This window comes from Patiria miniata, unplaced genomic scaffold (genome assembly GCF_015706575.1).
Source record: "Patiria miniata isolate m_02_andy unplaced genomic scaffold, ASM1570657v1 HiC_scaffold_1, whole genome shotgun sequence".
NCBI lineage: Eukaryota > Metazoa > Echinodermata > Asteroidea > Valvatida > Asterinidae > Patiria > Patiria miniata.
In genome coordinates this window covers 27377590-27432195 of record NW_024037047.1, presented here as the reverse complement: position 1 = coordinate 27432195, position 54606 = coordinate 27377590, and the positions used below count along the sequence as shown (strand labels likewise).

Here is a 54606-nt window from a genome sequence, read left to right as displayed (position 1 = left end):
TATGATATGCCATAGCACAGGTCGATGCCTTTTTTCCCCAAGAATTCTTTCGAAAAATTTTGGCTTGAAACTAGCGTGTGTTTTGAAGTTGAATTTCATTATTGATGTATTAGCTTATTTAGCGTTTGTCGTTGAATCTCGCTGCTGTAAAAAAGCTAGAAAGTAGATAACAGTTAAAGCAAACAAACAGAAACACAAACAAACAAACAAACAAATGGAAAACAGGAAAAAAACCACAAAAACAAAAACAAGGACACAACCAAAACACCTGAACAATAAGCCAGTGTGTACTGATGACGTCGCACTCTGTTTACACGTGTGCTTTCATATGGGAACCTGGTTTGGATGACACTTTCGTAGAACCACAGAAAAGCGCACAGGTAAACAAGGTTTGATGCCATCAGTACGGATGCAGATTCAGGTTGACTGTAAATTTAAATCAAATTATATGTTTCGGTTGACCTTAGTTGTGACCTAGACATACATTTCAATACAATTTGTATATAGAGAATCCTTGTTCACATAAATATAATGTAAATACTTGTGACGTATAAAGATAGTGTATAAAGCGAATCAAATTAAATCTTTTAATATCATTAATTATTTCAATGCACTAATAATAATAATTGTGGCACTAAATATGACAAATTTGACTATTTAACGCGTTTAAAATTTCGAAAACAAAATGCACTTGAGCATTGCATTGGTTGTGTACTTAGTATATAAGAAAAGAAAAAAAAGTAGAATTGTATTTGGTGAAAATGTTTATTCCGATGAGGTACATAACACCTTTTTAGTATGAGAGTTTGCCTCAATCTTTGGGTGTATTTTTAAAACCTTTCGGTTTAAATGTTATGGTATTACTCCTCACGTCGTTTGTTCGCGGAAAAAGTTTAAGTACAGTTATACTAACTCTTTTATGAAATTGTTTAGCTCCGTATAATTGGAATTCGTAAAGTCAAGGAATGCAATGCCATAGTACTGATAAGCAAACTAAATATTTGGAATAATATTTCATTATTTGAAGTAAAAAAATGTCACGACACTCTAGTGACAATTTAATATCTAACGCAGTCAAAATTACGACAACAATGCACCTGATTTCGTGATTGTTGTTCCGCTTTATGCCTTAGTAATTGAGAAAGAGAAAAACATGTAAACACTTTGTTTGGGGAAAAAAGTTCAATATTGAAGGCCGGTTCATTCTTCACGCGAATGCAAATGCAAAGTGAATTTAACAAGTGAATTAGCAAGTTTAAATGTGTTCACCTTCTTTTTTTCGAATTCGCAGCACGAATACATGACATGATGTCACACTTTCACGCTCTTATTCGCTTTTGTGCAAGTATATATGAACCGGCTTTTACGCAGGGTTCGTCAACAGTTCGAGTGTGTTAGTTTCAATATTTCGAATGATGGTAACTCCAATAGATTGTCGGTTCAAATATGTTTGTTTTGCTCATTTATTTCAATATTTCAAAAAAAATATATAAAACAAAGACATGTAGTTATTACCAGATAAGCCATATGATACGCCATAGCCCAGGTGTTTTTTTTAGAACTCTTTCGAAACATGTTGGCTTCAAAATAGCGTGTGTTTTGAAATTCAATTTCATTCTTGATGTATAGCTTAATTATCAGCCTTTGTCGTTGGACCTCGCTGATGTAAAAAAAAGAAGCTAGAAAGTAGCCTAAGATAACAATAAACACAAACAAACACATAAAAAAACAGGAAAAAAACAAACAAAAACAACGGCACAACCAAAACACCTGAACAATAAGCCTATATGTACTGATGACGTCGCACTCTGTTCACATGTGTGCTTTCATATGGGAACCTGGTTGGGATGACGGATTCGTAGAAAGACAGAAAAGCGCACAGGTAAACAAAGTGTGATGCCATCAGTACGGATGCAGATTCAGGTTGACTGTAAATTTAAATCAAATTATAAGTTTCGGTTGACCATAGTTGTGACCTAGACATACATTTCAATACAATTTATGTATAGAGAATCCTTGTTCACATAAATATAATGTAAATACTTGTGACGTACGTATAAAGATAGTGTAAGAGAATCAAATTTAATCTTTTAATATCATTAATTATTTCAATGAACTAATATGAATAATTGTGGCACTAAATATGACAAATTTGACTATTTAACGTGTTTAAAATTTTGAAAACAAATGCACTTGAGCATCGCATTGGTTGTGTTCTTAGTATATAAGAAAAGAAAAATTGTAAAATTGTATTTGGTGAAAATGTTCATTTCCGTAGAGGAACATAACACCTTTTTAGTATGAGAGTTTGTCTCAATCTTTTGGGTGTATTTTAAAACCTTTTGGTTCAAATGTTATCGTATTACACCTTATTTCGTTTTTGTTCTTGAAAACAGATCAAGTACAGTTATACTTAAATTTTATGAAATTGTTTAGCTCTGTATAATCCGAATTCGTAAAGTTGGGGAATGCAATGTCAGGGTACTGATAAGCAAACGAAATATCTGGAATAATATTTAATTATTTGAATGCAACAAAATGTCATGACACTGAAGTGACCAATTTAATATTTAACGCAGTCAAAATTACTACAACAATGCACCTGAATTCGTGATTGTTGTTTTGTTTTATATACCTTAGTAATTGAGAAAGAGAAGAAAATGAAAACACTTTGTTCGGGGACAAAGTTCAATATTGAAGGCTGGTTCATTCTTCAGGCGAATGCAAATGCAAAGAAAATTTATCAAGTAAATTTAAATGTGTTCACTTTTTTGAATTCGCAGCACGAATACTTGTCGTGATGTCAATTTTCACGTTCGCATTCGCTTTTGTAAGGAGTATGCACCGGCCTTTACGCAGGGTTCGTCAACAGTTCGAGTGTGTTAGTTTCAATTCTTTAGCATGATGGTAACTCTAAGACATTGCCGGTTCAAGTATGTTTGTTTTGCTCATTTCAAAAAAATAAATAAATATATATAAAGCAAAGCTCTAGTGTTTTGTCTATTACATTTTTATAAAAGTGTTTAGCTTTGTAAATTCGGAACCCGTAAATGTGTTGAATACCTGGCTTTAAAAAGCTGGACAGGCGCGGATCCAAAGAGGGGTTTTGGGTGTCGAACTCGTTCACAGTTCTGACAAAAAACATCAATTCATAAAAATTATATTAATAATAATCATGTTTATGTCTGCCTGTCCGCAACAATCGGACATAAAAGCAATCTGATGGGTTTGACCCCCTTTAATTTCATGACCAGTGCTATACTGATGATACACAATCATCTCCTTCAATGACTGGAAGAGGGGGATGCGACTCTCTCTCCCACAACACCCACTTTCCCCCATTTGGGCCCCCTAGTCCGCTCCTACCATAGTTGGTATGCAACACACTGCTCCAGCTTACTATATCATCATGTACATAATTAGGGGGCTGCGTATATATGTAAACATGTGTGTACATTTAAATATTTATTTTAAAAATAAATGTACAAAATTAATTTCATTATGATTGGAATTTGTCCACATTGATAAGACTATCACGTCCATGCTGTCCATGGACGATGGCTTACCTTGAAGCAGCAGTACCAGCAGGGTATCCAGACCTACAGTTTGTCTTCATGAAAATATGTCGAGAAAAATCATGATGGAGGAGTGGTCACACCAGTCATGCCAGTCAGCCTGAAACTGAAAACAAACATGAATTGTATTAAAAATTAGATGACCGAATTCTTTGAAATCACCATGATTTCACTAAGTTGGCCTGCATGATGGATGTTTGCCACATGTACAAATAAAATGTTTTATGCAACATATACAGGTACATTCAGATGTAAATGTATATGCACATGATGTACATGTATGTAATGACATGTACTGCACATGTGCCTGCACATCAGTATGATGTACAGTACTTGCACATAATTATGTTCGTGAACATGTACATCGATATGTACATGGACATAGTGCCAGTCTAAGCGCGCGGGGTGCCAGTGCGAGTACTTGGGCAGTTTTGGGGGCGAGATTTTGATTTAGAAACCAAGTCGTCCCGAATATGTAATGAACGAAGGCCTCGTGATATACAAGAATACATGTAGAACTATGATAAGAGCAACAACTGTTAAGCGTTCTAAACTGACAACTACTTTAATCGCTCCCGATAAACAAGGCACATAAATGGAAATATACTCAGTGGCTTTTGTAGTCGTACTGAATAAGTGCATTGACTATCCATGTTCACTGCGTATAAACGGACGTTATTCTTCGGTGACAAAACCTGCACAGAACTTTGCACGGATATATTTCACATATTTCGACGGTACAGAAAAACCTCAACGACATATAGAAACATGCAAATCAGGTACATAATCTGCATAATAATATTGGAGAGGACTAAAGAGGTCGCCCTTGCTCAGGCACGGTTCCCTCTATTTAGATTTCCAATAGTGTTTAGATTATGTGTTCAATTCCTAAACATCAATGGTCAACTGTTAACACAATCCCTCACTCTAAACATGTTTAGTATTTGGACATGCATGACAGTGGTATAGCAAGAAAGTGTTTAGAAAAGTGTTTAGTTGCTAGACACTGTTTATGCATTTTGTGTTTAAACAAACACCTATAAACACTTTGCGTTTATAACGTAAACATCCAAGTTTTTATATTTTCAATAGTGTTTAGATTATAAACGCGTCATGTGTTCACTGGTGGATTTAACAATGACTATAGTCATTGTTAGATTTCAATATCAGCCATTTTTAGACGAGATATGGTACTCACTGGACCGTCTCCAAAGAGGCATTGTACTTATTTGTCAACCCTTTCGTATCTAGGCCAGTTAATTGCAAGTGGAGTTGCTGTGAATAATACAGGAAGACTAGAGGGGTTGGGAGTGGGGGATGTTACGTGTAGTGCCGCACCGTATCATTATTGATTCATGGGTATATACGGTGAAGGATGTCGGTATATTGAAGAGTGATGCCTCAGGTAACGATCCTGTTTAACCAAGAACACGAAATAGCTACCCAGCACACGTAGCACTGAAAATAGACAACACGCAGTGACTTTATTGGCTGTCAATGGCATTAGCCACTTTGATTGTCTGCGTAGCTAGCTCTGACGAGGCAAGCAAATGAGGTTTATGTACTCGGAGATACACGATCAATTTAACAGATATTTGATCATTGCATCAGGGAAAATGGACGGAGCAGTAGCTTGGATTCTGTTGGCATCAGCAGTGGCAGGTAGGCTGTCATTAGCAACTTTCATGTTGAATTTCGAAAATAGCTAAGTTCAGTCACAATACTGTACAATATTTATAACAGCTAGACCATAAAGCGCAAAACGTGTGTATGTTGATGTGTTCATGTGTAATTGGTACGTGTGAATAAAAACTAGCAACTGCTAGGAAGTTTAAGGAAAAAGTAAAAGCATGTACTTTAGAGTAAAAGCATTACGGAAAAGCAAATGCTTGAATCCTCATGAAGTTTTCTTTTAATGTTCAGCATTCAAGAAACAACAGGTAGCAATTACTTCTTACTGTTGTGCGCAAGGACGAATGATTGTCAAGACTAGGATCTACTTTGTGTCTACGAACTGGCATGTGTGTACACGCATGTTTACGTAATGTGTACATTCCCTTGGTTTCGTGTAGTTAAGAAAATCCAGTACAAAAACTCATTTTTCTCAAACAGTGAAACTCTTTCAACCAATTTTTTCCCCAAGATTCCCTCTGGTGTTTCTCTTCATTCTGCCACAGATAAACCTAACCCCAAAATACCTCGAAACACTGTGTGGTCTTGCCCAAGTCCACACAACGTCTCCTCTGCCTAATTTATGTGGACCTCTTATTTTTCGGAAGTCCACACAGTGAATGTAATGCCCACCCTTTTTCTTTATGGTATAACGATGATAAACTGAAAAACATGCAGCACCCTAACGCCACTTTGGTGAAACAGGACAAAGTCGATTTACAGTGTTGAAAGACTTCGAAGTATTTCCCAGCAATTATTATTTGTTTCTTTTAATCCCCATAAAATAAAAAAACCTATCTGAAATAACAGATTGCTCTAGATCTAAGGACTCAACTTGTGACAAAAGCACGGGGGTAATTTTTTTTTTTTTACAAAAACATTAAATTAATTGTTTGTAAGACGAAACACAGTTTTCTTCCGAAAAAAAATGAAGTGATGAAGTGATCTTTGTGTTTCGAGGACGCATACAGTTATTAGGAAGTGGCTGGTGCATTTTTTTTGTGCGGTGTTACATCGCAACAGCAGTCAGACCAATTGCGTATATTGTTTTTGATTGATCAGGGCAGTATGTAGCGAACCGGGGGGGGGGGGGGAGGTGGTGCTGAGTAAAATACCCACCCCAATAATTAATCAGTCGACATTAAGAGCCTCTGTTTACAAAATTACAATACACAACAGCACAGGCGTTGATGGAGGGAGGTGGAGGTGGTGTGACGGGTATGCCAATTAAAATATGTTGTCGGTAAAATCCTCGTTCTGTCGACCGCATCGTGTGTCACTCAGTAAATTATGCCGCCATGAATAGCGCCACCTACTGTCCTATAGTATCAAAGATATTTGAAGTGCCCTCAACCCCCCCCCCCCCAAAAAAAGTCCGTGTCACTCCTCAACTTTTTGCAGGAATCTGCGGCAGCCTGGTGACCGGAAGAAGTCTACCTTCCAGCAACAATAGCCTAGTGGCAAATTGTTGTCATTCTCCCAACCACATTCAAATTGATTTGATTGCAAGGACAGCAAGTCATGAAATTTTACTTATAATTCATAAACATTTAAACGACGCTTTTCTTTACGCCCAACAGAGATATTTGAGTTCACCATATGGGGGGGGGGTAGCTCTTTGAACTGATCACGCAATTTCTTCTGCGAAAATGACAACACAGATGTTGATTTTGTGTTGCTTTATATTCATCACAAGTGTACGCTTTACACATCTTGTATGCGAAACAAGTTTCCCATATTTTACTTTCCAGTATTAAAGATGCTCATCTTTTAAACCTTCAGCACCTTGCTTACCACTAGAAAGGTGGTAAAAATCCGTTCCACTTTTGAAACACTGATAATTGTGTTGCGTTTGATTTACCGCGAGAGGGTGCTCGATCGACCCATCCACCTTGTTTTGGTTGTTTCCATAATGCATACCAATAATTGCATTCTTTAGTTATGAAGCTCATCTTTCATACTTTTTGAATGTTATCACTAGGGGGCGGTACGAAACCTTTTCATCATCTCGGACATCGATATTTTGTTGCATTAGATTTACTGCGAGAGGGCGCTTCAAAAATTCCAACCTTTCTCTGTGTGCGGAAAAAAACCCAACTATTTCCATAGTTTGAATTCAAGTAATATTGCTTAGTTAATTTTTTTGGCATTTGACTTATAGTTAAATTTTTTTGGCATTTGACTTATTGTTTAAACTTTAAGCACCTTCCATGGTTATCACTGGGTGGCAATATAATCATTTTCACCACTTTGTAATAAGACTGCGTCCCCTTTATTTGGCTACAGCTTGAAATTACACATAGAAATGTGTGTAATTTGGACATGACTGAACTTAAAGATATTGGTTACGATAAATTGATCGTGACATTTTTTTTTGTGGTTTGCATTTGAATGTGGGTTACATTCATTTCTTGTGTCATTAGCCTCATATACTTTAAACTTTTGACCTTTTGGTATTCGAACCTTATTCACCAATGGTGCATGCTAATCAATATTGCACCAAACAAATAACCTTAACATTGACATAATTATTTTTTCTCTTATTCTTTTTGCGTGCATGTTTTATACGAAAACTGTAGTGTTGGCCTCATGCCACAAAGTCTGCTTCATCGGATCGGAGTACAACCCCCAAGCTGGTATCCCACCCCGTTGGTTCCTGCCGTACAAAGATCCGTGCGAATGCACCGCTGTACGTCTCGGTGGGACGCACATCCCTGCTTCATCATACCGCCAGGGGGCGTCCCACTACCTAAAGGAGCTTTTCCTGAGTGAGGACTCCGACGAAGTTCAAGCTTACTTCAACTGCAGTGGAACGACTACTGCTGTTGGGGCGACTACTGCTGGTGGAACGACTACTGCTGGTAGACCGACTACTGCTAGTGGTACGACTACTGCTAGTGGTACGACTACTGCTAGTGGAACGACTACTGCTGGTAGACCGACTACTGCTAGTGGTACGACTACTGCTAGTCTCACGACTACAGTTAGTCAAACGACTGCAGTTAGTACAGGTAATACTTCCAGCTCTAGTTACTGCTCCATTTTAAACCACACAGTAAAAACAGTGCCCGTACAATTTACGGTCAAAAGTCGTGCAGCGAAGTTTCACCTGTCTACCGTATATATTTTTAACGGTTGAACCGTACGTTGTTTTATGAACAAACCGATTTTGTTTCTAGAAAAAGTCTTTAATAACTGCTTCTCTTCACGTGCATCGTTTTTTTTTCAACGATTTTTTTTGTGTTAATCAAACCTTTATTTGGAGCAGTTTAGCTTATCATTTATATCTTCTCCAATGCCTGTAGATTACTTTAAACACATCCGTCATTTAATCATTTGTGTAAGCCTGCACGTAAACGCAACAAATTCACTCTTAACATCTTCTATCCGGCAACTAACAATCTGTGTATTTATCACAAACTAGCCAAATTACAAAATAAAATTACAATAACAATAAAATCATGCAGCAAAATAGCCATTTATCGCTAAGAATATTGTTTGTCTCGTCATGTCTGGGGAAAACAAGATAACGGCGATGCGCGAGCAATCCCATAGTGAACTATGAGTTACGGGTTTGTTGGTAAAATGAAATTACGTACTTCATTTACGGTTACTCATTGCGAACATTCACATAACTTTCACCGTAAAATATACATAGTTGTTACAATGTAGTAATAACAGAAACAAAATTTTGTTTTGTGTTGCTTCTGTTCTTTTCAATGTCGTTTAACTCGTGATTAACTCAACGGAACGGAACGGAATGGTTGTCGGTGTTTACTTCGCTTAATAAACTATAATTCTTCAAAGCCATGAATCAGAGGAAAATGATGAAATCTCTTTCATCGATCAGTAGGATTTGATTAAAAACAATTTTAAGAAAGTCATTTTACTTTGGTGGAAATAATAGAAACGAACCCCCTCCCCCGGTTGTCGAAACCGCAACCTGCAGCATTTTGACCACGCGGCCTAACGGAGCGGGATAAAGTGATGCGACACTTTTCCCCGTGAATTGCAAATTAATTCAAATCACGTGACATACTGATTAAATCACGGGATGTTTTTTATGTATGCGTAACAACGTAAATTACTTTAGTAGCCTGCAAGGGGAAAATGCGACCGGCTGCAGGAATAACAAAAACGAACTCCAGTCTTGGACCAAGACTACCCTAAGGCCGTTGTAGAGTGTCCGTCCCCAGCCGATAAGTGAGGCTCAGATAGGCCCCTCTCCCAGGATTTACTCCCGTGCTTAGCTAATTAGATTAAGTGATTTTCAGTCTACGAATGCGTACATAACACCAAATTCCGAAGCAGCAGAAAATAATTATAAACACGAACGGGTACGGGTAAGATGACTTCATAACGTCAGTTTCTGAACCCCTCGCCCCCCCAAAAAAGGGGCAGTGCTAGTGGACACTTATACATTGATATGATTTATTTTCACGCTTGACAGCACAAACTGAGTGTTCAGAGCCTCTTGGTATGGAAGACGAGACAATCGCTGATGATCACATCACGGCGTCCAGCGTTTGGGTGAACACCGACTATCCTGACTGTTGCACACCCCAGAAAGGCCGGCTGAACAGTGGCAGTATATGGGCACCATCGAGGTAAGCATCAAAGGAAACCATCTTGAACTACCACAAACTGCACCCAACACTTTTAATACATCCATGTATAAAACCTTATACAAAGACGAATGACTTTTCATTCAATCTGATTTGATTTTACTCATGGCAGGCGAAGTAGTTTATTGAACGTAATAAACTACTGTTTGTTAATCTAATATGTCAACTCCCTCAAATACTGGTTTTCTAAAGGTTGCCCTGCAAGCCTGGTTTTCTGGTCCCTACACTATCAAATCTAATAGGAGGGGAGGAAACCAGGCTACCCTGAGGCAACTTAATTGTTTTCAGGCAGCAATAAATTGGACATTTGTTTCGTAATTATTCCTTAAATAAAAGAAGACCGATACTTTTGTTCAATGTCTCATTCTAAATTGAGTAAGTTTTGCATTGGTAGAAAGATAGCAATTGGAAAAAAAATCGGATGAAAGTCAAACTTGTACTGATAAACCTTGAATGAGCTCAAGTAACATTAATATAAAACGTGTTGACACGTTCATATTAAAAGTTTCGAAAAGGCTTCAATAGTTTAATCTCGCTCAGTTTTTGCCAATGACTCTTCTCATCAAAGCGTGTTTTTTTTGCGGAGCATGTTTATTTCATTGTTCCCCACCTCCATCTACTCTGTGTACACAGCAATGACGGTTCCTGGATCGAGGTGGACCTGGCTACCAGTATTGTTGTGTCGGGCGTCATCACAAAAAGCCAGAAGATCGGGCAGTACACTGGATATGTAAAGAAGTATAAAGTGGCCTTTAGGGAGCAGTCCGAATCTGAAATGACATATGAGACAGATGCAAACGGAAACGCCAAGGTACATTTATCAAAATTTTCGATCTTTTTGGCCCCCCTTTTTGTATTACCAAATCAAACCATCTGCATACCCGTCAACCGCTACGAGTGGAATTACCCTATCCCTCTTTTATCCAATTTTACCAATAAAACGAAACAAAACTAGAGATCTATGTCTGTTTGCAACAGAACATAGGGCTTTTCCGCATTATGTTTTTTTTATCAATAATACGTCCCTGACTATGCATGAACATAAAATCTGTTAAAGTTAGCCGAAAATCGGCTAAAACGGTCACTGTGGACAGGATTTGACCTCAGCAACATGTGCGCTGCGGGCTGACTGACATACGATGTATGTACGTACGTGCATGTGCTATACACATTGTGGAAGTCGAGTGCATGTTTTACAGCTCTCTACCGCAACTTGCGTAAGGGTATTTTTTGCCGACGTCGCGTCAACTGTGTGAACAATTTGACAATCTGGGAACTTGGCACTGTTGAGGCAAATGTTTACGCTATCATTTACTGGGCAATTCAAGATTATATCTGTACGGATTGATTTGTTAGCAATTTTTGAAAAAGAAAAGGTCATTTCAACGGAACTTCCGGTCTGATGACGTCATACGCCTAAAACTTCGCACACGTCTTAAGTGGGTCAAGATCATCATATACACCGATATTTAGGCGATTCCGACAAACTTCACCACAGACATCTATGCAAAATACATTTTTGTAAATTTTCAACCTGTCGCTAGAGGGCGCTCGAAGATTGCATGACGTCATCGGTAGATGATTTAAGGAATACTATCAGCCAAGAGACTAACACTGTTAAAAGCAAGTTCATATCTATTACCACTTTTAAATAATATGCCACTTCCTGTTTTGGCCATTTTCGACCGGAAGCAAGGGTCACGTGATTTCACGCACACTGAATGAAATGAAGACCTCAACCTACTCTACCACTTGCCGGCAACGGAATGCTGCGGACGCGTACGGTTGATTTCTTATGCATTTTTAAATATTAAAAGTGTCACAATTTAATTGCCTATAAATAAACACAGGATGACGTCATCATGACGTCATCATTCCACAATGTTGTTTGAATTAGGGTCTTTGCTTGGACAAAGAGTGGTGTAAATGAATAACTGGCAAAGAGTCGAAAATGCCCTTTGAAAAGCGACAATTTTTTTAAAATTTCTGTGTACAAAGTCTATGGGAAAAATTAAATATTCAAAAATCCGTAATAAATTAGTCGATGACGTCACCATGACGTCACTCTTCGGGGCACATCTCTGCTATATGGACTATGACTATGCTAACTTTGAATGACGTATGACAAAGATAAATGTCAAAAGTGGCACTGAGAAAAAACGTGTACAAAGTCTATGGGATTTAGGCGACAAAAAGAAGAAGAAGAAGAAAGAAAAAAAATGAGAACAAAAAGAAAGGCTTTTCCGCTTTTTTGCGGAAAAGCCAAAAATGTTCGATTTGAAGAGTACCCACGTGCGCCGAAAAGTGCAGGAGTGCATCCTTGACCCTCCCCGACGAAGTACGTACGGTACTGATAAAATTATAAACGTTTTGTTTACAACTAATATCCAAGAAAGTGTCTCCCTTCTTCCAATATTTTTACAGTTCTAAAGATAAACCCTGTATTGATATGCTTCTGTTGCAGGTGTTCACGGGTAACACTGATGCCAACACCCCGGTCACTAACATGTTTGATGAGAGTGTGGTGGCGACCGTAGTGCGCATTGAGCCTACCGAATGGCAAGGCTGGGTCCGTCTGCAATTTGAGTTGCTTGGATGTCGCCGTGATTGATTGGGCTGAATCAGTGGTATTTTGATCTTTCGTTTTGGCAAGATGGCATTACAATATAGATTTGGCCAAACGCATTAAGTCAGAGCCAGACGGCAATGGTTTGGTACCGCTTGGACAGGCATAAATAGACGATTGTGTTTTAGTGTTACTAGATAAAAACAACAAAGAACATATTTGAGGTAGCTTGAAGGCATAGCGTCTACGGCAACATGAGTGCGATAGAACTATGACCTTTTTGGGGGTGATATTCAGAAGAGGATAATTCAATAAGGTCGTGACAGTCATACTAATAAACATAATGTGAAATATGTAACCACTGAATAATATGCACACGATTCGGAGTCCGGGTTGCAATTATTGGGTAACAAATGTTAACCGTTTGAAATCGATTCAAAAACCCATATCGCATACATGTAATTATGACCAACTTGATAAGCCATATGATATGCCATAGCACAGGTGTATGCCTTTTTCCCAAGAATTCTTTCGAACAATTTTTGCTTAAAAATAGCGTGTGTTTTGAAATTCAATTTTATTATTGATGTAATAAGCTTAATTAGAGTTTGTCTTTGAACCTCGCCGCTGTAAACACAAAGCTAGAAAGGAGATAACAGTAAAAGCAAACAAACAGAAACACAAACAAACAAATGGAAAACAGGAAAAATATCAACAAAAACAAGGACACAACCAAAACACCTGAACAATAAGCCTATATGTACTGATGACGTCGAACTCTGTTTACATGTGTGCTTTCATATGGGAACCTGGTTGGAATGACGGTTTCGTAGAATCACAGAAAAGCACACACGTAAACAAAGTGTGATGCCATCAGTACGGATGCAGATTCGGGTTGACTGTACATTTATATCAAATTATAAGTTTCGGTTGACCTTAGTTGTGACCTAGACATACATTTCAATACAATATGTATGTAGAGAATCCTTGTTCACATAAATATATATTGTAAATACTTGTACCGTATAAACACAGTGTTAGCAAATCAATTGTATCTTTTATTATCATTAATTATTTCAATGCACCAATATTGATAATTGTGGCACTTATTATAACAGATTTGACTATTTAACGCGTTCAAAATTACGCAAAACAAATACATTTGAATAACGCATTGGTTGTGTGCTAAGTGTGTAAGAAAGGAAAACAAGTACCCATTTTAAAATTGTGTTCGGTGAAAATGTCCATTTCCATAGAGGTACATAACACCTTTTTAGTATGAGAGTTTGTCTCAATCTTTTGAGGGTATTTTAAAAACCTTTCGGTTCAAATGTTTTCGTGTTACTCCTTATTTCGTTTTTGGTCTTGAAAACAGTTTAAGTACAGTCATACTTAAATGTTAAAATATTGCTTAGCTCTGTATAATCCGAATTCGTTAAGTCGGGGAATGCAATGCCATGGTACTGATAAGCAAACTAAATATCTGGAATTATATTGAATTATTTGAATGCAACAAAATGTCATGACACTGAAGTGACAAATTTCATATTTAACGCAATCAAAATTACGACATCAATGCACCTGAAATCGTGATTGTTGTTTTGTATAATATGCCTTAGTAATTGAGAAAAAAAAAAAAGACACTTTGTTCGGGGAAAAAATGCAATATTGAAGGCGGGTTCACTCTTTACGCGAATGCAAATGCAAAGAAAATTTGATCAAGTGAATTTGCAAGTTTAAATGTGTTCACCTTTTTGAACTCGCAGCACGAATACTTACCGTGATGTCACATTTCCACGTTCGCATTCGCTTTTGTGCTGAGTATGAACCGGCCTTTACGCAGGGTTCGTCAACAGTTCGAGTGTGTTAGTTTCAATCTATTACAATGATGGTAACTCTCAGACATTGTCGGTTCAAATATGTTTGTTTTGCTAATTTCAAAAAATAAATCTATGTATATTAAGCAAAGCACTAATGTTTTGTCTATTAGATTTTAATAAAAGTGTTTAGCTTTATAAATTCGGAACCCGTAAATGTGTTGAATACCTGGCATTGAGAAGCTGGACCGTGACAGGCGCGGATCCAAAGAGGGGTTTGGGGGTCGAACCCCCCCCTTCCCTGTTTTGACACACACACAAAAATAATAAAAATTATAATAAAAATAATCATCTTTATGTCTGTCTGTCCGCAACAATCGGACATAAAAGCAATCTAATGGGTCTGACCCTCCTTACCAAAAGTCCTTTGTCCGCCCCTGCTGGAGCAAGGGCGTATCCAGAACACAATTTTTTTCGGGGGCCAAAAAAAATCGGTCAAAACAAATTACAGCGTGGGGTTCTGGGCCCGCTCAAGGGCCCCGGTTTTTTTTTTTTTTTTTAAGGGGGGGGGGGGATTCTAGATGCTCTGTGGTGGGATCTGAGGCAATTTCTGACCACTATAATCAATTGTTTTGAAAAAAGATAATGGACGCAGAGCCTGCCTTCATTGCGACGTCACTTAACAAGAAAAAAAATTGGGTTCGTTTAATATATCCATTTAGTTTTTTTTTTCTGGGGTGGGGGGATGTTAGCCCCCTTCTCCCCCCATCCGCCCTTTTGCTGGAGTAGCAAAGCCTGACAAATTGTTCGCTCCTTGGTACAACAGTTCTTTAACGTAAAATCAAATTGCAATCTGCAATATTAATTTTGTGCGGATTGTAACTCGCTGCATATCGTTTTCTATGGATTCATTGCTTCTAGTGTTTATGGGATGGCCATATCTAGACAAACCTTGATTGCTTCACGGGTTGTTTATTACCAGAAGAAGCTTCAGTTCCCATCCGGTGCCGCACATTAACATATCGATTTCTGGCTTTTTACAACTTGGATTTCTTGTTGCTTTTTGAGACGATATTTTGTTAAATCGAAAACGGCACAATCAGTCAGGATTTCTCGATGGTTCATGCATTACCCGCTTTCATGCGCTGCTCACGGTTTCCTGAGATATTGCTCAAAATGGAGCAGATCAAAATCAAAGTATTCAGCCCCAACTATAGCATCATTATTTCAATGCGCAGAGTAATAAGTTACCTGCTCCGGCAACGAGCCGAAATTGTCTAGTGTTTTCCCCCTCTTTTCTACATAGATTTCGTACACGTTTGTTGCTACAGACATTTTTTTACACTTTTACAAATCTGATTGACCTCATTTTTTTTCATACACATATACTACCACCGGAATACGATTACCGAACACTGACGTAATGATAACATCATCATGTGCTCCCACGTTGTTTATGGTGTACATCGAGCATTTTCTTGAGTTCCTCTTTCCTTTTCCTTTGTTTGTACATTAACTTTTTTCGAAACAGCTCTCATTGGTTTTGTACACGTTTTCTAATCGAGGTCATCCTTGATTTGGTTCCTGTCGTCGATTCACCGATGATGTTGCACGTGTGTGTCCTCGATTTACACCACAAGCAAACGCCAAGTAATGTAACATTAATTGCGATTTTTTAAGCCCTTTATCTTCTGAAGTACCAGTCCGATTGGCTTGAAACTTGGTATGTGCATAGAGAGGGAATTGTTATAGATGGGCATTAAAGTAACGTCAGGATGATGTGGCCGTATAAAACAATTAGATTTAGGGGAGAGATGGTGCAATACATTTACGCAAAGGGCACATTCCTAGACAGGTTCCGAATCGAATTGGGGCGAAAATCTCATAAGCAGGGGCGACCGAACTATTTTTGACCATGCGACCTGACGCATCAGACCAAAGTTACGTCACAGGTGGAGGTTAAACATTGTTAACGTCCACCTGTGACGTCATGCTATTGTTTCAGCGCTTCATTATTTTGCAGGAATGGAGCAGGGAGACATCACCTCTCCATTATTTTGGGAAGGTAACATCTCCACCTCTCCTTTCGTACAAACTAATGAAGCGGAAAACGAGCTAAGGAAACAGAAACACTTGAATAACTGCTTAATCTTCGAGCAACAAAATTTGCAAATTTTATTTTATAACAGCTCCATTAATATTTCCCTTTTTTGGGGATGCAGTTGTCTTTCTTGGCGTACTTCCTTCAAATAAGAATCATTCTTAACACATTTGAAAATACATGTACAAATACTGGCACTTCAAAATGTAAGAACATTTGTTCGTAAACATGCCATTTCATTAAACATAAACAAACCTGACAAGTCGCATTTCTTTATATTTCCAAGCTTTCGTGGATTTTAAACAGTGATTTTGAGGCAGATTTCAAATACTAAATGCGATATTTCTTAAACACTTTATACAATGTCGTCACAAAATATGCAGTACATAATATACAAGTAAACAGCAGGTTAGCGGTTTAAATTCAGAGTCAGTGTTATGTTCCTGTCGCGATCATTACGATGCATCGTAGTAGTCCTAGTCGATGAGATGGACCTTTTGTGTGCTTACCTAGCGTTTGAGTGCGTCACTGATACGTTTGTATCCCCTTACTGCAAATTAATTGCTCATCAATCTCGTTGTCGTAGGCTTACGTTGGAGTTGCTGCACTTGCTCGGAGCGAGTGATTTGTGCGATGTCCCGGAATACCTGTAGCTTTGCACAAATCTGACACGACACAGGACAGTTTATGACGCCCCAGTTGCTGTGCTGTGTACCACACGTTGCCTTTAGGGTTAGCCAGAGGTCAGGCGCAGATCCTGGGCGGGACCGTCAACTCCCCCCAGCTCAGTCAAATTTGCTTTGCATAGAAATTCCTAAAAAACTAATTTTAACCTCCCCTGCTCTGACCCCCCCCCCCCAACAAAAAAATTATACGGGTTTAATGTCCGCCTGTTCCAAATACGGACAGAGGCAGCTTATAGATAGGGGGTATTTGTACACAATTCTGTAATCTAGTGTTAATCGTCGAATTTGAACAGCGCCCCCTATTCAAATATGGTACCAGCCCTGCCATCCCCACCTTCACCCACCCACCAGGCGCGGTTCTACGGGGGGGCTGGGGGGGGGGTTGTAGCCCCCAAAATAAATTCCGTAAAAAAAAATTGCATTAGCAAAAAGAAGGATTGTGATGTACATGCGAACGGTCTCCCCCTAAAGAAGAAATAGCCGTGACAAGGGTGCATTAGTTAATATAGTGTGAATGATTTTAAGGATTTTATTAGCGCTCCCCATTGAAAATATTGCATGAGCCCCCACCCCTCCCCCCCACCCACCTATTGATTTTCGGAGGCCTAAGTGTCTGGAAAAAATAACCGGTCAACATTTCAGCACGCCTCCCTGAAACAATTCTGGATCCATCGTGCTAGCCCCCCAAAAATATTGGTTCTAGAACCGCGCCTGCCACCCACCCCCTCGATCGCCCCCAGTTTTTGATTTTACGGAGGCCAAGTGTCCGGAGAAGAAAACCTGTCTACATTTCACATTTTTTCGCTGATGAAACCCCCCTGCAAAAATTGCCAGATCCGCCCCTGGAGATCTAAGGTAGAAGGCGCCTGTTGCTCGTTGGGCTGGACAATGCTGTAGGTAATTTTCATACAGTCTCACAATGCAGCGGGACGGATCGGCTTTGTTTTCGTGAGCGTCTACAACTTTGGGATTAATTTTGCGATGTTTAAGCCTGCCCTGATTTGCCTTGGAGACATCTTCAGCATAGCGTAGAAACTTCCCACCATCCTTGTCTGTGGAGAAAGCTGCGAATTGCGGTTTCGCAAATTCCTCGGGCATTATCCTTTACTTAACATTTAATTGTTGGGCCACTGCAGGTATTCAAAGAATTCTGCCTCTGACATGAAAGCACGAATTAATAGGACTTAAGACAGAAACAAAACGGACGTCAAAGTTTAAATATATTCGAGCCCCCCCCCCCCCCTCCCCTCGTCCTTCTCCCCTCCCCCACCAACCAACCACCTTCGCATTTTGTGAGTGCAACGGAAGATCTTGAACGTGCAACAGTTTTCTTGGCCCCCGAAACATTGCTTCTGAATTCTCCCTGGTATGTACTACAAGCTGATTTACCCGATCATAGATCGGGTAGGGCGTAGTGTTGGGGATGAAAATTTGGGGAGTTAAATGTAAATGGGGATATAGTTAAGGAGACATGCAGTTATAGAAAAGCAATTTCTGTGATGTGATCTGAGGCAATTTCTGACCACTAAAACCAATTTCAGCAAAAGATCATCTTTTAAAGTTGTGACTTTGGATTAATTGAATCAGCTACATGTATTTTGAGCAATAGAATCATTGTTGTAGGCTACAGTTTTTATTCCGGGAAGAAAAAGTGTGGGGGGGGGGGGACCAAACAATGTCCCCCGCTTTAAAATGGGGGGGGGGGGGGGTTCCCCCTGTCCCCCGTCGATTTACGCACATGATAATTATGTACCATGGCAACTTGTCTGTAAATGTTCCCGTTGGTCTGTTAAATTGGCATTTTGTGAGGCAGTCGCATTTGGAAAACGCAGTGAAAAGGTTACCGTAGTACACAGGCGAAGGCTGATTGTACAGTTTTGACAATAAATCATAATGCAATAAAACGTAAAGGTGTCAATTGAAATGAAAATGTTGAGTGTTACCATAAAAAATTACAAACGGTCTGAATCATGGAGGAAGGTCATACTTAAGTTTCAGTATTGGACTCTTCAACAAACGTAAACTTGAACTTCTTACAATTTGCGAGACCGTCTGCAAGGAAAAAGTCGATGTAACTTTTATTGAAGTTGGTTCAACCATCTATATAAGAGCAAGTTTTACTCGGCCTCCGAGGAATGTTTGCTCCTGAAAGGATCCGAGACCGCGGTCTCCCGCGACACCAAAATGGCTCCACGTCCGTGGAAAAATGTGGGTGTCTTCCGCCGGGTCGGACACTTTTTCGTCGATTTTTGTGTGAATGCATCGATCCTTCGTTGACCCCAAACAGGCCCCCGAAATTATAACACGACATTGAATTATACGTGGCGGGCATCGAACTCACAACGCTCAGCCTTGGTGGAAGCATAGTGGAAGCATGGAGCTGTAAACACATTATGGAAGCAACAGCACTCTATCACGCGACGTCACATGCTTGTGCTTCAAATAGCGAGCACCGTAGACTCAACCTCGTTTCCAGGGTGTGGAGTAGGCTGCAGTACGCGTTGCCAGTGACGGTTTTACGCATAGCCGGGAAGTACCACGCAGTGTAGACTTTCGATTGGTCAGACCGCGCTAGGCATATTAATGTGTAGTCCTTCTGAGTATTCGTTGCACTTGGCACAGGGGCGGCAAGCGAAGCATATGAAAGAATAGGGACACTTGGTGGCCACGCACCATGGACAAAAAATATTTAACCAAGGTCACCCATACTAACGTTTGGCGAATTCTTTTGCAAAACAGCCGAGTAGAACACGTAAACGCAACCCCTACGTTGACCTCGCTGACCTCCCACAGTCTAGACACGCAGAAAAAGCCAGCACAGGGGGCGGCCAGGCAGTCAACGTGAAAGCGCACACGACGGCAAATTCCTGAGCAAAACGCAGTCACGAAAAATCGACTAAACGGATCGCCGGTCCGTAAGGGAAAATCAGGACGACCCGAAGTGTCCGACCCGGCGGAAGACACCCTCCGCATTTGTCCACGGACGTGGAGCGATTTTGGCGCCGCGGGAGCCCGCGGTCTCGGATCCTTTCATGAGCAAACATCGTCTCGGAGGCCGAGTTAAACTCTCTCTTATATATATAGATACACGGAGACACAACGACGAGTATTACGCGCATTGCGTGGGCTCAACCATCCTTTGTATCGGCAACAGCGCTTTTGTGGATGGAGGACGCTATGAAAAATTGATATATAGATACAAACTGAATTCATTTCTAGTCATGCTTGGGAAATTAATTTGGCAATTTTGTCGAAACGATAAAGCAGGAGGCAGGCAGTTAATGGTTGTGCCCTCTTTTGTGTCTTTCCCCGCTGTCACTGAATTATAAATCATAATGGTAGCATTCTATGCTTGGCCTGCATCAGGGGAAAACGACTTTTGTTGGGGGATGTAACCCCCAACGTCATCCCCCATCCCTGTCCTCCTCGATATGTTTTACTGCTGGAGGTTTATCGTGATATTCGAGTGTGCTCAGCCCTCCCCCTTCCTCCAGAATATGTGATGGAGACACCCATGCCTGTAAGCACGGGGGACAATCGAGAGCAGAGATCATGACTTGTCTGCATTAGGAGTGATTTGTCTCACTTTCACTAGGGATGTAACACACTGAGTATACAGCGTTTTATACGTTGGCAACAGCGCTTCTCTGGATGGAAGACGCTATGAAAAATTGATATATAGATAAACACTGAATTCATTTCTAGTCATGCTTGGGAAATTAATTTGGCAATTTAGTGGAAACGACGAGGCAGGTGGCAGGCAGTTAATGGTTGTGCTCTTTTGTGTCTTTCCCCGCTGTCACTGATCCATCGTGCTAGCCCCCAAACAATATTGGTTCTAGAACCGCGCCTGCCACCCACCCCCTCGATCGCCCCCAGTTTTTGATTTTACAGAGGCCAAGTGTCCGGAGAAGAAAACCTGTCTACATTTCACATTTTTTTTGCTGATGAACCCCCCCCCTTGCAAAAATTGCCAGATCCGCCCCTGGAGGTCTAAGGTAGAAGGCGCCTGTTGCTCGTTGGGCTGGACAATACTGTAGGTAATTTTCATACAGTCTCACAATGCAGCGGGACGGATGGGCTTTGTTTTCGTGAGCGTCCACAACTTTGGGATTAATTTTGCGATGTTTAAGCCCGCCCTGATTTGCCTTGGAGACATCTTCAGCATAGCGTAGAAACTTCCCACCATCCTTGTCTGTGGAGACAGCTGCGAATTGCGGTTTCGCAAATTCCTCGGGCATTATCCTTTACTTAACATTTAATTGTTGGGCCACTGCAGGTATTCAAAGAATTCTGCCTCTGACATGAAAACACGAATTAATAGGACTTAGACAGAAACTAAACGGGCGTCAAAGTTTAAATGAATTCGAACCTCCCTCCCCTTGTCCTTCTCCCCTCCCCCCAAAACCAACCACCTTCGCATTTTGTGAGTACAACGAAAAATCTTGAACGTGCATCAGTTTTCTTGGCCCCCGAAATATTGCTTCTGAATTCTCCCTGGTATGTACTATACACGGAGACACAACGACGAGTATTACGCGCATTGCGTGGGCTCAACCATCCTTTGTATCGGCAACAGCGCTTCTGTGGATGGAGGACGCTATGAAAAATTGATATATAGATAAACACTGAATTCATTTCTAGTCATGCTTGGGAAATTAATTTGGCAATTTTGTCGAAACGATGAAGCAGGTGGCAGGCAGTTAATGGTTGTGCTCTTTTGTGTCTTTCCCCGCTGTCACTGAATTATATATCATAATGGTAGCATTCTACGCTTGGCCTGCATCAGGGGAAAACGACTTTTGTTGGGGGATGTAACCCCCAACATCATCCCCCATCCCTGCCCTCCTCGATATTTTTACTGCTGGAGGTTTATCGTGGTACTTGAGTGTGCTCAGCCCTCCCCCTCCTTCCAGAATATTTGATGGAGACACCCATGCCTGTAAGCACGGGGGACAATCAAGAGCAGAGATCATGACTTGTCTGCATTAGGAGTGATTTGTCTCACTTTCACTAGGGATGTAACACACTGAGTATACAGCGTTTTATACGTTGGCAACAGCGGATGGAGGACGCTATGAAAAATTGATATATAGATAAAAACTGAATTCATTTCTAGTCATGCTTGGGAAATTAATTTGGCAATTTTGTCAAAACGATGAAGCAGGTGGCAGGCAGTTAATGGTTGTGCTCTTTTGTGTCTTTCTCCGCTGTTACTGAATTATAAATCATAATGGTAGCATTTTACGCTTGGCCTGCATCAGGGGAAAACGACTTTTAGTTTCTACATGTAAAACATACACTGTTCAAGCGTTAACAAAAAAAAAAGGTGTGCGACGGTAGAACAACTCTCAATTTGAAGAGTTTGCTTTCAATATCCCGTTTATTGTCTGTCTTATATTGCAGAAGTGCGGAGGTTTCAATTAAATCCGAAAAGTGGGCTCACTCAACTTCGAATGTCTACTCTCCATGTTAGGAGTCTTTTTAATTTGGTGCTTTTGACTGTAAAAAAAATTCCTCGTTCTCAAAAAACAAAATGTCACTGAGGTATGTGTTTGGTACGCAACACCAGTCAAATTCAAACTATATTGATCGCGAAACTCAAAACTTCGAAACGCGGCTGCACATGGGGTCACTCCCCGACTACCAATTTTGCTTGGCACAAAAAATAACGACGTCGAGCGCCGTTCTCTAGGTAAAATAAGTGCTAGAATGAACAATGTAATACAGAAACAGAATAATATGCATCTTAAGTAATCTTCAATTTAATTTGACGTTAACTGAATGTTACCAGTAACATGGCCGGCACTGGACCATTTTGTATTTAGCCCCGCCCACGTATAGCCCCGCCCACGTATGATTTGTATATAGTTCTCTCATTGGTTGCCAGCGAGTTTAGAACTAGCTCCAGTGGTCACCTGACCAAAATCTGTGATCTAATTGGTCAAAGCGTATTAAATGATCGACATGGAAGACAACTTTACTCACATGAACATGCAGATGGTTATGTTTATAACTCCGTGTTCTGTACTTAAGAGATGCGACAAGGGTTATGCGTACTCTTCCAACGTGAACGAATAACAAAAAAGTTGGGAAACGAGAAGCACTTCAATTATGCATTTCTCTCGGCACTGCACCATTGCGGAATGATAAACTCCATTTCTATCCATTTAAAAAAGACACGAGGCAGACAACGGGTAGTTAATGGTTCGGTTTCTTTGTGTGAATTCCAACAAATACCGTATAATTAATGATACATACGAGATAAAACGACGTAGATATTATCATGCATGGTTCACCACCGACCCTTTTTTTTGGGGCGGGGGGGTTCTTCTTTCTCCTCCTATGAACCAAATACTCATTGGTGTGGGCGTCGCCAGAGGGGGAGAAAGAGGGGATTAACAAAATACAGGAAAGAGTAATATCATCAAAAGAACATTGTCGAAAACAATATCATCTTATCAATTAAATACATGTTTAGCAATTCAAACTGTTGAAAAGAGGCTTAAAACGCGGTCGCATGAAAATCCTCAAGTAGATTTTGAACACGGAGCCTAAGCAAAAAATTACAATTACCCCATGGACACCTCAACCCCCAACGTCATCCCCCATCCCTGCCCTCCTCGATATTTTTTTTTTTTTACTGTTGGAGGTTTATCGTTGTACTTGAGTGTTCTCAGCCCTCCCCCTCCCTCCAGAAAATGTTATTGAGACACCCATGCCTGTATATAAAGCACGGGGGGACGATCGGGAGCAGAGATCATGAGTTGTTCGCATTAGGAGTGATTTGTCTCACGTTCACTAGGGATGTAACACACTGAGTATACAGCGTTTTATACATCGGTGAAGGGCAAAACCTTTTATTGAACTAATTTAAAAATAATTGCTTGAATAAACAATGGAATACAGAAAAAGGAGATTATCCATCCTAAGTCATCGTCAACCTTAACTTTGACTGAAGTTATCGGTAACATGGCCGAGACTGGACCGTTGCGTATATGGCTAGTAGCCACTCGGGACCTTATTGGTCAATGCGTATTATATGACCGACATGCAGACGAGTGTATTGGCATGAACCTGCAGATACTTTAGTATAACTCCATGTACTATACTTAAGAGATGCGACAAGGGCTAGGCGTTCTCTGCCAGCGTGAACGAATAATAATAATAAAAAGATAAAACAGAGAAAAGCTCTTCAAACATTTAATCCTCTCAGCACTGCGCTTCAGTGAATTACACAGTTACGGAGAGATGAATATGGCGCAAAAATCATTCCTTCCCATTAAAAAAACCGATTAACAGACACAAGGCACAAAACAGGTAGTAAATGGCTCAGTTCCTTTGTGTGTTTCCCTGTAAATACCGAATTATTAATGTTACATGTCATCAGAGTTAACACGACATATATATTATAGCACATGATCCACCCACGCGGCGGTTATTTTTTTGCGGGGGTTGGGATGTTCTTTTTTCCCCAGTGTTTTTGTTTTTGTTTTTGAAGCTGTTTTTCTTCGTACTTTTCTTATTTATCCAGATACTAGTCACTCGTAAGGATGAGCGTCGCGAGAGTAGCAGGCTAAATATGATAATGAAAACACAAGATGGTCGCAAACAATATTATCTATTAAATATATCTCACCCTTCCCCAAACCATCCCCTCCCTTTCTCGGTATTTATACTGCCGGTAATTTCTGAAATTCCTGGCTTCCCATTCCCCAGCAATATTTTGGTGAGGGACGAGAACGCGGTGACTCCCCCAATCCCTCTCAATACTTGGTCCCAGAGCATATTATTGTAACAAAATTAAAAGTATCTTCACAATATTATTCCCTCCCAGTATTACCGGCGAAAGGTGTCGCTCTTTTAACACCCATTGTCCGTTGATTCAACAATGTGAGGAAAAGACGTAAAACGTGTACATGCAGACATGCAAGTATGAACAGCGCCACTTTAGTAAGGTGTCGTCTTCTCCCACCCCCTTTTCTAAGCCGTTGGTTCCCCGCATGCTGGCAAGAATTGCCCACTGTTGGTACTTGTCGTTATATAGGTGATTTTACAATTTAAACCCACTCAACCTTCTCCTCGATACACTTGTATTTTATTCAAATGTCTAATCAAGGAAACTTTCCGAATTTCACCTAAAATCCCGAAAAAAAGTCGTGGAAGAAAATCTAGGCTATTGAAACACGCACTGTGAGTGTCACAAAGGGTGTAATGGCCACTCTAATACTATATTGCGTCGTCAACATGTCGCATTCACATTAATATCTCACACAGGTACTCCGGTGTTCGAAATTGATCAATAAAACTGTCGAATAAAGCAATGGATTGCAATATTACCAGCTCCCACTTAAACCCCGCCCATTTTGTTAACGTGTACCAATGAGAGACAAGAATGTGATTGAACTAGTTCGTGCTCTTTCCTGATTGGTTAGCTGGTTATGACGTCATCCTGTTCTACGGTCTGCGAAGCTGCCGAGGCGAGCTGTTGTGGTTTGTGTGCACGGTGATATACCATCAACCTGACGGATTCTCAGTCATTGCATCTGTGACAATGGACGGAGCAGTAGCTTGGTTTCTGATGGTATCAACACTGGCAGGTAGGTGGAAGTTTTATCTGTTAAGAATTTTATTTTGAGAACTCGAAAAACATATAATCCTATAACGGCACTTTGGTGAGTCTGGAAAAGGATGTTTGTGTTTTTCGATATTTCCCAGATGTCCTCAACCCGGTAACACTGCTTTTCCCGTCTAGAATTGGCAATTCAGCGACCTAAAAACAAACAACAATGCATACATTCCTCAATGTACTCCTTACTTGCAGCGATAGTAGACTTCCCGTTATTAACTATGCGATGCTAAAATAAGGTAGCACATTCATGAATATTCATGATGTCGAAAATACAAAAGGCTAATTTTTAGCTCACAATATCACAAGCTTAGCGTAGTTATACAAACATTAAATAGCCAATTACGCATTTTTTTCTTAAAAATAAAAGATTCCGAACATTATGGCCATGACATGTAGCCTTCAGACATCGATTTTCAAAGACAAATAATTCATTTAAGTGTCCACGCTCACTTTGTGGGATGAAAGGACTTGGGGAGCAATTAACCAAATTAGAATTGTTAAACTTGTTTGTCCCCATTTTTGGGCAAGTTTGAGGCTACAAAAATTCATTTTTTGTTTGTTTTATTTTTAAACTGCGCAGTAATGTCCCAAAAGTAACTATATCACGACACAGTATCATCCTTACCCTTACAAGAAAAAAAATATGTTTAGGGCCTATAATACAGCATGTTTTTAAACTAGCAAAATTGCATTTTTTTACCCCATTTATAACCCTCCAAAATGCAACTTGTCAGGGCACTCAGAATAATTTCCCTTCGGCTATGGTTAGTTCAGACATTGGTCTTTTCATATCTGGTTAGAACATTTTGGGTTATTGTATATCATTTGTGCAGTAGCGCTCCAAAATTGGTAATTTTCACAAAAACCTTTAAAAGTGTATTTTAAGGTTTTTTTTCATTTTGCTTTGAGAAATAACTTGTATAATTTGTATTGTTCATGAATCAAGCACATTTTAACAAACATTATCACATTGTGTATCATTTGTAAACCAGTGGATGAATAGTAAGTCGTGCAGTCCCCCCCCCCCCAACACACACCTGGTTAGGCCCGGCCACTTCCCCTTTGCCACCGAATTTAAAATCTGTACGTTGCATAACGATACAAATGTAAACGAATAATATGCAAGTGAACACTTTAGAAAAATCATAAACTTCCTTTTAACAGCCTCCCCTTCCCTCACTCTGGGGGCATTGCTTGGGGTTGAGGGTGATAACTTGGCTTTGTCGGTAAAATCATTGCCACATGAGCAAAAATCATGTGTTGGCAAGCCGCAATGAATAATAATGGCCACTCCATTGTCCTCTGATTGAAGTGTTTCCATTAGTTAAAATAATGATGTCTAGTCCTCCCCTCCCAGCTAGGCCCCGCCCCTTCCCTTGCCACCAAATTCAGATTTTGATTGCTACTTGTAATTGCCTACATTTAAATTGTAAATAGATATCAATTTGCAAGTGAACCTTTCATAATTTACACCAACGGCCGTACCCGTCCCACAGCCCACGCCCCCGCCACCCCTCTTTCTACTCCAGTGCTCATTATGAGCAACGACCCCTTCCCCTCCCAAATAATTCAGCATGTATTATTGTTTAGGATACATATTGCCTTGCGGAAATCCCATGTTTATATGCACTATGTAGGTGTGGCTATTTTTTGTCAACGTGGGAGTGGTTTGGAATATCTGGAAAGCGCGGGGGTGTAATATGGGTACATGGTACATGTACATAATGCTGTATTTTTTCACATTCAATTGTCTTGGCTAGTTATGGTCAGATTGAGTACAAATAAAATTGAATATAGTACCGTTGTGGGTTCTGCTATGCCCTCCAAAATCGCAATTGCAATTGCATTAGAAGTCAATATGGCCACATTTTGTGGTACATCCATTGTTGCATGGCAAGGAATTTAAAAAAATATTGGTTTACCACTACTCTATAATATGACATTCTTGGTTATATTGCTGCTACCACTAGAGGTTTTTAAAATATATTTTCAAAACTCTTGTCTAGATAACATTTTGGGTTCTGTATTTTATGGGTAAATGGTTCTATATTAGGAACAAAGATTATTGGTATGCATCAAGGGCGGATCCAGGGGGGGGGCCAAAGGGGGCCATGGCCCCCCCCAAAACGAAACCATTTTTTTTTTTTTTAATGTGACATCGCAATAAAGGCAGGCAATGAGTACACCACCATCTTTTCCTCAAAAAAATTGGTTAAAGTGGTCAGAAATTGCCTCAGATCGCACCACAGAGCATCTAGAATCCAACAAATTTTCGGGGCCCCGGACCCCACGCCGTAATTTTTTATACCCACTTTTTTTGGGGGGGACCAAATTTTTTTTTGGCCCCCCCCAAAATTGTGTTCTGGATCCGCCCTTGGTATGCATATGTAATTGTGTATGCATGGGTAAATGGTTCTAATGGTTATTGCATGGGTAAATGGTTCTATATTAGGAACAAAGATTATTGGTATGCATATGTAATTGTATGCATCCATTGTCACTGCCATAGGGACTATATATACTTATTGATTTTATTCCCAAATTTTGTGAGTTTTTAACCCGAATTGGCAAAACTGAAGTAAATTTCGATGATGTTGTTTAATGCTCTGCAAGTGATTGATGTAATAACTATCAGCAAAGTACAGAAAATGGCACAGATTGAAAGCTGAAAATTACATGGGCTTCTCGCACCAATGTCTGCCACATTACAGACTGAGATGAGCAGGTATTGTTGTTTATTATATAGCCATCAATTTCAGTTTAAGATAGTGTTGTCGTTAGAGGTTTTGAAAATGGAAGTATTTTTGACTTCAGGCAAATACAAATTTTGAGGACACTTCCACTTAAAACATACTTCAGACCCTAACTTCATGTATACAGCCAAGTCAAGTCAGAGTGAAATTCACTCAATCAAATTGATGCTGTTTTCTCTGGGAGTTTTCATTGGAGTGATCCTTGTTTTAAAGTACATGTATTTCAATATAAACAAATAAGAGTTAGTTGCTCTCTAAATTGGCAATTCTGTTTTGAAAATAATATAAAAAAACAACATTTTGTTCACCACACCTTTACTCATTCCAAAAGTAACTTGCAATATAAAAAAATATATATACATGCGTTTGTCCAGATTACCCTTCCAAACCTCCCCCACCCCCACCAACCCCCGCGACATACACACCCCTTCTCCTCCTCGCTTTTCGAATATTCCAAGCTGCCCCGTGTTGTAAATAAGCCACCTTACATAATTCAGACTTTCTCCAAGGCCAGAACTGTACTTGTTGACTTGTTGGCGGAGAGAGCGGGGCTCTCTTCTGATCATTGAGATTGTGGTGGCAGGGGAAGGGGCTAGCTGTGAGACGGCTGTTGGTGTAGATTGTAAAAGGTTCACTTGCAAATTGATATCCAGTATTTACAATTTAATTTTGGCATATACATATAGAAATCAAAATCTGAATTTTGTGGCAAGGGGCGGGGTCTAGCTGGGAGGGGAGGACTGGACATCATTTGAATAATGATGCACTTCAATCAGAGGACAATGGATATGGCTATTAGTATTCATTGCGGCTTGCAAACACATGATTTTTGCCCATGTGACAATGAATTTACCGACAAAGCCAAGTTATTGGTGGGTGGGCACACCAATAACTTGGCGGATGTAATAACTAAGTCTATGTAATTTCTAAAGTGTTCACTTGCAAATTATTTATTTAAATTGTATTTCCTTATGCAACATACAATATCTAAATTCGGTGTCAAAGGGGGAGCGAGCGGGGCCTAGCCAGGTGTGTGTGTGCGGGGAGGGGGTCTACACGACCTACTATTCATCCACTGGTCTAAAATGACACACAGTGTGATTCTGTTTTTGAAAATGTCTTAGACTCTTAAACGATACCAATTATGTAAGTTTTTACTCAAAACAAAGAAAGAAAACCGAAAATACACTTTTTAAGGTTTTTGTGAAAACTACCATTTTGGAGCGCTACTGCATGTGTGGCAGGGGTTGAAAGACCCTGTGTTAATGTTAGAGTTAATTGCCCTTCCACTGTTTACATTTCCCCTTTAAGCTCTTCCAGCACCCCCTTAGTTAATTTCTTAGGAATCCTGTGAAATAAACAATGAACCCTCTTACATAATCCTTGGTAGTGTGGTTGGTCACCCCTATAATGTACATGTAATTCAGTTAGCAGACTGGGAGCGCAAGGGGAACACCCACACTTGTTCTCCCTTCCCAAGCTTTGATTTTTACTCTATAAGTTTTGCCTGCTTCAAGACCTTACTGCTATATGGACTCGGTAAGCTTAAACTTTGTTTTATTATTTAGTTGTTTCATTAGTTGATTAGTTTGACAATCATATTATTCCTTTATTTCTTTGGAATTTCATTTTCTAAAGTTGTATTTTAAAGATCGGACTTGGAAGTATCTTTTGTTATAAACTTAGTTTGGATTCAATGTTTAAGACTTTGTGTTTCTTAAATTTGATTGAAGAAGTGTATTTTAATCGATTGTATTTTTCGTTGTTTTATTTAACAGGTTTGAAAGCCATTTGATTTTAATCTGTAACTTTCTTTGGCACTGTGTTTTTAATTGTTTCAATTCTGGGTTTCGTTTAATAGTTTTACTGTGTGTTGGTCTTGGTTAAGGTTACACTGGTTTGGCTTTTGGTCATTGCTTTAGTATCAATAAAGTTATTTTTCTTATTTTTGTTTATTGAGGAAACCTACATTTTGAGTCACTGTCCCACTTCTTGCATTTCCTCGCGTCTTTACCCTATTCGATCATTAGATTAATTGAGTTTTCTTAAGTGAGTTCCCCCAGCGTTCACAAAGGATATACAATAACTAAGTGCCCTGGCAAGTTGCATTTTGGAGGGTTAAAAATGGGGTAAAAAATGCAATTTTGCTAGTTGTAAAGACATGTTGTATTGTAGGGCCTAAAAATAATGTAAAGGTAATTTTTCAGAAGTGTTTCTATTTGTTTCTTGTAGGGGTACGGATGATACTTTGTCGTGATTTATCTACTTTTGTGTCATTACTTCGCATTTTGGCTAGATTACCTTTGAAAATGACCAAAAAATGAAGCCCCAGAATTGCCCAAAAATTTCCCAAACACATAAAGGCCTGTTACCACGGCAAGGGTAAAAATATCGATTTAAAAAGTCGATTTTGGTTACTTGCTCTTAAAGTCCTTTCATCCCACCAAGTATACAACAATTCTGAGCGTGGACACTTATATGAAGTATTTACAGGAAATGACTCTGAAGAACCAAACAATCAGTGAAGAATTTTGGCGGCAAGCATGCCTGGAAAACACACTACCTATTACTCTTCAAATTACGAATAATAGTCTAAAACATAATTACAGATAGAATTAGTACTCATTCTTCTGGTGTATAGTTATCTTAACAAACTGTTTCGAAATGTGGGGAAATGGCATATTCCCAGGCAGCAGTTCAACGGAAATGAAACTTCAGAAATCTACTAGTGTTCAGTCGCGATGACCCGGAAAATCACGAGAGGGCGCTAGTCCAAAATAAGACGGGCGGCGAAAAACATAACAATATATTTGGTTTTATTTGTTTACACCATCAGCTATTTGTATGCTTAATCTCACACTTCCAGAGCTTATTGAGCACGATATTGCTTGTGAAAACAAATGTCATGAGGACCTGAATCAAGTCCTCGGAAGGTTTTGCAATACAAAACAATAGGAAAAGAAAACAATAGGAGGTCCAAATAAGTATAGGATGAAACGACTGCGTGTGTGTGTGTTCACGAGTAATATCTACATATATTAATCGCCGGCGAAGTGGGCGACTCGCCAGCCAAGCGCGCGACAGATGACGAAATCGCCTCGCTGTCTGTGGGTGAAGCTATTTCATAAATAATTCAGCAGTTTTGATGGAGTCATAGCCTTAGTCAAGGCGTTCGTCATTATATCTGTCCGTTTGGTCGGCGTCATTTCCTTGCTATGCAGTGTATTAAAAATACAGCGCGAACAACGACCTCATGCGGCCACAATTTATGCAAATCATTTGGATCTGATAGAACGCCTTGGTCCAGTCGTCGGCAAAAGTTTTTTTTTTTTTTACGCTAGATTTCGTGCACACGACCTCATATACGAATACAAGTAAGTGTAGGCGGGGCTAATATGTGGAGTGTCCAATCACACCTTGGTCAATCTCGACTTTATCAAGTTATTTGCAGCTATTCGCCTTTCGCGGACGTGTCAGAAACCACTTTTCTGTGCATTGGTACTGTGTTTACATATAGTACATGTTTTGCAACATCGCTCACTAACTATTATGCAAGTTTCCACGCAACGATCGCCCATTAAGGAAACGACTTTCAAGGTCAGCTTAGGCTATAGGTATAATGAGCACCACCCCAAAAACCTCACTTGGACGATTCGACCAATGCGTTAGTCTAGATCCAAAGCATGTGCATATAATTAGTGGCCGTATGAGGTCGCTGTTCGCGCTGTATACATGCAAGGCAAACATAGCGATCAGTCAGCGCGCGGCGCCCGAGGCCTATTTAAAATACCGTTCGGACAAACAATTGAGCAAAGAGTGGGCTTGTCTTTGCCAATTGGTATAGCTGTCCCGAGATATAACTTTTTTTTCATGAGATCATTCGTTTTCCCTAGTTTGGATTCGGCATTTTAATATGGTCGCACTCCACGCACAATTGGTCGATCGTAGACGGCAAGCCAAGGACACTGTTCGAGGGTCACTCGGACCACTGATCAATTGATTCAGGGATCATTTCTGGGCTACCGTGGCGGCTATTATAGTCTGAGTATCAACCGTTCTCCACGGAGCCATATCTCCGCCGTGCGTCAGCCAATCGGAGTCAACGTTACCGGTTCGTGACGTCATTTCATTCCCAAATCACGACTGAAAATGTGATTGGTCGATTCGCATGCAGTGTTTTAAAATACAACGGCCGGGCGTGCATAGATCTGCAAAACCTAGACACGACCGTGATTGGCCGCAGTCTTTTTTTGCTCTATTCATAAAACGGGTTTATAGGTTTTATTTATAATATCCATGACCAGACCCGATATAGAAAGCGCCCGCTGATTGGTCAAAATCAAGGGGTCAAGAGGCGTTTGCCTTGCATGATTATTCAGCAAATCGGCTCACATAAAGACCATTGCTTTGCTAGGGTCTATTACATAGACTAGACGACTACCGTGGCAGCTTGACAACAACTTTAAATGCTTTAACGCAGTATGTTGCGGACTAAATAACAACAACGGTGTTCGTGTCATTTTTTTCTTTTAGATGAATAAACATATATTTTTTTTCATCGACCGTGCTAAATATTCATGAAATTGCTTCCTCCGATTAGGAAACAAAAGCAGGGGAGACCAAGCCTTGTCCACAATAAAACAATCCTACAATTATTGGTTTTCAACAAAAATACCATATTTTATATATAAATTCGAAGAATTGTTTTTTAATATAAATTGTAACATATTTGAAGCAATTATATCACGATATCAATCAGTGGTTACTTTTAATTTTGTCTTTTAACTCAAAGCGCTCTTTGTTGTTGTGGAGAGCGAGGCGAGAACATGTTACTTCGGTCCCCCACCGGAACCTGATCCTGATAATCCGGATCACTGGATGAAGCAAGTCATGCAAGAGGTACGGGAGCGTTGTCCGGGAAAGAGGCAGCCTACACCAGCTGGCACTAGGGAGCCTTCCCCAGCAGGTACGGAGAAACCTTCCCCAGCTGGTGCGGGAAAATCAACCACGCCAGCTGGTACAGGAGAACCGACCACAGGTGGTACGGGGGAACCTACCACAGCTGGTACGGAGGAACCTACCACAGCTGGTACGGATGAACCTACCGCAGCTGGTACGGAGGAACCTACCACAGCTGGTACGGAGGAACCTACAACAGCTGGAATGGGGGAACCTACCCCAGCTGGTACGGAGAAACCTACCACAGCCAGTACTGAGGAACCTACCACAGCCGGTACGAGGGAACCTACCCCAGCTGGTAAGTTAACCTACGATTGTGAAGACCATCGGATCAGGCATAGGAGCGATGGTATTAGGCTTATTAAAATAAACCAGTTTCTCGTCCCCGTCAGCTTCTCTTTTCCCGGTCACCTCCTTTTGTTTGTTTGTTTGTCTTTAATTCATTAATTTGCAATATATTTTGCACACAATATGTTGTCATAATATATTTTAAATTGTTTCCACTAGCAGGGGTGTATCCAGGAATTTTTGCAAGGCGGGGGGGGGGGGCTCATCAGCAAATCAATGCTGCAATGTAGACAGTTTTCTTGTTGTGAGGACACTTGGCTCCGTAAAATCAATAGGGGGGGGGGGGGCTCGTACCATACTTTCAATTGGGGCGCTTATTAACACTATATTACATGATAGTGTACAAATACCCCCGTAACCAAGCAGGCTCGGTCCGTATTTTGTGCACAGGCGTTCATCATAATTGTTTTTTATTTGTGTCAGAGCGGGGGGGGGGGGTATGGCATTACTTTTTTTTATGGATTTCTGGCAAAAAAAATACATTTTGGACAGAGCTGGGTTTTTTTAACCCCCCCCCCCCCCGGATCTGCGCCTGACTAGAATTGCAGCTATGTAGAAAAAGGTTATAGCGCCTTTGGATACTATTTTGTAAAAGCAGAAGAGTTTTTAAAATTGAAAAATCCAAATCCCATTTGGAAATTCCGCCATCTTGTGGGAACAAAAGACGAAAAAAGCGGCCGCCTCCTTCACTTTTTCGACATGCCCGTACGAGAAACGTACGTTTTCCAACAGTTTCCAACTTTTGGGGTTTTTTCCTCAACAAAAATGCATAGTGTGAATAAAAAAAACATGGTAAAAATTTATTTCATTGATCAGCTGGACTTCATTTAAACACAATTTAGGAAAGACATTGTATTTTTGGGTGATATGAAAAAGTTAAATTCCCCGGATTCGAATCCGCAACCTGTAGCATTATAAAAAGCGACCTAACCTAAGAGCTATGGACCTAACGCATCAGTTCAAGGTGATGCCACGCTTCCCCTGTAAAATCTAATTCAAATCACGTGACTGCTTATTAAATCACGCATGTTTTTCACGCATGTGTATTAACGTAAATGCCTACAGTAGCCTGCAGAAACAAAAAAGGGGTACCGGCGCTAGGGAAACAAAAAAAATCCAGTCTTGGGCCAAGACTACCCTACGGCCGTTGGAGAGTCTCCGTCCCCAGCCGAAAAGTGAAGGCGCACAAAGATCCCCAGGATCTTCTCCCCTGCTTTGCTAATTAAAATTGAATTCATTTCAGTCTAGGAATGTGTCCATATACTAATGCCTGAATCAGCCGACGACAATATCATTTACACACGCACGGGTCAATCTGGGTTAGCTGACCACAAAGTGTCCCTGTTTGCAGCACCCCCCCCCCCCCCCATCTAAAATTTAAAAATGTGAAGGGGGTTGCGATTTGATTTTTAAACATTGATATGGTTTATTTTCTCGCTTGGCAGCAAAACTTGAGTGTCCGAGTCCACAGCCTCTTGGTATGGAGGACGGGACAATCCCTGATGATCACATCACCGCGTCCAGCGTTTTTGTAAACAGCTACCGTCCTGGCTGTTGCACACCCCAGAAGGGACGGCTGAACAGTGGCAGTATATGGAAACCATGGAGGTAGGTATCAAAGGAAACCATCGTTAACTACCACAAACCACACCCAACAGTTACATAATAAAGACCTTATACAAAGACGGAAGACATTTCATTCAATCTGATTTTATTTTGGTCCTAGCCGGCAAAGTAGTTTATTTAACGAAATCAACTACTTGTTGTTTATTTAATATGTCTGCCACTCCCTCAATTACTGTTTTTTAAAGGTTGCTCTGCAAGTGCGATTTCCCGGTCCCTACTCTATCGAATCTGATAGAAGGGGCGGAAACCAGTCTACCTTGAGACAACTTCATTATTTTGGGGCAGCAATTAATTGGATATTTATTTTGTAATTATTCCTTATAATAGAAGAAGGCCGATACATTTGTCTAATGACTCATTCAAAATTGAGTAAGTTCTGCATTTTTAGAAAGATTTCAATTGGAAATAATAAAAAAAAATTCAGATGAAAGCCAAAATAGTACTGATAAAGCTTAAATGAACTCCACTAGTAACATTAATATAAGAAGTGTTGACATATTCAGATTAAAAGTTTTGAAAAGGCTTCAATAGTTTAATCGCGTTCAGTTTTTGTCAATCCCTCTCCTGATAAAAGCGGGTGTTTTTTGCGGAGCATGTTTATTTCATTGTTCCCCACCTCCATCCACTCTGTGTACACAGCGATGAAGGTTCCTGGATCGAGGTGGACCTGGCTACCAGTACTGTGGTGTCTGGTGTCACCACAAAAAGCCTGAGGATCGGGCAGTACACTGGACATGTAAAGAAGTATAAAGTGGCCTTTGGGAAGCAGTCCACATCCGATTCCACATATGTGACTGACGCAAACGGACACGACAAGGTACATTGATCAGAATTGTCTTTCTTTTTAGCCCACCTTTTTGTATTATCAAATCAAAGCATCCACGTACCCGTCAACCGCTACGAGTGAATTACCCATCACCCTCTTATATCCACTACTACCAATAAAACGAAATTTGAAATTGTTCGCTTTGAAGAGCACCCACGTACATGTATATAGTGCCTAATTGAGAACAGCCACACGTTGTATGCAGCCCCCTTGCCTCTGTTTTGTATTGTGGCGGCTGGGTGAGCGCAGACAAATTCCTGGCTACCTTCCGCCGAGACGTGGTCGATTTGTTCGTGATCCTCTCCAACGAAGTGCGTACGGTACTGGTAACATTATGAAGGATTTGTTTCCAACTAATTTCCAAGAAAGTGTCTCCCTTCTTCCAAAATTATCACAGTTATAAAGATAAAACCTGTATTCGTATGTTTCTGTTGCAGGTGTTCACGGGTAACACTGATGCCAACACCCCGGTCACTAACATGTTTGATGAGAGTGTGGTGGCGACCGTAGTGCGCATTGAGCCTACCGAATGGCATGTCCACGTTCGTCTGCAATTTGAGTTGCTTGGATGTCGCCGATTGGGCTGAATCAGTGGTATTCTGAACATTCGTTTTTGCAAGATTGCATTACGATATACATTTGACCTAACGCATTAAGGCAGAGCCAGACGGCAATGGTTTGGTACCGCTTGGACAGGCATGAATAAACCATTGTGTATAAGTGCTACTAAATTAAAACAACAAAGAACATATTTGAGGTAGCTGGAAGGCATAAGGTCTAGGGTAAAATGAGTGCGATAGAACTATGACCCTTTTTTGGTGATATTCAAAGAGGATAATTCAATAAGGTCGTGACAGTCATACTAATGAACATACTGTAAAATATGTAACCACTGAATAATATGCACAAGATTTTGATTCTGGGTCTCAACTATTGGGTAACAAATGTTAACCGTTTGAAATCAATTCAACAAACCGTTTCGCATACATGTTATTACGTCCAAATAAGCCATATGATATGCCATAGCACAGGTGGATGACTCTTTTTTCAAGAATTCTTTCAAACTATTTTGGCTTGAAAATAGCGTGTGTTTTGAAATTCAATTTCATTTTTAATGTATTAAGCTTCATTAGCATTTGTCGTTGAACCTCGCTGATGTAAAAAAGTAGAAAGTAGGTAACAATAAAAGCCAACAAACAGAAACACAAACAAACACATACAAAACAGGGGGAAAAACAAACAAAAACAGCAGCACAACCAATACACCTGAACAATAAGCCTATATTAACTGATTATGTGGCACTATGTTTACATGTGTGCTTTTATAATAGGAAATTGCTTTGGATGACGGTTTCGTAGAACCACAGAAAAGCGCACACGTAAACAAAGTGTGATGCCATCAGTACGGATGCAGATTCAGGTTGACTGTAAATTTAAATCAAATTATAAGTTTCGGTTGACCTTAGTTGTGACCTAGACATACATTTCAATACAATTTGTATATAGAGAATCCTTGTTCACATAAATATAATGTAAATACCTGTGACGTATAAAGACAGTGTTAACAAATCAAATTTCATCTTTTAATATCATTATTTTTTTCAATGCACTAATAATGATAATTGTGGCACTAAATATGACAAATTTGACTATTTAACGCGTTCAAATTAGCGCAAAACAAATGCGTTTGAACATCGCATTGGTTGTGTGCTTAGTGTGTAAGAAAAGAAAAAAGTACTAATTTTGAAATTGTGTACCGTAAAATGTTCATTTCCGTAGAGGTACATTATACCTTTTTAGTATGAAAGTTTGTCTCAATCTTTTTGGGGTATTTTAAAACCTTTCGGTTCAGATTTTATTTTATTACTCCTTATTTGTTTTTTTTTCTTGAAAACAGTTTAAATTCAGTTATACTTAAATTTTATGAAATTGTTTAGCTCTGTATAATCCGAATTCGTTAAGTCGGAGATTGCAATTCCATGGTACTGATAAGCAAACTAAATATCTGGAATTATATTTCATTATTTGAATTCAACAAAATGTCACGACACTAAAGTGACAAATTTAGTTAGACAAATCTAACATAGTCAAAATTACAACAACAATGCACCTGAATTCGCGATTGTTGTTCTGCTTTCTATGCCTTAGTAATTGAGAAAGAGAAGAACATGTAAAAACTGTGTTCGGGGACAAAGTTCAACATTGCAGGCCGGTTCATTCTTCGAGCGATTGCAAATGCAAAGTGAATTTAACAAGTGAATTTACAAGTTTAAAGTTTTTTCGAATCCGCAGCACGAATACTTGCCGTGATGTCACATTTTCACCCTTGCATCCGCTTTTGTGCCGAGTGTTAACCGGCCTTTACGCAGGGTTCGTCAACAATTCGAGTGTATGAGTTTCAATCTTTTAGAATGATGGTTATTCTAAGACATTGTCGGTTCATATATGTTTGTTTTGCTCATTTAATTCCCTATTTCAATAAAAAAATATAGCAAGGACACTAATGTTTCGTCTATTCAATTGTAATAAAAGTGTTAAGCTGTACGAATTAAGAACCCGTAAATTGATAGATTACCTGACATTGAGAAGTTGGACAGGCGCGGATCTAAAGAGGGGTTTTGTGGGTTGAAACCCCCCCCCCCCACTGCTCTGACACAATTTTTAAAAATAATTATAGTAATAATAATTATCTATATGTCCGCCTGTCCGCAACAATCGGACATTAAAACAATTTGATAGTCCTGAACCCCCCCCCCCCGCAAAACTTCCTTGATTTGTCCCTGCTGCAACAGGGGCGGATCCAGAACACAGTATTTTTGGGGGGGGGGGGGGCGGGGGTTCGGTCCTCTCAAAAATTGGGTCAAAAAATTTAAAGCGTGTTTTTTTAAGGAAAAGATGGTGGTGTACGCAGTGCCTGCCTTTATTGCGACGTCACTTTTTTGCGACAGTTCTTTTTTTTTGGGGGGGGGGGTATGGTCACCGTTGGCCCCCTGGATCCGCCCTTATGCTGGAGTAATAAAGCCTGACAAATTGTTCGCTCCAATATTATTGGTAGGATTGGTTCAATTTTTTTTAAGCTCATCATCTTCTGAAGTACTAGTCCGATTGACTTGAAACTTGGTATGTAGGGAGAGAAGGACATATAGATGAGCATTAAACTAATGTCAAGATGATGTGGCCGAATGATTTGATATGATCTTTAAACGTTTTGACCTATAAACGTACAATGTGCAGACGAAAATGCTTTATTCGCAATTTGTTTTGATTTGCAAGTGGCTCTCTTATATGTTTTGTAATAAATGTAAATGACATCATGATGACGTTATCATGAGTCATGTGACGTCACATTAAAGGTGATAATCGGAATCTACAGAAGAACAGTTTTATGGTGTGTATTAGATAGCAAAGCCTTAGAAATCGTTCGCTCCTTGGTACGAACAGTTCTTAAAGGTAAAATAAAAATTGCAATATCTGCAATACTTGTGCGTATTGAAACTCGCTTCGGATCGTTTTCTAAAGATCCATTGTTTCCAGTGTTTATGGAGGTTTCCATATTCTAGACCAACTTGATTGCTGCTGGGGCTCTGTGTTTATTACCGGAAAAAGCTTCGGTTCGCACGCTGGCCGCGCCGTTTCACATCGATTTCTGGTTGTTTACGATTTCGTGGATTTATTGTTGCAATTTGAGGGGATATTTTGTTCAATGAAAAGTTGCACAATCAGCCAAGCTTTCTCATTGATTCATGCGTTACCCGCTTCCAGCGCTGCTCAACTGTTTATTGCAATATTGGTCAAGCTGGAGCAGATCAAATTTAATAATAATAATAATTTCAATGCGCAGAGTAAGTAATTAGCTGTTCCAGCAACGAGCCTAAGCAGTCTGGATTTCGATATTTTTTTTCTGTTTTCTTTTACCATTTTTCTCCATAGACTTTATACACTTTTTTTCTTCATCCCACTTTTACACATTCGAATTACCTTTTTCAAGCCCTTCTTCATTTGAACTACAACTCCGATTGGCTTGAAACCTGGTATGTGCCTAGACATGGACGCGTAACAGATTATCATTAAACTTAAAGTGACGTCAAGATGATGTGATCGAGCAATTTTATTTGAAGTTTTGACCAATAAACGTGTATGTTGCAACAAAAATGCTAAATTTATCGATCTGTTTGTAATAGGATCTGTAATAGGTTTTGTAAAAAGGTTAAAATGTTAGTGGCATCATGATGACGTTTTCATATGACGTCAAATTAAAGATGATAATTGGAAGTCCTATATCTACGGAAGTAGAGTTCCAATGAAGTCGTAACTTTGTTTGTACATTAACAAGGACGTTTTGTGTGTGAACATTGCAGTGACGTCATGATGAAATCATTTTGTGGGACGGGACATTAAAAAGGTTAAATTTTGATGTCTCATATCGCTGGAATAACAGGTCCTATTCAATTGAAACTGTTTTCCAAAGGACTGCCTGGAAGGTCGGCCAATTCCTTGAGAATGGTAATAAATAAACGAAAATAAAATCATTTAATTAACAGCCGAAACAGATGTGTTTGTTCACGTCAAACACACCTCCCTTTGTGCAATTGTAATTTTTTGTCAAATGTTTTCAACGTCTCTGGTCTTAAAGATGACTGTCAGTGCAACAATTTCGATTTTGTTGCTCCTCATAAATTTTGACCAGAGGAGAAATTTGATTTTGAAGATGTCCACTTTTTCTGAGCGTCTGCAGAGTTCAGGGGAAAAAAACCGGTATTTGGTGTTGCTTTTTAGCACAAAGACATCATCCTTGTGAGTAGACTTGCTCCCAATCCCTCATTATCAGTTTCACAGTTTACCCTGCTCGAACTACATGTATATCATTTTCTGTCAGCAAATACATTTGCAAGTTACTAATCCATAACAAATTGTTCCTTCGCCTATTTGCTATCTCTATCAGATAGCAAAGCCTCACCAATCGTTTGCTGCTTGGTACGAGCAGTTCTTAAGTGTAAAATCAAAATTGCAATATCTGCAATATTTTTGCGAATTGTAACTCGTTTCAGATCGTTTTCTAAAGATCCATTGTTTCCAGTGTTTATGGAGGTTTACGTATCTAGACCAACTTGATTGCTGCTGGGAGTCTGTTTTTATTACACTTAGAAGCTTCAGTTTGCATGCGGTGCCGCGCCATTTCATCAATTTCTGACTAAATTATGATTTCGCAAATTGTAATTGCAATATCTGCAATATTGCGCCAATTGTATCTCGCTGTAGATCGTTTTCTAAAGATCCATTGTTTCTAGTGTTTACGGAGGTTTCCATATTCTAGACCAACCTTGATTGCCGCTGGGGTTCCGTGTTTATTACCGGAAGAAGTGTCAGTTCGCGCGGAGTCATGCCGCTTCATATCGATTTCTGTCTGTTTACGGCTGCTTGTGGGGGTTTATTGTTCAATTTAGAGACGATATTTTGTTACCTCGAAAACTGCGCAATCAACAAAGAGTTCTCATTGGCTGATGCGTTACCCGTTTCATGTATAAGCTGCGCCCACACTGTAGATTTGATCCAATGAAAACGTACCTACCTTCAATTTAAACTCAGGATTTCTACTTATTGGCAAGATATTTCGTTAGTGTGATGATGTCATCCTACTTGGTGGTTTGCGGAGCTGCCGAAAAAAAGAATAGGTGCGGCTTGTGTTATACGATGCAACTGACAGATTCTCGATCATTGCAACAGGGAGAATGGACGGAGCAGTAGCTTGGATTCTGATGACATCAGCAGTGGCAGGTAGGCTGGCATTATCAAGTTTCATGTTAAATTTGGAAAAAAGCTAAATTCAGCCACATCATTTTACAATATTTATAACAGCTAGACCACCAAGCGCAAAACCTGTGTATGTTGACGTGTCTTTATGAGTAATTAGTACGCATGAATAATACTAGGCCCTGCTAGGAAGTTTCAGCAAAAAGTAAAAGCATTTACTTTGGAGTAAAAGCATTACGGAAAAGCAAATGCTTGAATCCGCATGAATACAAGTTTTCTTTTTAATGTTCAGCATTCAAGAATCAACAGGTAGCAAATGTTTCTTACTGTTGTGCATGGACAAATGATTGTCAACAATAAGATCTACCAGGCCTGTGTTTACGAACTGGCACACACATCCATGTACACCCATTCTTCCGTATGGTATAACGATGATAAACTGAAAAACATGCAGCACCCTAACGCCACTTTGGTGAATCGGGACAAAGTCGATTTGCAGTGTTGAAAGACTTCGAAGTATTTCCCGGCAATTATTATTTGTTTCCTTTAATCCCCATAATCTGAAATAACAGATTGCACTAGATCTAAGGACTCAACCTGTGACAAAAACACAGGGGTAACTTTTTTTTTCTGCAAAATATATTATTGAGTTCATTGTTTGTAAGACGAAATACAGTTTTCTTCCGAAAAAAAAATGAAGTGATGGTGATTTTTGTGTTTCGAGGACGCATGCAGTAGGAAGTGACTGGTGCATTTCATGTGCGGTGTTATATCGCAACAGCAGTCAGACCAATTGCGTATATTGTTTTTGATTGATCAGGGCAGTATGTAGCGAGCCGGGGGGGGGGGGGGAGGTGGTGCTGAGTAAAAAACCCACCCCAATTATTAATCAGTTGACACTAATAAGAGCCTCTGTCGGTCAATCGATTACCAAATAACAATACACAACAGCACAGGCGTTGATGGAGGGAAGTTGATGTGGTGTGGCGGGTATTGCAGTTAATATTTGTTGTCGGTACAATCCTCTTTCTGTCGACCACATCGTGTGTCACTCGGTAAATTATGCCGCCATGAATAGCGCCACCTGTTGTCTAGAGTTTCAAATATCTTTGAAGTGCTCTCAACCCCCACACCCCCAAAAATCCGTGTCATTCCTCAATTTTTATACGATTTTGCGGCATTTTGCCCATCGGTGTTCGAACCTTGGTCTCCAATGGTACATGCTCATCAACATTGCACTACAAAACTAACATGGACTACATTTTTTTTCTCTTTATTTCTGTGCATGTTTACGAAAACTGTAGTGTTGGCCTCATGCCACAAAGTCTGCTTCATTGGATCGGAGTACAACCCCCAAGCTGGTATCCCACCCCGTTGGTTCCTGCCGTACAACGATCCATGCGAATGCACAGCTATACGTCTCGGTGGGATGCAAATGCCCGCTTCGTCATACCGCAAGGGGGCGCCCCACTACCTGAAGGAGCTTTTCCTAAGTGAGGACTCCGACAAAATTCAAGCTTACTTCAAGTGCAGTCGAACGACTACTGCTAGTGGAACGACTTCTGCTGGTGAAGCGACTCCTGCTGGTGGAGCGACTACTGCTGGTGGAGCGACTACTGCTAGTGGACCGACAACTGCTAGTGGACCGACAACTGCTAGTGGACCGACAACTGCTAGTGGACCGACTACTGCTGGTGGACCGACAACTGCTGGTGGACCGACTTCTGCTGGTGGAGCGACTCCTGCTGGTGGAGCAACTACTGCTAGTGGAACGACTGCTGCTAGTGGACCGACAACTTCTAGTGGACCGACAACTGCTAGTGGACCGACAACTGCTAGTGGACCGACTACTGCTAGTGGTACTGCTAGTGGACCGACAACTGCTGGTGGACCGACTTCTGCTGGTGGAGCGACTCCTGCTGGTGGAGCGACTACTGCTAGTGGAACGACTGCTACTAGTGGAACGACTGCTGCTAGGGGAAGGAACTGCTGCTGGTGGAGCGACTACTGCTAGTGGTACGACTACTGCTAGTGGTACTGCTAGTGGTACGACTACTGCTAGTGGTACGACTACTGCTAGTCGCCCGACTACAGTTAGTCAAACGACTGCAGTTAGTACAGGTAATGCTTCCGACTCTAATAACTGCTCCATTTCAAACTACACTGTAAAAAATGCCCGTACAATTTACTGTCGAAAGGCATGCAGCGAAGTGCCACCCATCTACCGCATATTATGCCGTTGAGTCGTTCTTTGTTTTAAGGGTAAATCGTATTTTCTTCTGTAACAAGTCTGCAAATGCTTATTCTTTTCAACTTATTCTTTAGACCAAAAAAACAAAAACGTCAATGGTAGCCGTATTGTTCATTACTGTATCGACTCTTTATTTTGAACAGTTTTGCCAATCTTTTTTTTGTCTTCCACAATGCCCCTAGATTACTTTAAACACATCCGTCTTCAAGCCTGTGGGCCTGGACCACATGGCGTAACAGTTTGCTATGTCATCAGACACGCCGAACGAACTCAATCTTTACATCGCTCTTCGAACTATCTTCTACCCGGCAACTGACAATCTGTGTATTTCATTATATTGTAATCACACATTAAGATTACAATAACAATTAAATCATGTAGAAAATTAAGCCCGTTTATCGGTGAGAATCTCTTCTGTCTTGCAATCCCAAAGTGAACTGGGAGTTACGGGTTTGTTGGTAAAATATAACGCGTAATTCATTTACGTTCATTCACAGTGAACATTTACACAACTTTCACTGCAAAATATAATTTTTTTTACAATGAAGTAATAACAGGAAAACATTTGGTTTTTGTTGCTTCTATTTCTGATCATTTTAGTGTCGTTCAACTAGTGATTAACTCAATGGAACGGAATGGTTCTCGGAGATTACTTCGGTTAATAAAATTAAATCCCCAGAGCCATGATTCAGACGAAAATGATGAAATCTATTTCACCGATCAGTGGGAGTGGATTAAACACAATTTAAGAAAGAAATGCTACTTCTGGGGAAATAACTGAAACGAAAAAGCCCGGTTGTCGAACCCGCAACCTGCAGCATTTTGGCAACGTGACCTAACGCATCGGGACAAAATGATGCCGCGCTTTTTCCCGTGGATTGAAAAAAAAAAATCATATCACATGACATACTTATTCAATCACGTGATATTGTTCATGTATGCGTAACAATGTAAATGACTTTAAAAGCCTGCAAGGGGAAAATGCAACCGGCTGTAGGGAAACAGAATCCAAAACCAGTCTTGGACCAAGACTACCCTACGGCCGTTGGAGAGTCTCCGTCCCCATCCGAAAAGTGAAGGCGCACAAAGATCCCCAGGATCTATTCCCGTGCTTTGCTAATTAAAATTGAATTCATTTCAGTCTAGGAATGTGTCCATATACTAATGACCGAATCAGCCGACGTCAATATCATTTACACACGCACGGGTCAATCTGGGTTAGCTGACCACATAGTGTTAGTTTCCGATCCTCCCCCAACAAAAATATTAAACAAAATGTGAAGGGGAAGGGGGGGGTGTGCGATTTGATATTTAAACAACGATATGGTTTGTATTCTTGCTTGGCAGCAAAAGCAGAGTGTTCAGAGCCTCTTGGTATGGAGGACGGGACAATCCCTGATGATCGTATCACGGCGTCCAGCGTTTGGGAGTCCACCAACTATCCTGACTGTTGCACACCCCAAAAGGGACGGCTGAACAGTGACAGTGTATGGAAACCATCGAGGTAGGTATCAAAGGAAACCATCGTTAACTACCACAAACTACATCAAACACTTACATGATAAAGACCTTATACAAAGACGGAAGGCATTTCATTCAATCTGATTTTATTTTGGTCCTAGCCGGCAAAGTAGTTTATTAACGAAATAAACTACTTTTTGTTTACTTAATATGTCTGCAACCCATTCAATTACTGGGTTTTTTTTTAAAAAGGTTGTTAGGCAAGTCCGGTTTCCCAGTCCCGACACTATCGAATCTGGTAGGAGAGGCGGAAACCAGTGTACCCTGAGACAACATAAATATTTTCGGGCAGCAATTTATTGGATATTTTATTTCGTAATTATTCCTTAAATAAAAGAAGGCCGATATTTTTGTTCAATGTCTCATTCAAAATGGAGTACGTTTTGTAATGGTAGAAAGATAGCACATGTAAAAACTCTTCTTTTTCGGATAAAAGTCAAACTGGTATTGAATAGTAAACCTTGAATGAACTCCTGTAACATTGATATAAAAAAGTGATGACACATTCATATTTAAAGTCTTGAAAAGGCTTCAGAACTTTAATCGCGTTCAGTTTTGCCAATCCTTCTCCTGATAAAAACGGATGTTTGTTTTGCGGAGCATGTTTATTTCATTGTTCCCCACCTCCATCCACTCTGTGTACACAGCAATGACGGTTCCTGGATCGAGGTGGACCTGGCTACCAGTACTGTGGTGTCTGGCGTCACCACAAAAAGCCAGTATTATAGCACGCAGTACTATGGATACGTAAAGAAGTACAAGGTGGCGTATAAGAATCAGCCCACACATGAATATCAACACGTGACAGATGGAAGCGGAGAAGTCAAGGTAACAATCAAACTTTCTCCTTTCCCCCTCCCCTTGCCTACGTGACATGTTGCCTTTTTGATTTTTAAAATTCAGAGCATCTGCATGCGTACCTTTCAACCGCTAAGAATGACATTACTCTATGCCTCTTTTATTACCAATGAAAATAAATCGACAACTGTTCGGTTTGAAGAGCGCCAACATTAATAGTTAGGTTGCTTACAGCTCCTTCACTTGGTTTTATATAGCGGCGGCCGGATGAGCGGAGAAACATTTATAGCTACCTTCCACCGTGAAATGGTATGTCCGTGATCCCCCAGACGAAGAAAACCTGATACGTACGCTACTGAAAAAAAATCATTTGGGATTTGTATCAAACTAACCTCGAAGAACGTGTTTTTTTTCGTTCAATATTTTCTCACTTATTAAGAGATAAAACCGGTGTTTATATGCTTTCGTTGCAGGAGTTCATGGGTAACACTGATCACGACACCCCGGTCACTAACCTGTTTGATGAGAGTGTAGAGGCGACCGTAGTGCGCATTGAGCCTACCGAATGGCATAATCGGGTTCGTCTGCAACTGGAGTTGCTTGGGTGTCGCCGCGCCTTGATTAATTAGGCTGAATCAGTGGTATTTTAAACATTCGTTTTGGCAAGATTGCATTACGATATACATTTGACCTAACCCATTAAGGCAGAGCCAGACGGCAATGGTTTGGTACCGATTGGACGGGCAGGAGTATACCATTGTGTATAAGTGTTACTAGATTAAAACAACAAAGAACACGTCTGAGGTAGCTGGAATGCATAAGGGCCCTGTCACACTTCTGCGTATCCTAATTCCTTATGAGTTGCGCATTGACTTTATTTCACACGCAGTCGTACGCACAATACGCACCTCATATGCATCTCTATCGTTTTATGTAAGTTTTATGTACGCAGGCATACGCATGGTACGGCCCAGTACGCTGGATAGTTTTGGGCATGCACAAAACTACGCTGCGTACGCTGTTACGCAGGTCATAAGTTATAAATACGCAGCGCATCGGTCCTGCATCGGTCGAGCGCGGTACGAGTACGCTATGTGTTCGTGAGGGATAAGCCGTTCATACGCGGCAATACGCTGACCTCCTATATTGGACGTATACATAGCGACGTATTGCACGAATTAGTACCGCTCGTCCTGCGAGCGGGCAGCGCATTGTACTTATGAGAAACGCACAGATGGCGAACTTGCGCACTGCATACGCAACTCATACGCATCTCATACGCAGTGGATGCGCTGAATTCGTTACTTGTTCGCTAGATGTGCGTCGCACATATGTCAAAGTAATCAAACAATTTCGACGTTTTTGATCGTACGGCTGCGTATTGAAAATTGTTGATAAGGAACTCATAAGGAATTGGGAAACGCAAAAGTGTGACAGGGGCTTTAGGTCTATGGCAACATGAGTGCGATAGAACTATGACCTTTTTGGGTGTTATTCAAAGAGGATAATTCAATAAGGTCGTGACAGTCATACTAATGAACATACTGTGAAATATGTAACCACTGAATATTATGCACAAGATTCGGAGTCCGGGTTGCAATTATATGGTAACAAATGTTAACCGTTTGAAATCAATTCAATAAACCATACCGCATACATGTAATTATGACCAAATAAGCCATATGATATGCAATAGCATAGGTGGATGACTTTTTCCCAAGAATTCTTTCGAGCACTTTTGGCTTAAAAATAGCGTGTGTTTTGAAATTCAATTTCATTTTTGATGTATTAAGCTTAATAAGAGTTTGTCGTTGAACCTCGCCGCTGTAAAAAAAAGCTAGAAAGTAGATAACAGTAAAAGCAAACAAACAGAAACACAAACAAACAAATGGAAAACAGGACAAACATAAACAAAAACAAGGACACAACCAAAACACCTGAACAGTAAGCCTATATGTACTGATGACGTCGCACTTTGTTTACATGTGTGCTTTCATATGTAGAGAATCTTTGTTCACATAAATCTAATGTAAACACTTGTTACGTATAAAGATAGTGTTAGCAAATCAAAATTCATCTTTTCATATCGTTAATTATTTCAATGCACTAATATTAATAATTCTGGCACTAAATATGACAAATTTAACTATTTAACGCGTTTAAAATTCCAAAACAAATGCACTTGAGCATTGCATTGGTTGTGTACTTAGTATATAAGAAAAGAAAAAATTTAAAATTGTATTTGGTGAAAATGTTAGTTTCCGTAGAGGTACATAATACCATTTTAGTATGAGAATTTGTCTCAACCTTTTGGGTGTATTTTTTTAAAAACCTTTCAGCTCAAATGTTTTGGTATTACTCCTCATGTCGTTTTTTTCTCGGTGAAAGTTTAAGTACAGTTATACTAACTCTTTTATGAAATTGTTTAGCTCTGTATAATCAGAATTCGTAAAGTCAAAGAATGCAATGCCATAGTACTGATAAGCAAAATAAATATTTGGAACAATATTTCATTATTTGAATTCAACCAAAATGTCACGACACTTAAGTGACAAATGTAACATCTAACGCAGTCAAAATTACGACAACAATGCACCTGAATTCGTGATTGTTGCTCTGTTTTGTATGCCTTAGTAATTGAGAAAGAGAAGAACATGTAAAAACTTAATTCGGGGACAAAGTTCAACATTGAAGGCCGATTCATTCTTCACGCGAATGCAAATGAAAATAGAATTTTAATAAGTAAATTTGTAAGATTAATGTGTTCAATTTGTTTCATATTCGCAGCACGAATACTTGCCGTGATGTCACATTTTCACGTTCGCATTCGCTTTTGTGGCGAGTGTTAACCGGCCTTTACGCAGGGCTCGTCAACACTTCGAGTGTGTTAGTTTCAATCATTTCGAATGATGGTAACTCCAATAGATTGTCGGTTCAAGTATGTTTTTTTTTGCTCATTTAATTCATTATTTCAAAATATATATATATAAAACAAAGACATGTAATTATTACCAAATAAGCCATATGATACACCATAGCCCAGGTGGGTTTTTCTTTTTAGAATTCTTTCGAAACATGTTGGCTTCAAAAGAGCGTTTGTTTTGAAGATCAATTTCATTCTTGATGTATTAAGCTTATTAAGTATGAGCCTTTGTCGTTGAACCTCGCTGATGTAAAAAAACAAATCAAGAAAGTAGCCTAAGGTAACAATAAATGCAAACAAAAAGAAACAGAAAACAAACACATAAAAAAACAGGAAAAAACAAACACACAAAAACAACGGCACAACCAAAACACCTGAACAGTAAGTCTATATGTACTGATGACGTCGCACTTTGTTTACATGTGTGCTTTCATATGGGAACCTGGTTGGGATGACGGGTTCTGAGAAGCACAGAAAAAAGCACACACGTAAACAAAGTGTGATATGCCATCAGTACAGATGCAGATTCGGGTTGACTGGAAATTTAAATCAAATTATAAGTTTCGGTTTACCTTATTTGTGACCTAGACATGCATTTCAATACAATTTGTATATAGAGAATCTTTGTTCACATAAATATAATGTAAATACTTGTGACGTATATAGATAGTGTAAGCGAATCAAATTTAATCTTTAATATCATTAATTATTTCAATGCACTAATATTAATAATTGTGGCACTAAATATGACAAATTGGACTATTTTACGCGTTCAAAATTACGCAAAACAAATGCGTTCGAACATCGCATTAGTTGTGTGCTTAGTGTGTAAGAAAAGAAAAAAAGTACTCATTTTGAAATTGTGTTCGGTGAAAATGTTCATTTCCGTAGAGGTACATAACACCTTTTTAGTATGAGAGTTAGTCCTTTGGGGGTATTTTAAAACCTTTCGGTTCAAATGTTATCGTATTACTCCTTATTTCGTTTTTGTTCTTGAAAACAGTTAAGTACAGTTATACTTAAATTTTATGAAATTGTTCATATCTGTATAATCCAAATTCGTAAAGTCGGGGAATGCAATGTCATGGTACTGATAAGCAAACTAAATATCTGGAATGATATTTCATTATTTGAATTCAACAAAAATATCAGGACACTAAAGTGACAAATTTAATATCTAACGCAATCAAAATTACGATATCAATGCACCTGAATTCGTGATTGTTGTTTTGTATAATATGCCTTAGTAATTGAAAAAGAGAAAAACATGTAAACACTTTGTTCGGGGAAAAAATGCAATATTGAAGGCGGGTTCACTCTTTACGCGAATGAAAATGCAAAGAAAATTTGATCAAGTGAATTTGCAAGTTTAAATGTGTTCACTTTTTTGAATTCGCAGCACGAATACTTACCGTGATGTCACATTTCCACGTTCGCATTCGCTTTTGTACCGAGTATGAACCGGCCTTTACGCAGGGTTCGTCAACAGTTCAAGTGTGTTAGTTTCAATCTATTACAATGATGGTAACTCTCAGACATTGTCGGTTCAAATATGTTTGTTTTGCTAATTTCAAAAAATAAATCTATGTATACAAAGCAAAGCACTAATGTTTTGTCTATTAGATTTTAATAAAAGTGTTTAGCTTTATAAATTCGCTTTTGTGCCGAGTGTTAACCGGTCTTTACGCAGGGTTCGTCAACAGTTGGAGTGTGTTAGTATCAATCTATTAGAATGATGGTAACTCTAAGACATTGTGGGTTCAAATATGTTTGTTTTGGCCTGTAAATAAATAATTAAAGCAAAGACACTAATGTTTTGTCTATGAGACTTTTATAAAAGTGTTTAGCTTTATAAATTCGGAACACGTAAATGTGTTGAATACCTGGCATTGAGAAGCTGTACCGTGACAGGCGCGGATCCAAAGAGGGGTTTTGGGGGTCGAACCCCCCTTCCCTGTTTTGACACACACACAAATATAAAATTATATTAAAAATAATCATCTATATGTCTGTCTGTCCGCAACAATCGGACATAAAAGCAATCTAATGGGTCTGACCCCCCTTACCAAAAGTCCTTTGTCTGCCCCTGCTGGGGCAAGGGCGTATCCAGAACAAATTTTTTTTCGGGGGCCAAAACAAATCGGTCAAAACAAATTACAGCGTGGGGTTCTGGGCCCACCCAAGGGCCCCGATTTTTTTTTTTTTGGGGGGGGGGCATTCTAGATGCTCTGTGGTGGGATCTGAGGCAATTTCTGACCACTATAATCAATTGTTTTTTAAAAAAGATAATGGACGCAGAGCCTGCCTTCATTGCGACGTCACTTAACAAAAAAAAAATTGGTTTCGTTTAATATATCCATTTAGTTATTTTTTTTCTGGGATGGGGGGATGTTAGCCCCCATCTCCCCCCATCCGCCCTTTTGCTGGAGTAGTAAAGCCTGACAAATTGTTCGCTCATTGGTACGAACAGTTCTTTAACGTAAAATCAAATTGCAATCTGCAATATTAATTTTGTGCGGATTGTAACTCGCTGCATATCGTTTTCTATAGATTCATTGCTTCTAGTGTTTATGGGATAGTCATATCTAGACAAACCTTGATTGCTTTACGGGTTGTTTATTACCGGAAGAAGCTTCAGCTCCCATCCGGTGCCTCACATTTACATATCGATTTCTGGCTTTTTACAACTTGGATTTCTTGTTGCTTTTTGAGACGATATTTTGTTAAATCGAAAACGGCACAATCAGTCAGGATTTCTCATTGGTTCATGCATTATCCGCTTTCATGCGCTGCTCACGGTTTCCTGAGATATTGCTCAAAATGGAGCAGATCAAAATCATAGTATTCGGCCCCAACTATAGCGTCATTATTTCAATGCGCAGAGTAATAAGTTAGCTGCTCCGGCAACGAGCCGAAATTGTCTAGTGTTCCCCCTCCTTTCTCCATAGATTTCATACACGTTGTTACTACAAACAACTTTTTACACTTTCACAAATCCGATGGACTTTAATTTTTTCATACACATATACTACCACCGGAACATGATTACCGAACACTTACGTAATGATAACATCATCATGTGCTCCCACGTTGTTTATGGTGAACATCGAGCATTTTCTTGTGTTCCTCTTCCCTTTTCCTTTGTTTGTACACTAACTTTTTCGAAACAGCTCTCATTGGTTTTGTACACGTTTTCTAATCGAGGTCATCCTCGATTTGGTTCCTGTCGTCGATTCACCGATGATGTTGCACGTGTGTGTCCTCGATTTACACCACAAGCAAACGCCTTGTAACGTAACATTAATTGCGATGTTTAAGCCGTTTATCTTCTGAAGTACCAGTCCGATGGGCTTGAAACTTGGTATGTGCATAGAGAGGGACTTGTTATAGATGAGCATTAAAGTAACGTCAGGATGATGTGGCCGTATAAAAAAAATATATATTTAGGGGAGAGATGTTAGAATTAATACATGTAAATGGCGAATTCCTAGACAGGCTCCCGAATCCAATTAGGACGTAAATCTCATCGTTGTTAACGTCCACCTGTGACGTCATGCGATTGTTTCAGCGCTTCATTATTTTGCAGGAATGGAGCAGTGGAGACATCACCTCTCCATTATTTTGGGAAGGTAACACCTCCACCTCTCCATTCGTACAAAATAATGAAGCGGAAAACGAGCTGAGGAAACAGAAACACTTGAATAACTGCTTAATCTTCGAGCAACAAAATTTGCAAATTTTATTTTATAACGGCTCCATTAATTTCTCCCTTTTTTGGGGATACGGTTGTTTTTCTTGGCGTACTTCCTTCAAATAAGAATCTTTCTTAACGCGTTTTAAAATACATGTACAAATACTGGCCCTTCAAAATGTAAGAACATTTTGTTTGTAAACATGCCATTTCATTAAACCTAAACAAACCTCACAAGTCGCATTTCTTTTTTATTTACAAGCTCTTGTGGATTTTTAACAGTGATTTTGAGGCAGATTTAAAACAACACATGCTATATTTCTTAAACACTTTCATTTTATGTTTTACAATGTTGTCACAAAATATGCAGTACATTATATACATGTAAACAGCAGGTCTTAGAGGTTTAATTATAAGATGGAATTTTGCGTCGGGGTGATATAAATCAAATTAGGTTTTGCCCTTCACCGACGCTTTTAAACACTGTATACTCAGTGTGTTACCTCCCGAGTGAAAGTTGGAAAAAAAATCACTTTTTCCCCCAAATTTCTCTCGCGAGGTAACACACTGAGTATACAGTGCTTAAAAACGTCGGTGAAGTGCAAAACCTAATTTGATTTATATCACCCCGACGCAAAATTCCATCTTATAATAGTTTGTGCGGTACCCGCTACTATGTACATCAGATTCGAACCGGCCAACCGACTCCCGTTAGCTCGGGGGTCGAGTGGTGGAACATCTGCACTGGGAAGCAGGAGGTCGTGGGTTCGGGTCCCACCCGAGTGATTTTTTCCAACTTTCACTCGGGAGGTAACACTCTGAGTAAACAGTGTTTAAAAACGTCGGTGAAGGGCAAAACCTCAATTGATTTAGAGGTTTAAATTCAGAGTCAGTGTTATCTTCCTGTCGCGATCATTACGATGCATCGTTGTAGTCCCAGTCGATGAGATCGATGAGATGGACCTTTTCTTTCCTGTCTCCTCCTCTGTGGGTTTACCTTGCATTTGAGTGCGTCACTGGTACGTTTGTATCCTCTTACTGCAAATTAATTGCTCATCAACCTCGTTGTCGTAGGCTTACATTGGAGTTGCTGCACTTGCTCGGAGCTGTTGCTGTGCTGTGTACCACACTTTGCCTTTAGGGTTAGCCAGAGGTCAGGCGCGGTTCCGGGGCGGGGCCGTCAACTCCCCCAAGCTCTGTCAAATTTGTTTTGCATAGAAATTCCTAAACACTAATTTTACCCCCCCCCCTGCTCTGAACCCCCCCCCCCCCCCCAAAAAAAAAATATACGGGTTTAATGTCCGCCTGTTCCAAATACGGACAGAGGCAGCTTAGATACGGGGTATTTGTACACAATTCTGTAATCGAGTGTTAATAATCGTCGAATTTGAGCAGCAACCCCTATTGAAATATAGTACCAGCCCTCCCATCCCCAACCCCACCCACCCCCTCGCCCCCAGTTCTTGATTTTACGGAGGCCAGGTGT

At 39.9% G+C, this 54606-nt stretch overlaps 1 protein-coding gene and 1 long non-coding RNA gene across 2 annotated transcripts; both read left to right on the top strand.

The window, feature by feature from the left end:
- The first annotated feature begins 10030 nt into the window (after positions 1 to 10030).
- LOC119732544 lies at positions 10031 to 47135 on the top strand. Its single transcript, XM_038206108.1, has 15 exons — positions 10031 to 10140; positions 10505 to 10682; positions 12336 to 12440; positions 24576 to 24588; positions 25477 to 25641; positions 33219 to 33683; positions 35179 to 35341; positions 35999 to 36176; positions 36623 to 36767; positions 41910 to 41960; positions 43241 to 43429; positions 43488 to 44057; positions 45535 to 45691; positions 46356 to 46536; positions 46980 to 47135. Exons 1-15 carry the CDS (start codon positions 10031 to 10033, stop codon positions 47133 to 47135), a joined length of 2826 nt encoding a protein of 941 aa, XP_038062036.1.
- Positions 29873 to 30394, top strand: LOC119727398. Its single transcript, XR_005270942.1, has 2 exons — positions 29873 to 29965; positions 30205 to 30394. It is a non-coding gene; the product is annotated as an uncharacterized LOC119727398 (long non-coding RNA).
- Positions 47136 to 54606: the final 7471 nt, after the last annotated feature.

What these genes read in the sequence shown, in the direction of transcription:
- LOC119732544 (XM_038206108.1), top strand. Translation starts at nt 10,031, where the DNA reads ATGTCAACTCCCTCAAATACTGGTTTTCTAAAGGTTGCCCTGCAAGCC. An exon ending in ATGCAAACGGAAACGCCAAG is followed by an intron (nt 10,683 to 12,335) that starts GTACATTTATCA and finishes CTTCTGTTGCAG; the next exon opens with GTGTTCACGGGTAACACTGA. An exon ending in GATGACATCAGCAGTGGCAG is followed by an intron (nt 41,961 to 43,240) that starts GTAGGCTGGCAT and finishes CGAAAACTGTAG; the next exon opens with TGTTGGCCTCATGCCACAAA.